At 45.7% G+C, this 72,089-nt stretch overlaps 1 protein-coding gene and 2 long non-coding RNA genes across 3 annotated transcripts; 2 read left to right on the top strand and 1 right to left on the bottom strand.

Annotated features, from left to right (window-relative positions):
* Positions 1–16,921: 16,921 nt before the first annotated feature.
* Positions 16,922–18,858, top strand: Sox14 (SRY-box transcription factor 14). Its single transcript, NM_001106850.1, is given in 1 exon segment — positions 16,922–18,858. A coding segment is annotated over 1 exon segment (723 nt). The 5' UTR covers positions 16,922–17,298; the 3' UTR covers positions 18,022–18,858.
* A 14,802-nt stretch (positions 18,859–33,660) lies between these two features.
* Positions 33,661–54,908, bottom strand: LOC134480091 (uncharacterized). Its single transcript, XR_015628232.1, has 2 exons — positions 54,784–54,908; positions 33,661–34,304 (listed from the first exon to the last, which is right to left on the bottom strand). It is a non-coding gene; the product is annotated as an uncharacterized LOC134480091 (long non-coding RNA).
* Positions 41,132–45,989, top strand: LOC148004313 (uncharacterized). The gene is made up of 3 exons (XR_015628231.1): positions 41,132–41,246; positions 41,831–41,990; positions 45,765–45,989. It is a non-coding gene; the product is annotated as an uncharacterized LOC148004313 (long non-coding RNA).
* Positions 54,909–72,089: the final 17,181 nt, after the last annotated feature.

Raw genomic sequence — 72,089 nt, 5'->3', positions numbered from 1 at the left:
GGCAGACTCCAGCATCCACAGCCTTCATGAACGAATGAACCCATGCATTCAAATGAGTCTGCATTTGCCACTTAGAGCTAATGGAGTAAAAGGTTGGTAACATGAATGAGGTCATATACAAGAATCAGGTCATATACAAGAATCAGGTCATATACAAAAATGAAGTCAATACAAAAATGCAGTCACATACAAGGATGAGGTCATATACAAGGATGAGGTCATACATAAGAATGAGGTCACATACAAGGTGAGATCATATCCAAGAATGAGGTCATATACAACCAGTGTAAGGGGTGTGTTAGTTACTTTTCCATCACTTTGAAAAACCTATCTGATAGCACATATTAAATACAGGATGTATTGTCTTGGCAATAGCCTTGGCATTTTGGGCATTCCCATGGGACCTCTTTGGCCAACACTTCAATTAGATATAACCTATTTCAGGAACTGGTTTAAAAAAACAAGTGACCAGTTGGAACTCTGTCTCTCACATTCTTTGACTATTTCATTTAGATTGCCTTTACATATGTATATATGTGTGTGTGTGTGTGTGTATATATATATATATATATATATATATATATATATATATATATATATGGAAGCTTCTACTGAACCCTTAAATGACCTTTAATATTAGCTTTCTCTCCCCATATCCTCCCTTTATCTTCTTCTCCCCTCTCCCTTACCTACTTGATCTTCCCATTCCAGCTTCCCCTCCAGAACCACCCATAACTATCCATTTTATTTCCCTTTCCTACAGAGACCTATCTGTTCCCTGTAGCTCCTTACTCTATACCTACAGTCTCTGGTTCTGTAGATGGTGGCTTGTGTATCCTTGATGGTATCCACATATAACCATATTTGTTTGTCTGGATCTGGCTTACCTCACTCAGGATGATTTTTTTTCTACTTCCATCCATTTACTGCCAAATTTCACATCATTTTTTAGCAGCTGGGCGATAATATGTTGTGTAAATGTAGCATGTTTTTTAATCTATTCTGTTGGGGGACAACCTAGGTTAGGTTGCTCTCCATCATCTGACAGCAAGTTTCCATTGCTAAGGGCAACGCCTACATTGCTCACTAAACGTGGGAAGTCAAGCTGGTGCCTACATGGAGCTTTCGCCTCTACATTCTAGTTTCTTTAGTACAGGAAGGTACTCTGTACATTCCCAAAGGAGAAACACGACACCAATGCAGCCACAAACCCTTTTATTTAATGGTATCCAGCCTGCAAGATACACTAGGCACAAAGCTTGGAAGAGTAAGCAACTAATAATATCTGATTTGACCAAAGACCCACTCCACGAAATGCAACCAGATTAAATACTGCTTGGGTGACCAAGACTCACAGACTGGATAGCACAGGGACCTAGGGTAAAGCCAAATATTACTGTTCTAAAAGAAACGTAGTGATGAAATGACTCCTCATGACATTGGACCACATTAGTAGATCAGTCCCTTGCTCAGTTATAATCACGGAAGCTTCCTCCTGCAGAAGATGGGAACAAATAGAGACCCACAGTCAGACATTATTCATAGAGCGAGAGACCTTGAAACACTCAGCCCTAAATGGACATCTCCACCTCAAATCCCTTGGAACTCAGAATCCGTTGGAAGAGGAGGAGATGAGAATAGTGTAAAAGCCAGAAGGGATAGAGGACACCATAAGGCCCTCTAAATCACCATGAGCAAAGCACATTTGAACTCACAGAAACCGAGGCACGGGGCCTGCACAGGTCTATACCAGTCACTTCGTATATATTATAGCTTCTAGGTTATTGTTTTTAGAGGATTCCTGAGTGTGAGAACATGTGGGTCTCTAATTTGTGTGCCTTCCCTTGGGTTCTTTTCCTCCTGTTTGTTTGTCTTGTCCAACTCCAATGTAATAGTTTTTGTTTTATCTCATTATATTTTATTATTATCCCTGAGAAGCCTGTATTTTTCTAATGATAAACAGAAAAGGAGTGGATCTAGATGGGGGCAGGAGGAGGTGGGACAAACTAAGAGGAATACCAGAAGGGGAAACCATAACCACATATCGTGTGAAAAAATCTGTTTTAATTAATAAAGATACAGAGATACAGATATCTTTAAATAGATAATAGATTTGTTTTGGCTTACTGTTTCAGAAGTTCCTTCAGTCCATCATGGCTGTGGGCGGGGTTATGACAGAGCTGAGTGGTTCACCTTGTGGCAGGCAGGGAACAAAGAGCACAAGGACACTGGCACCCAGCTGGCTTTCATCCTGCTCCCCTTTAGCCTGATGCCCCAGGCCCATGGAATGATACTACACACACCAATATCGAGTCTTTCCTCCTCCTTATGAGTCTTTCCTCCTCCTTAATTCTCTCCCAAAACACAGGAACACCCAGAATTGTACCCCAGGCTCTTGGGTGTTCTTATAAACACGTTGAAATTCTGATCTCCAGGACAAAAGTCTCCATGGTGACTTAGCAGAGATGTCCCTTTGGCGTCCTACCTTCACCCAGAGCTACAAAATATTCAGAACACCACCTATCCTCTTAAACAAAGGCTGAACTCTGCAACCTCCTTTACAGTTTGAGCGGAATATGACTCAGGGCTGGACAGTGGAATGCCCAGATGAAGTAGGGATAGGGCAGGCGCTAGAACTCTCTTGGAAGAAAGAGAGACAGGAAGGAAAGAGCAATAATTTATCTTGCATTTTTTTTGTTCCAAGCCCAGTCTGTTGCTTGAATGATGTTTACGTATTATTATCATACCAACCTCTGTGTTATAACCTAGGAAACTAATATTAACTCTTCATACCAAGTCTATTCCTCTGAGTGACTGTCCCTGCATTTCAGGATGTTGTCCCCTCCCTTCGCTCTCACAGGTATCCCAAAGTCCTGTTCTTATTTTCTAGGCACTTGGTTCTAACAGTTGTTCCTTTTGGCAAACAACAATAACCAGGGGCCTAAAAGCAAAAGATCCATGATTGGAGGATGTTTTTGTCCAGAGAGACTGTTCTGTCAATTGAGTCAAGGTTAGATCTGGAGAAGAGAAGGGGGAAGGAACGATGAGACTCTTGGGTAGGTGGCAAAATTCGGTTATATTGTGGGAAATTGTTGGGTAACCAGTCCCCACCTCCAGGTACTAGGAGCAAATTAAACTGTGCCAGGTCCATGTCTGTCTCACCATCTACCCAATTACCCTACCATCTACAGAAACAAAACACAAGCTACCAAAAACAAAACAAACAAACAAACACAAAACACCACACCGTCCGCAGGCTACTAGGGAAGAGCATCCCCATGTGGGACATGGTCTGCTTAAGTTGAGTGAGTTGGTTAAGCACACACCAAGCAAAAGCAAGATGATGACAAGCAAGTAGCAGGGAGACAGAAGCAATGAATGGACAGCGAAACAGTCAGACCAGCCACTCACAGAATCCAACAGGACTGCTGGGGAAGCCCTGCTGAGAGCTGCACATTGGCTTTCGTGACTGAGAGATTCCCAGGCAACGTGCCTTCTCCACAGATGAGCTTCCAGCTTTCCCTTATGACTGCAGGTATTTTAGACCACGTGAAACCATTGATGGCTTATCTTTTATCTGTTCCCATATATATCTGGAGCATATGTGTTTTCTAATACCTTTACCTGTGTGTGTACTTTGTTTCTCACTAATGAAGTGAGTTAAGGGGTTCAGGCTTGACCCTAGACAGGGACTTTTGGAAGACACTTTAAATAAGCATGGACTCTGGAACAAAAGTCACTGAGTCCACTTTCAACAAGCTTAAAGAGCATGTCACATTATTGTCATAATGCGGGGGGTGGGGTGGGGGCGTAGATTGGGTTCATCAAAGTAAGTCCCTCCTCCAGCCAAAGTGTCACTAGCAAAACCCAGCTGGGCATTGCCCTGTCAGTCAGGCAAGCAATGGACACCTTGTCTACATTAGCACACTGAACAAGGTGAAGAGTAGAGTGTTGAATCTGGCTTTTAAATAGACACCTGGCCATTGTGCAGAAACAAAACATAGGTACCACGTGATGGGAGCCTTAGATATAAAAGCAGCAAGGAGGATAAGTAAGTGATAGTTAAAAATGATTAAGTTGGTGTTGCGTTGGTGGTATAGTGGTGAGCATAGCTGCCTTACAAAAATGATTAAGTTTGGGCTGGTGAGATGGGTTGGGAGCACTGGCTGCTCTTCCAGAGGTCCTGGGTTCGGTTCCCAGCAGTCACATGTGGCTCACAACTGTCTTTGGGGAGATCTGATGCCCTCTTCAGGCAGGCATATGTATATGCAGCACAGCACTAATACATGAAATAAATTTTTAAAAAAATTATTAAGTTTGGCTTATGGTTGGCAACCTTTGGCCATGTAAAGGAAGACATGGGAGGAGGAGGATGTCATTACAAGCTGCTGTAGAGCCAGAGAAAGCATGGAGATGCAGTGTAGACACAACACAATTTGTGCTTCTGATAGAGTGAATTAAAAGGCCATGCCCAGTCACCCATACAGAAACACCCACTATGCACAGAAACAATGCTGAAGTCTTAGAAAGGCTTCAGAGCAAAAGACAAACTCCAGCAATCCAGAAGACATCCATAGGGCTATAAGTCTCAAGCCCTTGAGGAGTATTTCCATGCCATGTGCTACAACGTGAGGGAAAGTAGAAGATTTGCCATTAGGAAGGTCCAACTGCCTTCGTCAGTTCACAAGGGAGAAGAGAATGGATGCAGGACACTGGGGCTGGAGGCGCAGGGACAACGCCAGAGGCAAAGAATTTCCACTTGAGATGCCTGGAGCTGTACCACAGGGATCATCTCCACAAATCCCAATCCAGGGGGACCACAAGATGATGGCTTGTGAGCTAGCTCAGTCACCTTCTACCCCCAAACAGGAGAAACCAGTATCCATCTGTAGGATAAAATCCCTAAGGAAGATGTGTTTACATCTAAGGAACCCGTGACCTAGAACAAGATAAAGAAAGGATTCAGTGGTGGAAAATACTTTGGGGAGGGGCATCTCTTTCACTTTGACTAAGAGGGAAAGAAAAGATGAGGTGGAGGGAATTGAGCAAGTTGGGTGTGAAAAGGTTAAGAGAGATCGGCCAGTAGGCTGGCTGGATCCTAGGGGACGCTTCTTATAATCACACTGAAGACTGCAGCCCGAGCAACTGAGGAAGGGAAAGACGCTAAACAGCCTTAGGGAGCCCGCAGGGCTGCCAGCATGGGCAGGAATGTCTCAGCCCTGAAACCCCAGGAGAGGAGCAGGGGTACACCCCCCAGCCCCATCGGAAGTCACGTGTTTCCCTAGAAGCTGTCAAGGCAGAGCGGTATCTGCTGCCCCAGCGTCATTATGGGAAGGAACCAAACGCGGCCACGTCTACTCTTTCTGGTTTGCTATTTAAACAGCAAGCAGATGCCAGCCCAAATAAACTGCTCGGTAAAAATAATCACAGTTTTACTATGTTCAAGTATGTGAAGATTCAGTGTGGCCGAGCAGAAAATCCATAAAGAGAAGATTCAGATGTGCATACCAAAGGGCTTCCCCTCTGACATGTGCAAGCGAAGCCGCGGTTGTATTATCTCAGCTAAGTCCGATGCCAGGCAAAAACCTTGGGCAGTAAAGATGAAAGGTTTGCCTCGTTATCACAGGATTTGGGGTTACGCCCACATAAAACCATCCAGAAAGTTCTTAAGTGATGTTGGAAAATGTGTTCTCTCACACAAAAGAAAATTTCAAAATTTACTTCCATAACTGGTTAATACGGCGACTCTATGAGGATGTCAAGAAACTAGGTTCTCCCTCTTGACCATTCACCATCCTCATTTACTTGACGTGATCTCTCTCCTCACAGGATCACCTCACTGCAGTGCTGGAGTGATAGTAACGAGCTGACAAGTACAACCCCAAAGGGGACAACTTAATATGATCCCCTTATGCACCTCTGCTCCATAGAGAAAACCGTTCACTCAGAGCCCCAGCCCTGAGCGTTCAATGGCCAGATCGGATCACCTGCCTGCTTTTCTAGGAAGTGGGAAAAATAAAACAAAACAAAACATCATTACCAAATAATAAGAAAGGATGGGGAAAACGATTTGAGCAGCCAGCACTGTGAGGCTTGGGCTTTGTGTTAGTAACTGTCCCGGCCGATTTTGTGTCAACCTGGCACAAGCTGGAATCATCAGAGAGGAAGGAGCCTCAGTTGAGGAGACGCCTCCATGAGATCCAGCTGTAAGGTGCTCTCAATTAGTGACTGATGGGGGGGGGGGGCAGCTCTTTGTGGGTGGTTCCACTCCTGGGCTAGTGGTCCCGGATTCTATAAGAAAGCAGGCTAAGCAAGCCAGGGGAAGCGAGCCAGTAAGCAGCACCCGTCCACAGCCTCTGCATCAGCTCCTGCCTCCAGGTTTCTGGCCTGTTTTAGTTCCTGTCTTGACTTCCTTCGGTGATAAGCTGCAATATAGAAGTATAAGCCAAACAAACGCTTTCGTCCCCAACTTACCTTCGTGTCCTGGTATTTCGTGGCAGCAATAGAAACCCTAAGACGGCGAGTTAGTAACTTAGAGAATCGGAAATGAGAAGGGAGTTCTAGGCCATCCACTGGAACCACAAAGGAACTGCCAGGGATTTGACGTGCTTACTCAACCCGAAACCATCTTTCCATGTAGAGTAGGTCTGACCTCCTTTTAGACGTCTTTAGATGAGTATTTCAGTCTTACAGTGTGGTGGAACAGGCTTAAGTACACAGGCTTAAATTGCAATCCTGTCCCAGAGGCAGGCACGTGCGTAAGAGACTGAGCCATTCCAAGGCGACTTCTTTCTAACAGTATCTTGTGTCTCCTGTGAAAATTCACTTAAAAAAGAAAAAAAGGAAAAAACTTCCCAGTGTAAGTATGATGCAGTCCAAGTAGTGAGATTATGTCCTACATTATAATCCACGAACTATGAATGGACTGCCCTGATTTGTAGTCCGGGCTAATCACTACTAAATTTATCCTACAGATTTCATTTTTGAACACAGACAAATGTGAACATCAATCCACTCTAGTGTCCTAAGCGCAAACCTAAAAGTAGCTGTGGCCAAAAAGGGCAAAGATGTATCTGGTTAAAACTATACAGCTCCCAAAATAAGTCCTTACCCGCGGACCAGACTCCTCTCTCTGGGGGAAAACAGCTAAGATTTTGGGAGGATTAGTTAAAATAAATATTGCACCAACAGTAATTCTTACTCAGATTAAGTAAGGACAGTTAAAGCACTGAGCCATTCCATCTCCAGCTAGCTGTCTAAGACTCTCTGGATGGCATACGTCTCATTTGCAGTTTGACTCCTCATATCCAAATACACTGCTTTGGTTGCCTCTCTGGCTCGATGTCCTTCACTCCGGCCTCCAGAGTCACTGGGGTCTGGTTGATTCGCCATTTGCCTTTCCCCAACGTCTGTGTCCTTTTTCCGTCTTTACGGTTCCCAACCATCCACATTCCCACCTGACATGAACCCCCTCTTCCTCCAGCCTAAAAATAATCTTGCCCTGTTTTCATGAGGAAAGAGGGTCTGGGCCCCTGCTCTGGGCAGCCTTCTGCGAGGCTCTCTCCCCTGCTTCCTGTCCAGCGTAGGTGCCACCTACCACACACAGAGTTATACACACAGGACAGCCAGAGGTGAGCAGCACCGGAATGCAGTCCTGACCCACTGCTCTCCTGATCTGTGGCTTTTAGAAATGTCCTTTCTACCCATTTTCATTATCATCACACAGGGAGGGGGGGGGGGAAATGGCAGCTCTTTCTTCCCAGGCTTGGTGCAAATTAAGTAGAGTCATGTATGCACCTATCAGTGGAGCAGAGAGGGGTCAGAACTGTAGCCGGTACTACTGCGATGTCTCGAAAATTGTTCTCAAATTTCAGTCTTGCCTCATTAATCCAATGTAAATCCCTGTGGACAAGACCAGTAGAGTCAGAACCCTCCCTTTCTATTCCAGCTCTTCCATCAACTTCACCACATAGACAGACAAGCTTGCCTGGTTTGGATAATTAAACTGCAGTGCCCAAGTACAAGCTCATGTTCTCTCTGATAAACTGTAGGAGACACCAGGCCTTCAAGACTCATAGGCAGGGCTACTTGAGACACATCTGTTCCTTCCTAACTTTAGGGAAAATGAGAATAAGGAAGCATGTACTGGGCTGGGGAGAGGGGACAGTGGTGACAATGCTTGCCGCAAAAGCGGATGACTTGAATTCAGATCACCAGAATCCATGTAAAAGCCAGACACCTCCATAACCCCTCTCTTGTTCCCCCTACTTCCTCACGTTAGAGCTCTGAGAGGCAGGGTCATTAGAGAGCGATGGGAGAACAAAGCCCTCCTGGGTTAATGTTGTTACTGAGAGTGGATTCATTGTACACCAGTATCCCTTTATCATAGTTCCACTTTGCATGGTTTCAGTCACCTATAGACGGTTACTCGTGCTCCAAAGATATTGAATGGAAACCTCTAGGACTATGAATTCTTCAATTTTGAGTTGCAACTCATTATTAACATTATGATAAAATCTCAATCCATCCAGCTACATGAATAATTCCTTTGTCCAGAGTCTCCCCACTGTATGGACTACTCATCCCTTAGCCACTTAAGAATCTCCCCTGCCTCCTTCTAACTTCTTTTCCTCTCTCCTCCTCTTCCTCCTCCTCTCCTCCTCCTCATTGTCCTCCTCCTCTCCTTCTTCTTCTTCTTCCTCTTCCTCTTTTTCTCCTCCTTCTCCTTCTCCTCCTCCTCCTTCTCCTCCTCCTCCTTCTACTCCTTCTCCTCCTCCTCCTCCTCACCCCCCCCCTCCTCCTCCCAAGTTTTCTCTGCCTGTCCTGGAACTCAGATCCCCCTGCCTCTGCCCCCACCCTGTGCTCATGATTAAAGGTCTGCTTCACCAGGCCTGGCAGGAATAGTCTTAGTTAATAGGTTTACTTAACAAATGACTGTCTTACTGTACTACTAATGGATTTTCTATTTCAGTATTTGTATCATTGTTATCTCACTGTGCCTGGTTTCCAAGTTAAGCTCTACTATAGGTATGTGTAGGAAGGCAACATATGCAGGACTTAGTACAATCCTCAGTTTCCAGTATCCATGGAGGGATCTTGAACATATTCCCTCTCAAGAATAAGGAAAGACTACTAAAAGCCCAAGTCTGACCATCTTTCTGTCTGTCATCTCTCTATCTCTGTCTCTTTTCCTCTCCCCACCTCTCGTCCTGTTGTGATTTCACAAGAAGACCCTCTACAGGTCTCAGCATCTTGATATTAGGCTTCCCAGCCTGCAGAAAAGTGAGAAATCAATTTTGGTTAACTATAACTTTCCTAGAGTCACTAGCACTTTGTTATAACAATGCCCTGACAGGCTAAGACACTGACCTTGTAGAAAACTGTTCTCACACTGTGTGAGAATCAGCGGCAGCAAACCAAGTGGAAAAGCAGCCAGTGGGTTGAAAGTAGCAAAGGAGAAATAGTCAGAAAAACACAGTGCATGGCTGCGAATGTGTCCGAGGGTGTAATCACAAGCATTTGCTAATTCAATAACAAATGCTACACTAGGACTACATAAAGAGAGTGGGTGGGAGCAAGAAGGTGAGGTGGAGGGAGTCAGGGCTCCAAGTGATGTTCTCTGCACAATTTTTCTAAGAGCTTCTTCTGACACGTCAGGAAGGAGCAAAATCAGGGATCGTGAGGGTTGTGAAGCTTCTGTCTGCAAAGCTCCTCCCAGGTTCTTCTCCATTAAGGTCTGTGGTGGGCAGCACCCAGAAGGCCCACAGTAGCCCCTCCTCGTGACATTAACACCCTTGGGTTGTCCTTTTCCACAGTGTTCCAGAATCTTGTGATGTGAACACCCTTGTCCTCTCCCATGATGTACAAGGCTTGGTTACTGAGTGGCCATATAATGAACCACATTTAAGAACAGGCGCACATAGAAGGGGAAGCCTCCTGCCAATAGCCGACCACATAAATCAGCTTAGCTACACATGCCAGCTCACTCACATCCACGGACGACCATACCTGGGCAACACTGGCCTTTCCCTCAAAAGAAACCCCAAGTCACAATTTCCTGGTAGTTCCTGAATTCCTCGCCCTCATACACCATACAGGGTAACAGATTTCTGTTGCTTCGAAATCACACACAAAAAAAAAATTGGGGTGATGGCCACATAACAACACATAATGAATTCAAGGACTGGAAGGCAACCATTGTGGTATCTTCCTTTGTCCCCATTTTGTAGATTTGAAATGTGAAGTCAAAAGAGGTAAGTGATTTGCCCAGAGTCTCACCATGATGTTGGCAACCTCAGGACTTGGACTGCAATTCTTTACAGTCTTTCGGTTTATCCATCAACTCTCTCAGCAAATACTTTAATGACTGCTTTTATTAAACAAATTATTGAGTATTGTCCTTCAAAACAATAAAAAGTAAAATTAATATAATAATAATAATAATAATAATAATAATAATAATAATGATAATAGAGCAGGATCATGAAATAAATGTGTTGTACATAGTGCCTCTTAGAACGCTAACTGCTCTGTTCAGGCAGGAGGAGAGGCAGGTACCGCATTGGGGAGAGCTGGAGTTCTGATGCTTGACTGGGGCTTCTTGCCAGAGTTTGTGTTTATCCTCTGCAGTGAGTAATTTGTGATAAAACTGGCAGGAGAATGTATGTATGCTCCAATGACTTGGACGATTGCGTTAGACAAACGGAGCCTTGAGGAGTATTGTCTATGATAAAGGCTGGCCAAGGGCTCCATCATGAGATGGGGATGGGGAGCTAAGCCCAAGAGACACCGGAGTACAATAACAGGGCAAGCACAGGCACCCTCTGTAGATGCTCTTTGCCTTTAGTTCTTAGAAACAAGAAGTATGATCTAGGGGATACACAGTGGGCAGAGCGCTTGTGGCATGTCCACACATTCCTGAAGTTGTGTTTGGGCAACTCTAACTGTATGTCCCCAGAAAGGATCAACTTCAAAGCCCCTCGCTCTCCTCAGGGGAAGTAGAACTCTACTCACTGGGAAGTTGGGAAAGTCTGTGGATACACACTGGCCACAGATGCGTGTGGTTTTGTCATTGTGAACAGCCACGAGAATACCTTACAGTAATCCTGGGTTTCAGGAGGCAAAGGAACTTAAGACAGAGAATTGGGCCAGGTGTCCTTCCCTTTGGGGGATGACTTAGCAGCTGACCCCAAGGCTAAAATGGTGACCTACAGATAAAGCTTCTGACCCATGTTGGAAGAGAGTTTGTTTCAGGGTACAATTGCCTCTGCTTCTGTGGGTGACCGTTGAGAGCTATCGTTAAATAACCATGGTGTGTTACTCCCATGAAGCCCAGGTACAATCACAGTAAAACCCAAACTTTATAGGAACTACCAGTCCCAGAAAATGGGTACTGCCAACTTTACCTAGACTCCTTATGCTTCTCCCAAGGTCATTGCCACAGTTCAATCTCCCTAGTTCCTTAAAACCCCTAGGTGCCCTCAGCTGATATTCTCCAAGCAATGCCGTTTCTACCTCCTCTTGTCTGGTGTGATCCCTAGCCTGTGCCTTCTTTCTTCACAAGTCAGCTTCTTCCTTTTTTTTCAGGACCCTAACTACTCAGTGTGAGGCTCCCCATCCCTCTCCACTCCTTCTCAGTGCCTGTTAACTTCTTAGCACTCCCAGACATTAAGTCCAAGGGCAGAATGTGGCTTATTCTGATGACAGAGAGTCTGCCTGGTAGCAAAGGACCTGGGTTCCACCCTCTGGAAAAGTCAAAAAACAAACAAACAAACAAAAAAAAACAAGAAAATGAACCCCTCCTGTGAATGACATTTTTATCGAGCAGCTTTTACAAGCCCAGCACTGTTCTAAGGCCGTTGTTCTCAACTGTGGGTCCCAACCCTTTTAGATGTTGCACACATATACCCTGAAAAAATATTAGAGATTTTAAAAATATTAGATATTTACCTTATGCTTCATACCAGTAGCAAAACTGCAGTTACAAAGTAGCAACAGAATAATTTTATGGCCATGGGTCACCACAAGATGAGGCACTGTATTTAAAGGTCACAGCATTAGGGAGGCTGAGATTCACTGAAGGGCTAGCTTTTCCCATAGGCAGACATTTAGCTCTGATCATAACTCAGCATTCTGCATTAAAAAGCTAGGAAGCCACATGGACGTGGCACAGGTGAAATTATGCACTAGGCTGTAGAGCCAAGAAACACACACACACACACACACACACACACACACACACACACACACACACCAGGAACCAGCTTCTTGTTTGATGACTGTTCTCTGTCAGGCAGCAATGATCTCCACAGGACAAGGACCTTTGTAGATCGTGTTCACTGCTGAAACCCAGAATAATGCCTGCCATAGAATGGAGCTCAAATAAATGCTCCTTGGATGAAAAATGAATGCAAGCTAAAAGCCCCTCTCCTGCTCTTGCCCTGCCATTTTCTGAGAGACGCGTGGAGATAGATGCTATGCAAACCGTACGAAAGTTGCACCCAGTCAGTGAGTTACATAATCTCTGCTTATAAATGGACTCAGGTTGAACTACTCAGACACTGTGAAGCATCAAAAAAAATCACCTTACGGGGTGTGATGGTTTGAATAAGAAATGTACTTGTGTCCCCATAAGCTCTGGTATTTGAACATGCGGTCCCCAGTGGTGGAACTGTTGAAGAGAGATTGTGGAACCTTTAGAAGCTGCAGACTTGCCTGGAGGAAGTACTTCCCTGGGGAGGGGCTTTGCCAGCACATACTCCACCCTTCCCACTCCCCCCCCAAGTCCTTCCATCCTACCCCCCCCCAATCTCCCCACCCATCCCACCCCTGCCTCCCTCCATCCTCTGCTTCTTGTCAATTGTAGAAGATTCCTCTTAGCTTTGGGCATCTTACACAGCAACAGATACCATACAGGGACTCAGGGCAGGCTCTGGTGTTGGGACGAGCCTTTCAGCTCAGCCCATCTTCCTCCATCAAATAGGACAGCAAATAGTTCCTGTCACAGGCACCCCAAGTGACTGACCTGGAACAAGCTTGTGCTCCCATTCTCTTTGTTCTCTACAGAAACTGTGTTCCCAGTGTCGTCTTGGAGCTGAGAACATGGGGAATCGTTTACAACTTCAAGATATTTGAGTGAGCTGGAATGAGTTCAAAAGAGAAGAGCCCAATTATGGGAAAATGCCTTAGTTAGTAAAACTAGAACCCTGGGCCCTTCTGAGGACTCTGGATTTTAAAATAAAGGGGGGGGGGCATGGAAGGAAAAGCGCCAATTATTTTGTTTTGATAAGACAAATCGAAACTTAGGATTTCGCCAAAGTTCATTTTCAGAGATCAATTTATCATTCCCGATGGATTTTGTCGCTCAACACCTACTTGCCTCTTCATTTATAAAAAGCCCCCACGTTATGGGCTGTGAGCTTAAAGGCAGAGACCCAGCAGAGATTGCACCTCTCCAGTGCACGCGGACAGATGGCCTCTTCTAAAACCTTCTAAATCCTGCTTGGCTTGCAAACCTAGCTCCTCTCCTCTCCAGCACCGCGTTTTGGACACTTCCTCATTTCGCTTCCTCATTTTTCCCAGCCATTCTCAGTCTATAAACCTCTGAGCAGTTTAACTTCAGCCCTCCGGAGGAGCCAGCAGAGGCAGGAGAGCAACGCAAAGCGGAGCACTAAGGACAGGCAGGTAGATACAGGCCCTGCCAGGCTGCCTTTGAAGTTTTGTGTCCACACGGAAAAATGACCCATCGGAAAAGTTTCCCCCAACCCTGGGCAGAAGGAAACTTCCTCAAATTTCTCTGAACTCTGAGATCCTGGCTCATTGAGTTCCGGAAGATAAGTATACAGTCACCGCCCTACAAAGCCCCTGGCACCACAGCAATTCACAGGAGCCTAGGGGAAGGGTGTTTGACATTCTCCATGTGTGATGGCACAAAGTCAGTGTGATGGAGCACAGTCTGAGTTTGATGGAGCACTGGAGCTCAAGGGGGGTAGGGGGGGAAGCCCCTCCACAGCTTAGAGACCAGATTCCTGGGGTATGCCAAGGTTCCAAAGTGCTTCTTTAGGGCAACAGAGGCCTAAGTGAGTGCTGGAGTCTGCACATGGTAGGGACATGACTAAAGAGAAGAGATTGGTTCCATTGACTTCAAAGCCCTCTTGGTTAACTTTGACATTAACTAAGACCCTGAATATCAAACTCAGGGTCTCCCAGCAAGGCTAAGGTTGGTGTGCCAAGCCCTTGAGCAACCCAATGGAATAAAGAGACCCAGACTGATAGTGTGTGGGTTTTCTAGGCAACATGTAAGGCCACAGAGAGCAGAGAGTGCACACAGAGGACTGAGAGGGACACCTCTAGCCATGGAGTGCAGAGTGACAGCTTACCTGTGTCCTAGTACCTGTCTAGGCTGTGACCCAAACTGCTGGATCCACACTCTGGGGACTGGGGAGCAGAACTCTGAAATGAACCCTGGGAAGGAGGTCTGGGCTTTCTGGGGAGGCACACTTTGGAGAGACACACAGTGCAGTCAGTAGTCATAGGGAGTGAAGAGGACCAGAACCCCTGCCCTTGCAGCTAAGGGGTCTTGAGTAAACTTGACCCCATCCCACCTTAACCACCCAGCCGGCATGCTAACCCCTCAGCCTGCGTTACATCCTCTTCTGGTGGTGGATAACTCTTGAATTGTGAATAGCTCTTGGATTCCAACTTAGGGCTCCCTTTGAGAGGATTGGAGAAGCAGAACTATCTAGAGGAGGAGGAAACAACAACTAAGAACTGCCTCTTCAGGCCACTCTCCAGTCCCACACTGCTCCTGAGCAACTAGATAGACTGGCATAGAAGCCAGCTGAGAATAGAAGGGCCCGGTACCCTGTGTCAGACCCCTCATGAAGCAATGCCCAAGACTTTGTATTGCATTAACCTAAGCTTCTAAATGTGGCTGGTGAGTTCTCACTCTGCGAACAGGGAGATTTCTCTCATTTCTTTCCAAAGCAGCCACCATCCCCCAGGAGTATTAGAATCTCTGGCTCTCCCATCCCTGAGAGTAGCGGGTGAAAAGGAAACAGAGTTAGTTTCTAGACGTTGATGTTGACATTCTCGAAGTGGGCCGAAAGGTACTTCTGGGGAGGTTGGGGGCGGGGCAGGGGCGGAAAGAAGAGAAGGGGAGGGGAGAGGAAGGGCAGATCCGAGAGAAGCTGACAGTGAAGGACCACCCTTGAAGGAATGCCCACGTTGTGAATCTGCTTTAAAACAGGGGAGGGGCGTGGCCTCCCCAGATGGAGGTGAGAGTTTTCTCAGAAAGCAGGGGCTCTAGTTGCCTCTAAAGAAATCAAAACGAAGATCAGTTCTCCCTTTATTCCTCATCTGTAAAATGGGAATAACACCCAGCGCTGTGAAGAACAGCCCTAAAGCTGACCAATCCTCCCACTTTTTTTTTTCAATCATAGAAAGCAGAAGTAAATTCTTTTCTTCAAACACAACATGCTACATTTAAAAAAAAATCCCTCCCTTCTTGCCCTCTCGCTTGCCTCCTACCTCCCCCCACTCGCAGCTTCTGGTAGTCGTCTGCGCCGTGCGCATTTCGGCCTGTCCTCCTCCCGGGAGAGGCTGGTGCAAAAGCCAATAAGCCTGAAACACACTCGGGTCCTTCAGGACCCGGGACAATGGTTTCCATTTAATAAATATTTCCCCCAAGGGCATTTCGCATCGGCCAGGCAATTATTCAAAAGAAACAGGCTCGCAGGTTGGCTCGGCGGGTTATTTCGTCCTCTTTACCCGAAGAATGCTCATCTGACTCAAGAAACGAGCCCCCATCCTCACTGGGTGGGAAAAGGCACCCTGAGAAAAATTGACCCTAGCTGAGAGGGTACAGCCTGAGGCTCTAGGCTGCAGGCGCAGAAGACCAGGAAGGTCCCGGTGCCCGCCTCCCTTCTGCCCTTGCAGTTTAGACACTAAGGAAAGCTGAGAGTTTTAAATTGCCTAACAATAATGACATTGAAGAACAAGAATCAGAATGGACCCCTGTCTACCACACTCAACCCCCAAAGTGAAGAATCCTCGTGGTAAGAGCCCCCAAAGTGAAGAGTCTTAGTGTTAAGGGCTTGCCAATCCGGACTCTAAATCTCTGCGACGCCCGCACGAAGCATCCTGGCCTCGGCTTTAAGCGTTTGGCTCCGACCCCCGGGGACCCAGAAGTGCTCCATAGAGCATCCTGGAGCACAGATGGAGGTGCCGCCTAAAGCCGGCCCGGGAGAAAGATACCAAAGCACCTTAGAGGTTCTGGCGCGAAAAGTTTATTTTGGGTTTGGCCTGAGTTTGATATATTCTTTTCCTCTCCCAAGGATCTTTGACAAGTGTGTGTTGTTGGGGTAAGGGGTTAGAGGGTGCTGCCTTCGCGTTTGGGGACGAGGCTGTCCTATTTATCTACGTGAGCTCTGGGCTTGCTGGCTTTGCGGACAGTTCCCTGCATCTTCACATTATTAGAAGCACCCGTTCTCTTTTGAACAACTGGGGACGAAAAACGGGGGTCACGAAGAGTTTTAATTTTTGACAGTGCCAGAGACAATGTGAGCCCCCGAGTCCTGAGTTAGCTAGCCCCTCTGTTCGCGGTGGCAGTCTCTCTGTCCCTCATACCTCTCCCCGCCCCCATCAGGGACGCTCCTGGTTTCCACTACTCGGGAGTTGGCAGGTGCGCCCCCTCGCCTTCCCTGCTGCTGATTGGAGCCCAGGTTGGGGAGTCGCCGCCCCGCGCTTATGTCAGAGTGCGTGCGGTCCCGGCCCACCTCGCCTTTGAACTTCGCCGCTTTTGGCTGCAGTTCACCAGCCTCCCCGCATTCTCGGCCAGGTGCAGTGCCAGGCAAAGCAGCGCCCGGAAAGCCACGGGAGGGGGGAGCCACGGCCAGAGAAGCCAAGGGAAAGACTGGAAGGAGAGAAGGCGAAGGTGAAGAGGGAGCGAAGGAGGAGCCTCCTGCCCTCGCCAGAAAATTACCTAGCCACTTAATCCCAAGACTCTGGTACTTGGGCCCCAATCTCTGGTGCCCACAGACTCCAGGCCGAGAGTCCTCTCCTCCCCGCTGCCCTTCCTACTCTTCGGCCCCCTGGGGGCTGCCTGGGGGCTGGGACTGGCATGATCAGTTGAAAACTTTGCAGGGTCAGCTCTTCTCTCTGATTTTTCCTCTGCGGCTCCGAGACGAGGGGACTTCAGAGTCCCGGGCTCAGGACGGACAGAAAGACAGACGGCCAACCGCGCCCAGGCACGCCCGCAGAGCCCCTGCATTCCCCGCCCCCGCCCGCCTCGCCGGGACCATGTCCAAACCTTCAGACCACATCAAGAGGCCCATGAATGCCTTCATGGTATGGTCCCGGGGCCAGCGGCGCAAGATGGCCCAGGAAAATCCCAAGATGCACAACTCGGAGATCAGCAAACGCCTAGGCGCCGAATGGAAGCTCCTGTCCGAGGCAGAGAAGCGGCCTTACATCGACGAAGCCAAAAGGCTGCGCGCCCAGCACATGAAGGAGCACCCCGACTACAAGTACCGGCCTCGGCGCAAGCCGAAGAACCTGCTCAAGAAAGACAGGTATGTCTTCCCCCTGCCCTACCTGGGCGACACGGACCCGCTCAAGGCGGCCGGCCTGCCCGTGGGGGCTTCCGACGGCCTCCTGAGCGCGCCCGAGAAAGCCCGGGCCTTCTTGCCGCCGGCCTCGGCGCCTTACTCCCTGCTGGACCCTGCGCAATTTAGTTCCAGTGCCATCCAGAAGATGGGTGAAGTGCCCCACACGTTGGCCACCAGCGCGCTGCCCTACGCGTCCACCCTGGGCTATCAGAACGGCGCCTTCGGCAGTCTCAGCTGCCCCAGCCAGCATACGCACACGCACCCGTCCCCCACCAACCCGGGCTACGTGGTGCCCTGTAACTGTACCGCCTGGTCTGCCTCCACCCTGCAGCCCCCTGTCGCCTACATCCTCTTCCCAGGCATGACCAAGACTGGCATAGACCCTTATTCGTCAGCCCACGCTACGGCCATGTAACCCCCAGCTTGGCCGGGACCTGAAGGGTGGTGTGGAAGCAGAGATCTGATTCCTTTCCTTTGCACCTAGTCTGGCCCACAGATGCCTCTGGGTCAGGCCTACTGCTGCCCCCTGCCCACCCCAGACTCTGCCTCTCTCTTCCAGGGGAAAAGGGAGGGGCCGCCATCCTGGACCCAAGGCACAGACTCGTGCTGGAAATTTCCAAACGTTTAGAAAGCTACACATGTTCCCCTCTCCCGACTCTCCCAAAGCAAACCTCCGACTGTACCCCCTTTGGACAAAAAAAAAAGTAGGCAATTTGCTTTATTTACGTCCCCCTCACTGTCCGCGGATAGGCTTTGGACTCGGAACTCCCAGATCCTGGTATTATATCTAGAACATGCGTATATATATTTTTCCTTTCCCACTGAAGAAAAGAGCTGAGTCTTGCTGCTGTGCCATCAGACCCAGCTAGGCACCATTTGCTCTTCCCGTGTGGGGGTGAGAGGCTTAAAAGTTTAAAACTTCAGGAAGGGAAACCTTTCTGTTTCAAACCATACTGTGGTCGTGTTTGCTTCGATAAAGAGAAAAAAAAAAAAGGAACCATGTGGCTTTTCACTTTGTGTACCGCAGTACTCCTAGACACCTAAGTTTACTTTTAGACAGAATGTCAGGTAATGAAATCAGGAAGTAGAAAGTGGACAAAAACCTTAAAATAATAATAAAAAAAAACATCCTACATGGTCATAAATGTTTTGACAATGTCTTGGAAATGTACCTAGAAGGATTTTTTTTTTCTCATTCCTCTGTTCATTTTGTTGAACAAAGACGTTTTAAATAAAGACAATCTGTCACTGCGAAAAGTAACCTTTGGTGTGCATAAAATCAAGTAAGGAGTCCTAGGGCCAAGGAGACTAACTGTTCTTCCAACCTGAGGACCTAGACCGGGTGAGGCAGGCTAGGCTGCAGGAGGTCCTGCCCTGGCAGAACCTGGTGGCCTACGGCCTATAGAGGGGCCCTGAGTCTGGGGTCTGACTGGACTGCGCCCCACGACCCCTGTTTTGCCTTTAGAGGCTTAGCAAAGGTACCAATATCAGGGTACCATGCCTTTCCCCACAATCTTCCTAAAGCTGGTCAAACTGCTTCCAGCAGTGAATGAACTAAGACCGAGATGGAACCCCTTGAGTTCCGGGCGGGTTTGCTTTTTAAAAACAAACACTCCAAAGACTGCGAGTCCCAGTGTTGGGGGGGGGGGGACAAGTTACATCACAGGAGCACTGCCGTGGGTGCTTAAGTTCAGAGCCTGGGAAGAAAGTGGTAGAGCTGATTTCTTTTTTTATTTTATGTTTGCTATCACCACCACCCCCTCACAGGAATCTGGGACCCCAGACTAAGTTCCGAAGTTTAAAAAATATTAATTGCTAGATAATGACTTTGTCGTTCTGTTGGGGGAGAGGAGAGATAGGCGACAAAAGAAAGAAGGCAATATTGTCACGTGTCATGTGTTTTAAGAGTTCTTAAAACAGATTTTAAGACGAAAAACCCCCTGCTCTTTTCCCCTTCCGTGTGTTTGCTTGAGGGTGCCGAGGCTTTGCTGAGCGCAACAGCTCCTCAGAGTTTGTTGTCTTATTTGAAACGTTCTTCTCACCTCCCTCCGGTGTCCCGCGAGTTTCACTCCCTAAATCCATCCGCCCTTGTTTTTTGTTTTTTTTGTTTTTTTTGTTTTTTCTGTTGGCAATGTGTTTTCCCTCACCCTTGGCTTTGCTATGGCGCCTGGAAGGAATGGGGCAGCCTTGGGCTCAAGGCCTTTCTGCTGCTGTTGAGAGATTTGTGGGCGCCTGCCTCCCCCCTTCTCTCTAAAGGACTCGGTAGCCGGAGGTGGGAGAGAAACGTTGTCGACAATCACCAAAGCCAAAACCCTCGGATTAGCATATTGTCCGCAAAACAATTAGAAGTGTTTGAGGTGCTATTTGGAGCCTATTCATCCGAGCCCCTTTGTCAAGGGGGGATTTTCATTATTAAAAAAAAATAAGTTAGCAGTTGTCCATCTGGCTGAGCTGAATAGCAAAGTGATTCGTGTTGTATATGCTTTTCTCATTAAGAGCTCTTTTGAGACCAATGTTAGAATTAAATGGTATTACACAATTAACATACAAGGCCGCTGAATAGGACGGGACGCCTATAAATAATAGATAGATAAATAAATGAACGTTCGGGCTAAGGTAAACAAAGGCGGGCTGGGGGAGGTGTGGAAGTGGCCAGGCCTGCTGAGCCACGCTTACTTAGCATCACAAAACCCTCTTACAAATCGAGACAATTAGGAAGTGACGAGCCTCTGGTGGCCGTCGGGTCCAGGGACTCAGGGTGCGAAGGGAAGGCCCCTCCTCCCGCCCCCTTGGAAGCCCAGGAGGCCGAGGACGCTGGCGTTGCTCCTGTTGTTTGATCTAACCCCAACTGACAGTCCTGTCAGCCTCTCTACTCTCCTTCATAGCTCAGTGTCCCTTAACATCTCCAAAGATGAAGCTTACAGGGGTCTGGAGTCTCCTCGCCCAGCCTTGGGAGGAACCCAGGCCCGTGGCCCCGTTAAGGTGCCTAGCTGATTGTGACATGAGGCTAGATTGCAAAGGGCCACCAGGCAGGTTTGAGAGATGGCCTCCACCCTCAGGAGAAGCTAAAACAAATAAACAGCCCCCCAAAAGATTAGAAAGCAAGGTTTCATCCAGACTGCGCCCCCGGCCTTGGGACTCTCCTGGAAACTGGAGTGCGCTGGCACTGAGGGGAGCCTGGGGCCCACTACAGGGCCACTGAAACCTCTTATTGCGCGCACAGGTGGAACAGTCTTGGGTCAAGCCTCAGACCAGACTCCTGACGTTCTTCTCTGGACATTTTGCCTTCTTCCTAGACTGCCTGCCCTCCTTCGACCTGGGCCCAGCCTGGCCTCCAGGGCCTGCGGCAGTTTCTTCGCCGGGGCTGAGGGCAGCCGAGCATCAGTTGCAGAGGTGCGCGGCCACAACTCGCCCCAACAGCCCAAATCCAGCTTGTCACGCGGCTGACAGGGGTCCGATTACAAACTTTAAAGTCTGCCGCAGACAAAAAGGAATCCCCTGGGGAGTTGTGTGTATGTAGGGGGCGGGTGGGGTGGAAGCAGTCTCTGTCAAACCTGTTTGCTCACAACTGTCTCTTTCTTTCAAGAAAAGCATTAAAGCAAAACCGTAGGGAGAGGAGCGCCCCGCCCGCCTAGAGCGCCGGTCAGCCGCTTCCCCCCGCGCCACGCGCAGTAACGGGCGGCCTGGAGTCCCCCGCCACCCAGTTTGCGGGTCCGTAGAGCCCGAATTCCCCGTGCGTGTGGCTGTCCCGCACTCTGCGGGAGATGTGTCTGCCACCCGCTCTGCGCTGGGGAGGAGTCCCACAACCCGGGAGCACTGCTCCTTCAGAACCTGTGCAGCCCGGGTGTCCCCTCAGCAGGTGCTATTGCTTCAGGGAACCTTTTCCCCAAACTGATCCTTTCTGCGTTGCGCGTCGCGAGGGCACCCGCCACCCCTCTGCCAACGTTTCCTAGGACCGGAGAGGGCTGGACCATGTGCGCTCGGGATGGCAGCGGGCGGCGCCCGCTTCTTCGGGTTTTAGCGAAGTTTTCATTCTTAAATTTTGGCGGCGGCAGTCTGTCTCAGCGGTTCACTGGTCCAGACTTTTGAGAGATTTGGCATGTTACCTCACTTCACCTTCTGGCCTCCACAAAACTTGTGTGTGTGTGTGTGTGTGTGTGTGTGTGTGTGTGTGTGTTCCTCTGTATTTGGGTCCTACTCCCCAAACTTTACTCCCTTGCAGTTTCCCGATCTTCCTGTTCAAGGGTCAGTTTTCTTACAGCGCCTAACTTTACAGATGAAGGCCAGCTATTGATCACACTGAGTGACTGACAGCTGAGATTCTGCGGTTTGCATTTTAAAGCCGAAGCCACCTAACCTCCAGGAACCTTCACCGATCCAAAGCAGGATGATAATTCGGTCCAGGTAGAGCCGAGGGACTTAACACTACATCGCGCCACCTGCACGAGCTCCTCTTGGCTCTGCTGGTTCTCTGGAGAGATAGCGAGCTGCCAGGACCCTGCAAACTTGGCAAGCGGTGGAGCCAGCTCTGCCTTGGCGGATTATCCTTCCCTTCTGCCCCTTCCCGGTTCAGGCCTCGTCACCATTGTCCAAGTGGACAATGAATTTCGAGTCATTTAAATTCGCATATCAAGTAATTCACAAGATTCGCGTTAAGAATTCTCAACTCTATTTGCCGGGTGGGTCGTGAGTAGAAGAAAGGGGGAGGCGGGAGGTCGCCTACATTTGGCTGGTTTAACTGCGCCGCGGAAGCTTTCGACCCCGCCGCGGGGCAAGCTCGCTTGACCTCACTCCCCCCACATCCCACACCAAGCCCACAGCCTAGTCTCCGGTGAGCAGTGGAAGTGTTGGTGCTTCTTGGATAGTACTTCTTGGCCCAGAACCAGACGCCTGGAGGTTGGGCAGTAGCCCAGAAATTAAGGAAATAAATGAAGTTGAGGCAGGCAAGGGGGCGCTAGAAATCCAGCGGAACGGACAAGGAACAGGTCGGTCGCCCCCAGGCGGACCCGGTTTGTGTGCCTGTGGGACTCGTAACCCTGCTGTGGACTTTTGGAGATTCCTGGAAGCTACACAGCCGGGGAATTAAAATTCAAAATGAGAGTGTAGTTGCGTTTGCCCTGGGAAGAAGCCTAAAGGCAAGCAAAAAGGGTTAGCTGGTGGGCTAGCCCAGCCCAAATCCCTCCGTGTAGAGAGAGGTTTTCCGTACCCAATCCAGCCAGGCTTCCGAAGTCCAGGGAGAGATTTGTGCTCCCTAGAGCGGAAAGGATGGCAAATTCAGGGCATCCCGTGGCCGCCTTCTTAGAATGTTCATCCCCCTTCTCTCCGGCCGTCCCTGAGGCCCCTACTCCCAAATCTCCAGTTTCGGTGCAGGACAGGAGAGGGACAAAAGCCAGGTGGCACAGGTCATAGGAATGCTCAACTTTTCTCCTTACTGCGAAGTGTCCTGCCCTTCCCCGGTGGCCAGCAGCGGTCTCCAAGTTTTTAAGACCCCATCTGAAAAAGAAGGGATTCCAGGTCCCCCAGTGCTCTCGTGGCAGGGACACGAGGGTAGGTCTGCAGAACTGTGCCAGGATGCAGGTGGATATAGAGAGGCCACACTCGACTTCAGCCCTAGGGTGACAAGAAATTCTCCGACTTCCCGGCCTGGGCTCCGCCTGCTGCTCCTAATGGAAAGAGCTCGTGCTTCGGAGGGCCCCCGCACCTTTGAACCCCGGAACCCTCAGCCCTAGCGCTACGGTGGTAGGAGCCAAGGAAAGTGAATGAGAGAGAATCTTGGGGGGCTGCGCCTCTACCTCGACAAGTTAGCACACTCAACCGAGTGCAGCTCCGGACTTTCCACAGCACAGCGGGGACAGGGACGTGAAGGAGGAGAGAAGGGAGGGAGCTGGCGGCCTGGGCTCTTGCGGCGGGTCCCCCTTCTCTGGCACCCCCCGTGGCGCGGCGAGTCAATGGGATTTGCACACTCGAGGTGTAACAGCATTACTGCGTTAATTAGCATTTCCATTTCACGTTCAGATTGTTTACTTATCTGCGGGAAACATATGTCGGGAGAAGTTCACATTCCGGATTCTGCTCCGCTGCCCAAGGTGCAATTCCGGGGAGGCGGCGAGGGGGAGGGGAGGGCTTCTGATTTTTTATTACACCCTCTAGCCTTATCTGCCGCTGTAAATTGAGGATCCTCCATTGAGCGGCATATGGAGATTATATACTTTTTTGAATATCGTTTCCCAAAGCCTGCAGATTTTCACTTTGAAATGAAACAATCCTCCACCGCTCCCCCAGGGGCCAGGCGCCTCCTGTGCTGTCCAGCCATGGGGGACCCTTCTGACAGATTCTCGAGCACCCGTCTGCCCAAGGCCACGGCCAACGCCCCGCAGAGCCCCCCGTTCTCCAGACCTAAAATAATCTCCGGGGAAATCCACCCACACACCGTTTGAACCCCAAGACAGAATCCCATCGCTGTTTTCCCGAGCCTGACCCAGGGACTTGTGCACACTTTGCAGCTTGTGTATTTCGGATACCCGCATAAACGCGAGCTCACTTCTGCCCTCTTCCTACGCTCTAAACCCGCGGCGGGGCGGGACGGAAATACCCACATCTGTGCATAGCAACTGCCCGCTGCATCTCCAACCTCTCAGGCGCCTGAATCTTGAGACAGACCAGTGACTTTGGTTTCTATGTTTAGAGGGCAGTAGACGTAGGGGGCCTGTGTCCCGCCCTGCACCGCTTACTGAGAACCTTGAAGGGAATTCTGCACTGTAGGCACCAGTGTCCCTGCTCCCCGGTAAGCCGGGCAGACCCAAGGAGCGAGGACCGAATCCCATCTCTTATCTCTCTCCAGATTCCTTTCAGCCTGAGATCAGAGACGGAGCAGAAAAAGAGAAAGAGAGATTCGTTGCTTTTTTTTTAATTTAATATACCAAGCCACCCGTTAAGATCATTTATATGCTTAATTTAGTGATAAAAGTCGGCGAGCAGCATCACAGCGATCACCCCTATGTCTTTTCAACACATTTCTCTACAGTAATTGGAAAATCAGTCAAATAGATGTTTGCTTTTTCCTCATTCGCAGCTTTTTCTGGAGCACCGACCTAATAGGCATACTTGTGTTATGTAATTTGTTTGCTCTTTAAGCGAGTATAAATGTGTGTCCTGTGTGGTTCCGTTCATCTTGTTTGGGCTCAGTTTACAGAATCGCACACACCGCACACCCTAGGTGCATAGCTACCTTCAAAAGCCCAAAGTCCCAAATTTCCTTCAAATGCCCGTTTATTTCAGCGCCCGAATATCCCGTGGGAAACAAACTGCAATGTTCCTTCAGAACAAAGAAACGGACCAGAGCAATACAATTAAGTCAGAGAAGTGGGAAAATGGGGACACAAACAGACTCTTTCCCATTAAGTATTGTTTTGGAATTTCTTTTTTTTTTTCCTCAAAACCTCTAAGAAAATTGTGAGGTGTCACCTCTATCTTCTGGGTCTATCTGTAATTGAATCTAGGTCACTATTCTAAGGCAAGGAAAGCCTGCTTCCCACGTTCCTACATCAGGCTGAAATTTGGGGGAGGGACAGGGTCTTGCAATTTCATTTAAAATGTAATGGTGGATGAGCTGATAAGCAAATGGGGGAAAGGAGTCTGCTAAAAGAAGAAAAAAAAAGGCATGGTTTTAATATGCTCCAGATGGGGGCAAAATGATTTACATGAGAGTTTATTTCCTCTTTGCTGATATGAAAGAATTACAGATACAAAACCCACTGATCTATAGAATAAAAAAAGAAAAGAAATGTTATTTTCCTGTAAAGGTGTCAGTTCATTTATATTCATTTAACCATCCATCCATCAATTCACTTTCCCAGTCCTTGCACACTCTCTGGGTCTGTTAAACCTTCCCCAACCAATACACTTTGCTGGAATATACAATGAAGTTTTCATTCTTTAAAATAATATTAGAATGCAGCCGAGTAGGGAAACATAGGAAAAGAGAGGAAGTGTGGCTGCTGTTGAATATTCCCGGTAATTTAACAATATGTTTCTATGACAAAAATGTTAACTGCGGTCACATGTCCTTGTTATTGCAGTCTGAGTACATGCAGCTTGCCTGTAGTTGAGGTCATGCGCAGAGCGTATGCGATTATTTCCCACAAAATGCACATGCAATAGAAATATATTTAGCATGTGAGAATCTTCCTGGGAAACAGAAAGTTCAGCAACAGCCAAGTCCTTCTGTACAGCCGGTAGATCAGTAACACGCTGCATGATTAAAATAGCTGTCTGCGTTAGTATGAACAAGTATGCAGTTCCTGGGGGGGGTGTTGTATGCATAAAAAGTATAAGCAGCACCAATTCATATGTGTGTTCAAGTCTGTGATCGCTAGAAAAGAAATTAGAGTTGTCATCTGGGGGTCTTCCAAGGGCTGGGGGTTAGATAAGGATAAGGGTTTCTTCTTTTGAAATAATAATTAAAAAAAATAAGTCACACCCAGCATGACTTTCTCTATGATCTCCTGAAACAATGGAGTCATGTATTGTTGTTCTCTGCCTTGGTGGAGTCCAAATAAAAGACTGGACATCTCCAGATCCTGGGAAAGGACAAGACAGGGCCAGCTCCTAGAGAGTTTTCAGCAGTAAATTGCTTGACCCTTGATTGCTTGGTAGTTCCCTCAGGTGAAGTCTAACCCTCTCTTTCCTCTCTCCTCTCCTGTTCCTTCCTTCCTCTGCCCTTGTTTGGTTTTCCTTCATAAACTGTGAACACTGCTAATCGATCAGGCCATCCCAGTATAAGTCTTCATAATTCCCAGCATCTCTCTTTGCTGTTTGCTTCTTCCTGGACCTGCCCTCTTGGGTTGTGGGGATGTGTTCTCTCGGCAACCTATATTTCCAATAAAATAAAAGGAATAACAGTTATGCCAAAGGTCAGGGTGCTGCCTGAGTTCAGTTGTTACCTCAAACCCCACAGTCTCATGGGGAATAACTGCTTTCAACCTCAATCAGCTAGATGAGAGTACACATTGAAAGCATTGAAGGATTGCTTCTTACTATGATTTTACCTCTTGGGATCTCAAATATTCGAGAAAACTGTGCCTAACAAAGAAGTACCCATTCGCCTTGAAATATCTTTGAGAACTAAATGACCAAGAAGTAAGCTGAAGACCCGAAGTTATGTCCTCTCCCGAAGGGGTGAGTTGAACTTCTTCTCTCTTTTAAAATATAGGTTTGGTTTATAGAAACTTACCTGTTTGTGTAAGTGGATAATGCTGGCAACTAATGTGACCAGAAACTTGCTGTAGCTCCAGATGGCATCTTCCCTCCTGCTGGGAAGATCCAGGAGACACCTAGGGGTTCAGGTCAACTTGTCACCACAGGCTTGGTGAGATGCAAAGTGGAGTAAATAGAGCAGTGTTCATGGCCAACCTGCTCATTCTGGAAGACTGAGCTTAGAAGGAGGTTAACCTGTGCCAAAATGAAATAAATGCCTTAGCTCCTTGCAGATGCTCAGAGAGGCTGCTTAGACATTCCTCGAAAGCTTGACCTACAGAAAACAGACGGAATGAATGATATGGAGCTGGGTTTGGATACTTTATTTTATGGAGAGAAATTTCAATGGCAAAACAGAACCCGAGCCTTGTGCCTAGATCTCTCTGCAGCGGCAGCTTCCTTTTACAGGTAGCCTCTTCTGGGGTTCCACATTACAGAGGACACTTCCATGTCAGCTTCTACAGGACGTTTTCTTCTCTCTCTCTCTCTCTCTCTCTCTCTCTCTCTCTCTCTCTCTCTCTCTCTGTGTGTGTGTGTGTGTGTGTGTGCGCGCGCGCGCGCGCGCGTGGACGTGTGTGTGCATACACGCATGTGCACTTGAGCTTCTGTGACCGGAAGTTAGATTATCTCCACTGTCCTCCGGTGTACAGTGTGATGGGTACCTGAAGTCGTCAAGCTTACTGAAAGAAGGCGTCCTCGTCTCACACTGAGACAACACTGACTGGAAACAGGTAAATCTCACTTGTAGTAAACTACTGTTGTAATGAAAATTCCCATTATGTTTCCGGCCCTTTGAGAATGCTCAAAGGTGAGATAAACTCAGAAAGAAAAAGAAGTCCTTAAAATTGAGAACACAAGAAATATATATATCGATTTCTGTTTTCTGGTCCCCCTTGAATATGTGTGTGTGGGGAGGAGCAATTGAAATGGCTTTCACTCATAAAAGCATTTGCACATGCCTGTTAGTCTGAATTCCTTACTCTCTTAAATGTCAGCTAATCACCTGTAGACAGATTTCAGTTGGCCTATTAACCCCTACTAACAGTCTATGTTACTGGTAATGGACTAAGATAGGACAGGAGGGATGATAGACATGGCATGTCACTGCCTATCAAATACACACACACACACACACACACACACACACACACACACACACACACACACACATAATCCTAATAATTAGTTGGGCCTCAGTTCCCTGCCCAAGGCACTCAGGGCACTTACTCTTCCCTTGATAAGCAAGAGCAATGGCAAGATCTCTGAGAGAAACCCATGAACCTTCAAAACAGGTGACCTGGAACATGTTTAGAATGTCCCAGAAAAGTCAAGAAGCCCAATGAAGGTGTCGCCTCACACAGAAGCTAAAGGCTACAAAGCAAACCTCAGACCATCTGTTTACTGGAATTCCTGGCTTAGATGGAGGAGGAAAGGCAAGGAAGTTCTGTTATTCCAGGAACATTGACTCTGTCTAGACAGGTATGCAAAATAGTCCAGTGGCTATGAAGGGGTAATATTTTGATTTTTCAAAAGACTTATTTTTTAATTATATATAAGCACACTGTAGCTGTGTTCAGACACACCAGAAGAGGGCATCAGATCCCATTACAGATGGTTGTGAGCCAACATGTCGTTGCTGGGAATTGAACTCAGGACCTCTGGAAGAGCAGTCAGTGCTCTTAACCGCTGAGCCATCTCTCCAGTCCCTAGTTTGATCTTTTTTAAATTCAGTGACCGAGAAAAAAGCTAACTAGCATCAGCGAGTGTTATCAGGTAATCAATTATTCGAGGTTCCTTTTTCTCTTATTAAAACGTGTTTTCAGAATCTGTTTTAACTGGTGTATTGCTTTCCAGGACGCAGAAGATTTGTCTCTTTCCCCGGGGAGATGTAATCTGCAATAAGGGAGAACCATGTGGTTGGTCAGAAGGATATTAATTAAGCATCCTGTGCAAAGCCCTTTGCAGAATGCTGTAAAGGCTCCATCTTGTTCAGTTCTTCCCAAAGCACCACGAGGTACGTACTGATGCTGTTTTTATTTTACGTGTTAGAAAACTGAAGTTGACAGGCACTGAAAGACCCACCTAAGAGCCCATGCTCCTCAAAGTGGAAGCTGTTTATCCCAAACCCATTGACTGTTCTCCACTCTCTGTCAACCTGAGACCTCCCCACTATCTGTCAACCTGAGACCTCGCTGGATATAGACAAAGGAGAACTCTGAGAGTGAATGGAATTGACAAGTGAGGGAGGATGAGGAAAGTAGAGAGAATGTAGATCCAGGGCCTCTATAGTAGAGGACCGGAAACCCCTTCCCTCTCTCAAGCCGCTGAGCGGAACATGTGAAATCTCAACCAATCAGCATCCCCCATCGCTGAGCCCTCCTATTGGTTGGGTCCAAGTTGCTGGTTCCGGGATGCTCACTTCAGAGAAGCTGCGTTTGTCAGGAAGGAAGCTCAGCAGGTAAAGGTATAATATGTTAGGAGGGAGAGAAGGAAGACTCCCAAGTGTCCTGTTTGTCATTCTCCTGCCTTTAATCAGATTTAATAAAGCTGTTAACCTAACTCAGGCAGACCCTTTAAATCTGCACAGCGGCCGCCTGTCCACCTTCAAATGAGAAGAGCTTCGTGCCTGATTTTTCTGCCCTGAGCTCTTCCTCATCAACCGTGGTGAGCCAATGGACTCCACGCTTCCTTGGCTATAACAATTTACAAGCGTTTCCCTCTTTCAGGAAGGATCAAAGCTCACTTTCAATAAAAGGAGGTAGTTGATCACACACAGTATTTCTGTCTAAGGTCAGAACATTCCAGAGCCTCTCGGTTGCTCTGGGCTCAACGTCCGCAGAGCTGGTTGGAAACATTCCGTCTGCTCCTCCTGGTTCAGACCCATACCCTTGGTTGGAATACAGATGAGTCCTAATGAGTCACGTGGCAACTGAATGTTCGAAGTCAGGGTGGGGGTGGAGTTCACCGGAGAACTGAGGATCAGAGACCTGGGAGGAAGATTGATAATTTTGTATTAATTTTGGAGGGGATTCAATGCACTCTTGGCTGCTCTATCATTTCTATTTGTGAACTGCAACTGATAACAGGATCTTTTGGGCCAACTAGCTGCTGGGTTCTGCCTAAGAACTGCAGAGAAGTAAACTACTGTGTTGGGCAGGTTTCCACCAGCATTGGCAGGAAGCCTTGGGGGGAATAATCAGGGATGCAGAAAAAGGGCACCCAGTGTAGATAGGGAAGAAATGTCTGAGTCATGGTTCTGACCATCAGGACTATCAAGTTTCCTCCTGTGATATTATTTACTTAATAATTTGCTTAAATTTCCTTTATGTTGACTACTTTTCTTTTCCTTTCTTTTCTTTTTTATTTTCATTTGGCCTCCTCCTAAGCTTTCTGTGGTGGGTTTTTAAAGATACTATTACTTAAGAATTTAAAATGTCTCTTTAAACAGCCGTGGTTATCAACTATCTCAAATAATATAGAAAAAAAACTAATCTAAGTCCTCATTTTATCACTGAGGTAAATGAGGGAGAATGAGAACAGCTAGTGACTTATGCAAGGTCACAACAGCGTGACAAGCAGAAATGGGCTGGAACCTGTGTCCCGAGTCCTAAGTGTTTGGGTAGCACTTTTTCTTTCTGTCCACTTACACTGTGTAAACTTTAACCGATTTCCTAAGGAACTGGGTGAGGGGAAGAGTAGGAGCTACAGAAAAATATGTCTGGAAGAAAGACCTGAGAGTCAGGAGCTGCCCATCACCGTAAGAGAAGCGAAGATGGGCATGTGCCAGCAGGAAGAAAAAGAAAGGCCAGTGTCCACAAGCAGTTCAGTTGTGGGCAAGTCTCGGATGCCCAGGAATGCCCTCTTTTCATTCAGAGGCATCCAAGCACCGCACAACAAGCATCGCGCATAGCCCCAAAAACCAGCTATCTGTGGGCACTTGCTTTGAGTTGAGAGATGCTGTGGCTTTTAAGAGCTGAGTTTGTTGTTGTTGTTGTTGTTGTTTTGTTTTGTTTTGTTTTTTGTTTTGTTTTCATTTTTGGTTTTGTTTTTTTTTTGGGGGGGGGTTGTCCACAGCCTTTTAAAGTCCTGCTTGTTTTCCAATCACATCATCTGGAGACTGTGTCTCTGAGTGCACACACAAACAGCCTCAGGTGGAAGAAGGAGCAAGAGTGTCTCGTAGATGAAAAAGACATTCTGCAAATCCAGTCCGTGGTTTTCATCCGGTGCCGGCTTGTCTTGTCTATAGAGACAGCTGATTCTCAAAACTCTCGCACTTCGTTTGTAACTTCAGCCAAATGTTTTATCCAATACTTTGTAGCTCTTCTAACCTTCCCAAGTTGCTCGGCAAAGGGCAGGAATGTGGTACCCTCAAGGTTAGCCTGGTCTCCTGTTAACTCTGCCTCCTCACAGCAAGTCTTCTCTGCAGATGTGATACTTAGTTTTATTCAAATGGTAACAAACTAAGATCCTCTGGGAAGAGGGAACCTCAACTGAGGAAAAAAAAATGTCTCCATCAGATTATCCCGTAGGCACATCTGTGGGGCCATTTTTCTGATTAGTGATGGATTTTGGAGAGCTCAGCCCTCTGTGGGTTTTGCTACCCCTGGACAGGTGAGCTTGAGTTGTATCTGAAAGTAGCCTTAGCAAGCCATGGGGGAACAAAGCAGGGGGCAACACTTCTCCGTGGCCTCTGCGTCACTTCCGGTCCTGCTCTGATTTCCCTTCCTGGTGGACTGTATGTAACCTGTAACGTGAACCGAGCCCTTTCCGCCCCAAGTTGCTTTTGGTCAAGATGTTTGCCATAGCAACAAAGAGCAAACAAGGACAGTAGACATTTGTTCTCCAAAAGAAGCTGGAACTCCGAGATGTGGGAATGGCTTGCCTGCAACCACAAAGCCGATGTGAAGACGGTGTGACACCTAAGTCTTCCCCATTTTAAGTTGTCGTTTTGCTACCACTTTACACCTATAAATCTGAATCTGTTGCCTTTCTTTATGTCACATACGATTTTTTTTTCAGTAATTCACAGGGACTCTGTTGCTTCCCTTCCACTTTATTTTTCTCAATCCTTAGAGCAGGTTCACGTTTCGGTTCTGTGACTGGATCCTAGAGCGGCTGCAGCTTTCGATGTCTCTTGCATTGCCTTCCCCATCACACAATGGGAATAGAAAAGACCCCTTGCCTCAGGGTGGTCCTGAGAACCACACAAGTGCATTTTAAGGCTTAAAAGGTGTAATGACTAAGAAATGCCCTGCCGCGCTAACATTAGCTATGGGTTTCAGTGTAATTTTCTATTTCCTATTGATTGGTTTGTTCTGTTTTGCTTGTAACGGCCCTGGCTGCTCTGGAACTCACTATGTAGGCTGGGTTTAACTTGAACTCACAGAGATAGGCCTGCCTCTGCCTCTGCCTCTTGAGTGCTGAGATTAAAGGTGTGTGGCGCCATACAGGGCTTTTCTTCTTTTTAAAAATACCTCTTTGAAATCATAACTGACCTTCTTCTATAGTATACTAAATGAGCTGATCACCTCAGAGCCTGTTCTAAGTGACGTCATGTTGTTTAAAGTGATGGAACACCAACAGCCTTTTCTCCCCTCTCTATGTGGCTTCAGTTTGCCCATCTTTTCTCAGGTTCTCCCCTCCCCTCCTCTCCTCTTCCCTCCACTCTCCTCCTTCCTCTCCCTCCCCTCCCCTGTCATCTCCTCCTATTCATTTCCTTTCTCATCTCTCTTCTCCTCTCATCTCAGCATAGTCTCTCTCTCTCTCTCTCTCTCTCTCTCTCTCTCTCTCATATTTTGATAGTTTGACAGATCTTGTTTCCTCCCATTATATGGAATAGAATCTTTCCAATTTCAGACCTTGGAGGTCAGAAGTGGGTTGTGGCAATGGGTTCCCTGAGTTTCTTCCTTCTAAGGCTAAAGAACGCGTCCTTCGTCTCCTCCTGTTCCCCAGTTAGGCATCTTGATCTGGTATTCAGCATCCTTCCTTCCCTGATGCTAAATCCTCTTTCCCAGAGACAGGAGCACCAGAAACCCCAGCCTCTGTTGTTGATTGTCCCACTGTTGTGTGGCCGCTCCGTCTTCCATTCACCCTTCCTTCTCTGTTGGATTCTACCTCCCTTCCCTAATTCCGAGATTCCTATGCCAGATTCCTCATTTCCTTCTGTCTGTATTGTTATTCATCCAACTCACAGGGAGTAAGGGTCACATCCAGGTACACCGAGGCACTGATGTCCACGAAGGATGAGGTCGGCCCTTAGAAACAATCATCGTCCCCCTAGCAATGGGAATGAGTGTAATTCCTACGATGAAATCGCCTGCGCTTAACTTCGCTATATCCAGATTCCTGCCACTCACTGCTGGTGTGACTGTGGGCTACTGACTTCAGTTCTCTCGGGGTCAGTTTACCAATCAGTTTGGAGGGGGATTAAAATGACAGTCCCGATGCTTAGCCACAGATGTATGCTGAGGACTAAGTGTGATAACCTGTAGGTGTCCATCCTGGGACCTGGCACACTTAAGACGCCTGTGAGGAAACAATCATCACACACCCTTGCAAACGTGTAATAGAGTGGACCGCTTTGTGCACTCCCTCCTTTTCACGTTCTCACGATATATACTCAGGAAGATTCGGTGTGTTTTTAAGTTTGGTTGTCTGCCCATTGTTTATACCATCTTGATTCGTTTTATAAGCCCTCGCTCTGCCTCTCTGTATAGCTCCACCAATCAGTCAGAATAATAAACAGGGTAAGAGGCTGGCCTCCACCATCAGGGTTGACGAGCCACGCTTTTGACCTAAGTAGACTAAGGAAGAGCTTACAAGCATTTACTGTGTTTTAAAGCTGCGGTCTGCCTAGTTGGAGTTTCAGACATTGAGAACAAAAAGAAATCACTGAGAGCTTTGAGGTCAGCTTCATGGTTTCAGGAAGGAAGTGAAGGACCGAGGAAGCACCAGGTCACTGGCAAGGTCGCACAGGGTCACTGTGATAGGACATGGTCTTGGTGCTTGTTCCCATGTGAGCCACTGCCACACCGCCAGAATGCTGGGTGAGAGCGCAGACGTGTTACCTTGTCACCTTGCATCTTTTCCTGATAGTGAATGCTTTGGGTTTTCCTGAACACGTCGCTTCTGTTTGGAATGGCCACGGGTTCTTTTGGAGGATGAGCAAATGTAAAAACTTAATAGTGAGAGCAAGGGTGACCCTCAGAATAACAAGTGCCCGTGTGCTGACTCCTCCTTCTGCTCTGGGGAGCTTCACAGCCATCGTCTTCCTGTACTCGCTGCAGCTCTTTTCGTTAGATGCTAATCCTCCCTAAGAAAATTGGGGACCATGGAAGCTGCCACCATCCCAATAGCCCTGGTTGATATGGAGATCTCTGCATCTTCAGATAGTTTTGCTTTGCCCTGGGTGAGACGCCTTAGTTCATGCGAAGACCTGGAGGCCTGAAAAAAAAAAAGGGAAGTTCTGAGCATGGGAACAAAAGGACCAGAGGAGGAGGATGTCGAAGTCTGGAAGCCCCACAAGAAGCCCCCTGAACAGGGTAAGTCTGTGAAGAGGGAGCACTGCAGTAGAAACAAAGATCAAGCTGACAAAGGAACCTTCATATAGTTCCACTTGGAGCTTTTGTGTTACTTTGAAGTTTTTGCTTTTTTTTTTAATTTTATCTGAATGTTTCATAAATATGGACGCCAAATGTATCTTACACAATGTCCATATCTTCCTCTCACCCCTCCAACTTCTCCAGTGTCCTTATCACCAGGCCCCCTTGTATTTATAGCCCCTTCTTATATAATTATCTTTGGTGTGTGTGCATGTGCACAAGTGTATGTGCATGTGCATGTGTGTATGTAGACATTTGGTGTGCATGCATGTTCATGAGTGTGTGTGTGTGTGCATGATGTGTGTATGTACACATTTGGTATGTATGCCTGTGTTCCAGTGTGTGTGTGTGTGTGTGTGTGTGTGTGTGTGTGTGTGTGTGTGTGTAGACACCTACTGGGTCCAATTACTGTTTCTTTATTTGCATGTGTTTAGGGCTTACCACCTAGCACCGAGCTCTCATCCCTGAAACAAACAAACAAGTTGGTTCTCCCTCTCTCAACAGCTGTTGACTGCCTGTAGCTCTTCCTCTGAGGTAAGTTCATGCAGCATGGATGTTGCATGTTGACTGTTGTGGTCACTGCAGCTTGTGTGCAGGCAACTGCATTGTTGAGACACTCCCCGCCCCCAATCCCTAGACAAGGCAAAGTCAGCTTTATCACTGCAGCTGACTTCTTTCATTACACAGCATTCTCAGGACGAAGGTACAGCTAGTAGAGGGCAGGCCATTTGTGCTGGAGGCTGAGGCTGCGGGAAGTGTGGTTGATTTTATTAAAAAGTATAGCATCGGGAAATTATTGATACAACAGAACTTTTCCACATCCTAGTTGGAAGAGTGGTGGCTAAAACTCATAGCACTGTACACCAAACAAACAAGGACAGCAACAACATAAAGCAAAAAACACCATTACCACCACCACCACCAAATACAGACAGCGATGCTGGCTCCTCATTTTAAAAAGAAGACAAATACGGCAAAGCACAGCACAGGGACTCATTTATGAAGACCTGGGTTATGATGTTAAACACCTTCCCTCTTCACTCGCCCTCTGATGTGCATCTGGTACAGACCTGATGCCTAACTAACACTTGCTCTCTTGGTAACACTGATGGAGCAGCAGGACCTCGTTCTGTGTTGGTCCAGACTCTTCCTTGGCCCCTCCATTCGCCTTGAGCGAGTTGTGACAGAGGGGAGAGTTGGCCAGAAGGGACTCAACTTTGGGGTGGAAATAGACTTCGTACTTATGATGATCTATATTTTATAAGAGAATTCTACCACCACCAAGTATGGATGATATTTCTTATGAGATAAGAAATGATGAATAAGAGAGGATATGGCTTATGAAATTAAACACAGGTTAAAAAAAAATACACTGAAACGGAAGTTAAACCTCTTGCACCTCCAATAGCAGCAGCTGCTCACTGACTGCCTCTGAAACCGCTCACAAAAGGGCTGTGCACATGCGTTGTCTCTCCTTCACATCTGTTACTGAGGAAGCTGCCCTTCCCTGTTGCTCATGTGAGGAAATAAGGCATGAGGCATGGATCACAGTCATGGAGCAGGATGAGTTTGGATCTAGGTATAGGATTCTGAGAGCTTATACCCTTCTCTCACCCTGATTATAGTAGCTGGGGCCACACAGCCGCTCATGATCAGAACTATCCCCACCACTTTCTCTGCCTACTTTGTCCCCATCCCAAATATGATCTTAAACCCTGGTCCTTTTCTCACTCAGCCCCATAAGAGGGTGACACCAGCTTTCAACGCCTCTATTTCCAGCCTCCCATGCAAATTCCATAGGTTTGGGGGGCTGTAACCCATAACCAGCAGAGAGAACAGGTGAACTCCGGGTGCTTTACCCAGCCAGCTACACTCGTCTGCCCAGACCCTGTCATAAATGACATCAGGATGCTGTGGCTTCAGCCAGAGGCTGTCCCTCCACTCACTTTTATTCATACACAGAAATATTGGAGGAAACTTAAAGCCCTTACCTTGTTCCAGATCCAGGGACAGAGGAAGAGTGTGGTGGATCTGGGAACCTAGTCATCGTGCTAGAGCCCTGGGCCTCAGACTGTGTGTCTATATGAGCAGCAACTGAGAACCCGTTAGGAAGATTAATATTATGCCCCCAGCCAGACAAAGTCAACCAGAAACCCTGAGGGCAGGGCCCAGCGATCTGGGTGTCAGTGAGCTTCCAGTTGATCCTGAGACAGCAATGCTTGAATCTAGCCCAGAGCTTCTCAACCTTCAGTGTGCACAAAGATCAGCAGAAGAAAGGAGTGTCAGATTTATCCAATAAAATACAGGTGTACTCCTGGGACTGCCCACACTCACAAATGCATCTTCTGGAATTTATATTTAACCGGCTATGTACTTCGTGCTTGAACTATGTGAAGTGCAGCTTTTGGGTCACTAGGTCTGAAGTAAGGTGAGGTTCTGAACTTTAAACACAACTCCCAGGCGATGGTGTAACAAAATTAAACCGAAAGTAAGAGACAAAACCAGAGCTGTATCTCCCTGCTTCCTCTTCCTCTCCCCCTCTTCCTCCTCTTCCTTCAACAGAGCTGCTCCTCCGCCTTCTCTTCCTCTTCCTCTTCTTCCTCTTTCTCCTCCAACAGAACCATTCCTCTACCTCCTCTTCCTCATCCTCTTCCTCTTTTTCTTACCTGATGGGACCTCATGCTTGCTAGGTAAGTTCCCTTCCACTGAGCTACATCTCGTCTCCAAAATTATTTCTTAAATACAGATCCCCAGCTCTCTCCTCAGCCTATGGACTTTCCAAAGGAGTCTCAAGTTTAGAATATGTGTGCCGAGTCAGGAACACTTTATTTCCCAGCTTTGAGGAGACACTCTGTCAGTCTGGGGCTTCCATGTCTGTGTGCACATACTGTGGTAGCAGAGAATTGGGAGAGTTTGCTGAGGGTGCAGGAGAAAAGGGACTCTGTGGGGTAAGTAGCTTCTCCACTGTAGGAATGAAGACCCAGAAAACAGAAAGCCTGGCGCATCTACGGGAAGGACCAAAACTCAGGCCTCCCCCCCCCCCCCCCTCTCAACAGCAGCTGAGGACAATCAGCATCTCCATGCGCTGAAAATCTTTACTGGGTCCCCTTTGTTACTCTAAAAAAAGAAATTAAAAATGTAAGATTGAAGTTATCGTTTCCCTGGAGAGACAGATTAAACAGGCAAACAAACAAATAAAAACCCAAAAGCCAAAGAACAAACCCAAAACTTGAATGCCGACTAGCTCGTATTATGCATGGCAATGTCAAGGCCAGCAGTCAGCATTTGAACACAGGTCTGCTCCCCAAACCTCTCTTATAGCTGTAGCACCATGTCTCTTTGTCAATGTTCATTCTTAGCAGAGATGCTAAGGCACAGCGGAGGCCTGAAGAAACATGGCCACTCCTCTGCCTTCTACAACAATAACAGCATATCCTTTCTTCCCTGCATCTACTTCACCACTTCCCCTCGTGGGCCTCTCCACTCCACCAGATGGGGCCCCAGAACACAACGGGCACTGGCAGCTGCCTCCACAATGTAGCCGTACATTACGTGCCCTCACCATTGGGCCCCTGATGGTGGACACTTCTCCCACCGCGTCATTAGATCCATTAGCTTCCTCTTTGTCTGCAGCCAGATTAGCCATGCACTTATTCTTGGTGCGAGTTTCCCCCTTTGATCTTCCAGACCAGCCACTTCAATTTAGGTTTCTACCTGGACGTGACGAAATTCCAAGCGTGTTCTCACCTCCGTCCCAGGTTTCAAGGTGCATTAGTTTAAAGAATTCTCACTGTCTGAGGAAAAGGCGTTGGGCTGAGTGGTGCCAGGGAGTTAGAGGCCCCAGCCTCACTGTAGGTAAGACGTTAGAATTTCAAACTCTTAATCCTATTGATTCTCGGCCCTTTTGATCCTTTTAGTGCATGTCAGGAGCCTTGAGTTTCTGTAATTTGCAGGTTGGGGAGAGCTGATTGGCTTGGGGGGTTATTACGACCTCTTTGTGTCGTTTAATTAATAAGAGAGCCGTGCTTGGCTGCTGTCCTCCCAGCATCCGCTTTCCCCAAAGCCTCAGAAATAATTCGGGTTTGGGAAAAAAAAATGAGTGAATTGGATGGTCATCTGGAGATCCATTTTGTTTTGACTTTAAGCAAGCTCCGGGTTGTCCTTTGTAGAGTCCCACAAGTGAACAGAAGAACTGAGAGCCACGGGGTTCCTTTCAAGGCCAAGGAGAGAAGAGGAAAGTAATATTTCCTGAGTGTTTAGGTAGTGCCAGGCATTTAACTCTCCTAATCCTCTCAATAGCTTTAGGTCATAGATCTGATTATCCCCATTTTACAGATTAGAGAATCTACCTCAGAGGTTAAGAAACCCAGCACAAGTTCAAACAGCCAGCAAATGTCGAACTTGGGATAAGAACTCAAGTCTGATTTCAAAGCCATTATGTCTTTGTGCGAGGTAGATTGACGAGTCCCCTAATGCATTCCCGAGAGTAAGAAACCTGTGTGTAAGAAACCATGTTTGTTTTCCGACTCTTGCTTCTGGAGTTCGCACAGAATAGGAAAGGTGAGTCTTTGGTGTGGCTAAAAGGGAGGACGTATTATTAGATGACTGAACTAGTCCCAGTATCTGAGAACATCAGCAGAATGGGGAGGGGCTGTTTAAGAAGTGATTTTCCCATAGCAAATTAATGAAAAGCTAAATTCCTACCTGACCCCAAACAGAGAAAGAAACGCCAGATGGCTTTAAAGGATTTAAAGCTCAAAAGAAAACAAGAGTGTATTTATTTAATAGACTTAGAACTCAATATGTGTGTGTATCTGTTATCTTAGGGCAGAGAAGACACAGACACAAGCATACTCAGGGAAAGATGAAGAAACTTGGCTGCCCTTAAACTTAACTTTTTTTTTCTTTTGGCAGAACAGAAACCTGACTTCCAAAGTTAAAAGCCAATAGTCAGAGAGAAGACATTAGCGAGATACACACGTGATTAGGATCGAAACTGTATCAAGAAACGAATCACTAAGCTCCTTACAAACCCATGCCCAAAGAGAGAAAGCCCACGAGATTAGTGGGCAAGGTTAGAGAACAGGAAAGAATCCCACTGTCCCAGAATAAACAACCGGAAAAGCCTTGTAGCCCCACAGAGCATTTGAGGGGCGACACCGCCAGCCGATTGCTGTCGTGGCCACAGTCTGCACTCAGAACAGCCTGTGAAATTTTCCATGGAAATACAAGCAAAGCGTGTCGAGTCTTCCGATGAGTGCTGGGGAGTCAGCCCCACTGAGAAGTCACAATTTCCATTTGAAATAGAACTTGTGTCCAGTACAGAGGAGAGACAGAGGCAGGCAAAAATCTTGAACAACCCACAGGTTTTCTGCTTAGGCTACAGGCCCTCATTAGTCAGTGTACTGGTGGCTGAAATGGTGCCTGAGAAGGAAAAGGAACCGCAGACAAGTCTAACTATCAGATCTATCAGGTCTCCTCGAGCTGAAGGTGGATGTAGGCTGGCCATGAATCAAGAGGTTCCAACATCCACCGAGTAACACCCTTTCACAAAAGCTATGAGGGGCAAGGCGGCTGGTCTCCGAGATTCTGCTTAGGAGTTTCAAAACACTTCCGTTTGTATTTCAAACAGACACTACACAGTGTCAACGGTGAACGGCGAAAATCCCAAAGAGTTTGTTGTTAGTTATTTCTTAAGATAATATTAGGAAAATTGAAACACTCTGGCAAGTCATGGAAGGAAGACCTTAAAGCCCTTGGACAGTGCCTTTCTTCAGTGTTTGCGTCAAGATGGTACCGACCCCCAACGATTCATTTTCTACCAGTCCTGCAAATCCTATCACTGGTCCTGTGCAGCCATGGAAACATGAACAAGAATGATTGTGTGAACGCAATTGTGAAAAAAATTAGATAGTATGATGTCCAGGGACGGAGTATGGAGAAACCGTGACACAAATACTGTTTGCACAGCAGTGTCAAACAAAAAAATTATTAACAGAGAACAGAGATCAAAAAGGACATGAGAAGCAATTCAGGCAAGAGAACTGCTATGACAGCCACCTAATTCCATAATAACTCTCCCAAATTATACACACACACACACACACACACACACACACACACACACACACACAAACATTAACCAGTACACATCAACCTCATGCCTTAATGAGCTTGGGAAGGAGAAAGAGAAAAGTTGTGGATTTTAAATTAATGTGAAACATTTTTATGCCTTAAAAATTTGACAATCTGGCCAACAAAAATGACTCAGTGGGAAAAAGCACTTGCCACCGGCCTGAGGACCTGAGTTCAATCCCTGGATTGTATCATGACACTTGAATCCTCATACGATGAACGAATGAATGAATGAATGAATGAATGAGTGAATGAATGAATGAATGGGTGGGTGAATGAGTGAATGAATGAATGAGTGAATGAATGAATGAGTGAATGGGTGAATGAATGAGTGAATGAATGAATGAATGAGTGAGTGAGTGAATGGGTGAATAAATGAATGAATGAATGAATGAATGAGTGAATGGGTGAATGTAATTTTAACTGACAAAAATATTAACTTAGATAAAATGTTTAGTGATAAATGCTTGGGTTTATCTGCCCTTTCAGAGTTCTCTGTAAGCTGTAATATTTTTTTAATCCTCTCTAATTTAGATGCTGTAGATCATCCATCCATCCATCCACTCAAGACATAATCTCTGAAACATAAAGAATTAATTGATGGTACTGTAACATGGATCCCGCTCTCCCATGTGCTTCTTCGAACTAGGTACTGACACCCGGTTCTTCTTCCTTGTCAATGGGAGTAGATGGAGGGGAGGGGAGCTGGAGTCTGTCTCTGCAGTGCTCATGAATGGAGGTCATGCGCAAACCATCTGCTAATTATGTGGTTGGCACAGAAAAACACATTCTGCATCTGATTTCTGAGTAATATTTTGTGGGGTTGTTTTTTTTTTTACTCTTTTGAGTTAACTTTCTTTTTATTTTATTTTCTTATGCTCATGATTTTGTGTCCCGAGTTTGCCAATAAGAAATCAGTCTTTTGTAATCTTCCCTTCCCTTCTAAAGGATGATTACATTCTTGGCTTTGGAATGCCAGAAACACAGTGGTGAATTACTGATCCACGCAGCCCCCTAGTCCTGGCTCTCCCACAGCTGTCTTAGCTCTTTAAACTCAGAAGGCTTGGGTTCCAATTCATTGACCCCGAGCACAATATAAGATGGAAATTATTTTGGCTGCCGAGGCAGGACGTAGCCCATTCATGTATTAAACCAATGCCAAGAAGGAAAGGAAGTTAATCCAGGGAAGCAAAGCCTGTGTTTGGTTTTGTTTTTAATTCTCTTCCTTCCTAGATGCTGGCTCCAACTCCCGGAGTTTGGCTGATATGTGACACCTGGCTCTCTGGAGGTGACATGGAAGGTGACCTTCTCAGGCTCCGCGTACTACCCACCTGTCTTCTGCCGTCATCTCTATCCTCCTTCCTGCCCTCTCCTGTGAGCAAAGCATGCACAGGTAAGTACCAGGGAACTTGATGGCTTTTAGTTGAAATGACTCTGCTTCTCTGTCACTTTTCTACCAACCTCAGAGCTTGCAAGTATCAAACATGATGAGCATCAAAAGCACAAATTCAGAATGTAAGTCCCCCCGACATTAGAAGGGGAAGGAGAAGGCTCTAAAGAGATGCTAGGTGGCATTTAGAATTATCCTAATGACTCGCCAGCAAGTCTCGTCTCATCCAAACTGGTTGCAAAGAGAGAACTAACCTCCTCCAGGTGACGTATGATATTTATTCTGACTTACAGAAGGAATAATTCACAAAGTCCTTCTTCCGACGGTGTTGGTCGGCAGCCACGCTGGCTAGAACCTTCCTTCACTCAGAAGAGATGGCCGTGGGGACGCCAGCTCTCCTAGAAAGTGAAGTTGTGTCTCAAGGAGAAAACTCAGACACAGCCGGAGCTTGCTGACTCAGGGCCACCTCTCCCACTTCCCTCACCTTCCCACACTCTCATTTGACTCTGGTGATGTGTGGTTAAGAATCCGGGACTTTATCGGCTTACATTAAACTGTATCTGCACCGAAATCAATATGCAATTAACTATCAGCGAGGTACGTGCCTGGAGAGAAGGCCTGACCTCTCCCTGCTACCCCCCATCCCAACTTATCCTCACCCGCAACCCCAAGACGAAAACTCAAAAGAAACTTGAGCTCCTCTTCATAAATCATTAATATTCATCACTGGAATGCACGGTGCAGTTTACATTTTAATCAAATTGCCTCACTAATTGTGCATGATTTGCACTGACGGAAAAACTCACAGCAGTCTACGGCGAAGGGAAGAGAGATAAGGAGATGGTTTGTGGCGGGGAGAAGAAGGACCAGTCATGAGGAAATCGAAGTTTATCCTATATAATCTGTGCTGTTGGATCTGGAAAGGGAGGACTTGGTATTCCTTTCAGCATGCACAGCATCATCTAGTCCACTAATTCAGATTAGTAGCAGGCAACAGGAGGAGGCCAGAAGGTGCAGCCCGGGCTTTTTGTTCCAATCTTTCAGATTGCAGTCAAGGACAAAGAGACGTGGCAGACCCAGTGGCCCAACACTCAGAAGTCATGTGCACAGTCATGGAGACCCAGTATGGAGAATCACTTCTATGGGATACAAAAGTGCACTGCCCAGGGCGGGACAGAGGCTGGACACGGGACTCGCCTCAGAGAGTCCGGCCCAGTGTGATAGAAGCCCTACTGCTCAAACTGGAGTAGCCCTGCCCAGCAGTACAGGGACTGGCTTTCCCCCGTGCAAACCCTGTTTTCATCCAGCCACATAGCGAGAAGCCTTCAGCGCCACTCCACACGGCTTGTCTTTGATGCCGTTTGATGTTTCCCTCAGCAGCTAGATAACACTTTTAATTAATAGTGGTTAAAACATTTGACTTCGTTTCTGTCTCTTCAGAATTATAGGTAGCACTGCAAAGGCTATTGTGCATGGCTCCTTTTTTGCTAGGGGTACCTGATAAATTACTCTATTTCGAAGGAATGGTCCAGGTGAGAAGGCTTTAGTGGATGCGTCCTGCGTGGCTTGTCCTTGTTCAACGGTTCTCCCCATCGGTCCTCATTGATATTCTCAGTAACTCAAAGCCTGGGTCTATATTAGAGTCCTTTAATTTTATTTTCTGTTTTTCTTTAAGGGGGTATTCTAATTGGTGATGTCAACAATAAATGCCGTTCTCTTTCGTTCGTTTAGTCTAGTTTACATATTTTTAAAAAGAACTTCTTTGGTGTTTCCTTTTGGCTTTCTGACTCCAGCCTGGACAGAAGGATGCATGCACTGTCACCTAGTTAAGCAGCCCTGTCAAAGCACGATAAGATGTGTCTGGCTTTCCCTGGTAACCCACCACTCTTAATCAGGCTCCTAAGAGAAAGTCGGGGCTCCTACTGTGGGAAGTACAACCAAGGTGGTCTGTTGTATTTGGAACTGCTGGAAACTAACTGAACGTACCAGGTGTAAGAACACTGGGGGACTAGGGAGACTCAATAGAACCAAGAACTATCAAGTTCTAAAACAAAGAACACACACACACACACACACACACACACACACACACACCACATGAACATGACACACTTCTCCCAAGTACTGAAAATACATAACATAGCAAAGAAGACATTAAAGATCTAGGGATGTAATTCAGTGGCTGAGTGCTTTTGCAAAACACAGAGGGGGGGGGGAAGGGATGGGGAGAAGAACATATCCAGTGGTACTATACCTGATACTAACACCTAACAGCACACAAAAGCTTGTTAAAACTTAAGGAAGGAAGAGAGATCTGTTCAGGTGTGGCTGTGGGTATGAATTTACTATATTATTATTATTATTATTATTATTATTATTATTATTATTATCTTCTAATCATTAAGTCTTTTAACTCAGACAGTATGCCCTGGATATACACGAGTTAGTTCTGAAACTTTCTTTTTATAAAAGAATTATTTTTGATCTCAGCTCTATTTCTTAGTAAATGATAAGAAGACAAGCCATAAAAAAACTTAATTAAAAATCAAAAGGGCTCAAAAAGTTCCCTTCTTTAGATGTGACCAGTCCCCTGAATGTATACAGTTTTAGTGTCTCTGCAAACCCAATTCCTAAAATCAGAACCAGATTTCTACTTCCCAGGGTTCAGAATTTCGTTCGCAGCCCTCCTCATTCTGGTACTTGCTGTCTTTGGGTTTTCTCAGATTTAAAATATTCCCCGGGCTCAGACTCTGCCCCAAGCTGAGGCAAGACACCATTAACATCCCGGGGAAGCACTGCCACCTAGCGGTCATATTGAATGATTTTGCTTCATCACCAAGTGGCGTTGCGTTTTTTTTTTCCCCAACTCCAGGCACAAGGAGATTTTGTCTCTTCTGCTTCTTGAAATCTCGGTGGATAGGTCCCCAAATATCTGAATGTGTCAAGAAGGCCTGAAGTAAACAATTTATAGTGCCCACTGATCATGTCTCTGAGCTCTTAAATAAAGCAAGACTTAACTGAGAGTTGGAAATTTGACTTAATAAGATTAATAATACAGTGGACTGAATAAGAAGGTTGCCGGTAGAACAGAAATGTTCCAATAAGGTATGATATGAGAAATGGTGCCTTCATGACTTAATATACCTTGGTAAAAATGGCTCACGAGAAAAGGTGAGCACCAGAAATAACATTATGGCTCTGTGGTCTGCCTTTTAAAATAATGTTATCAGTTTTTACTATGAAAACCAACATCCTTTTTTGCACATTGTGGAAATAGATGTCTCCCATTGAAAGCTGGATTTAGAGTTGGCGATAGAGGATGCAGGATTTAGCAACGTAAGAAAATCCAAATGCATTTGGGGTGAAATGTTTGAATTGACACACAGACTCTGGAGGTAGTAAATTGCTTTTCTTATGATAAAAATATCTTTTACAAACAGCTTGCAAACTTTCTCTTTGATGATGATCCTTATTGTGAGGACTGGAAGTCTGTCCCTGTCCCTTGAGAAAAGGAAGTATGCATGTCTGAAGGTTGTCCCTAAGAAAGCCATGTGGACAACTGAGACACAGTGCCTTGGGCAGGATGCCATTGTTAGAAAACAACCTCAGACTGTGTTCTGGGTATGAATCTCCAGGAGTAAAATTCTATTTTGAGATATAAACAAATTTTTAGTAAAAGCTTGGAAAAATATCCAGTCGACAAAAATGTATAATTTCTGTGTAGCTGAGTATCTGACATTTATCCTTTAATGGTGTTTTAATTCTCTTCCACTACAGAAATGCACATTCAACAACAGGACAAGTAAGAACGTGGCAGCGACTCAGGGAAGGAAGTAGCTACTGACTCCATGTGGAAGACGTAGACCACCAGAAAAACACATAAAAGAAATAAGGACTTCACAGGATCTTCCTCAATGTCCTCCTCCCCGCTAAATTGCATTTACCAGAAACAAACATTGCATTTGCAAGCCAGAATTGACCAAAAATATATGTAAAAATGAGTCGTCTTTTTATTGTTTTGTTTCGTTCTGTTTAAGACAGGGTTTCTCTGTGTAGCCCTGCCTGTCCTGGAACTCCCTGTCCAGGTCGTCCTTGAACTCACAAAGATCCTCCTGCCTCTGCCTCCTGAGTACTGAGATGAAAGGCAAATGCTGCCACCACCACCCAGCAAAGATGATATATTTATAAAATATATCCCTGGGAATATTAAGTATTTAACTTTCTCCAATAGAACTAAATTTCTAGTTAATGTGATTACCACCCTGTAGCACTGTTGAACACCTCCTTATCAAAATAAAAATCAAATTATGTTCCACTTGATGGCATTTTATGGATACTACAGTGTGTTTACATATCACAGAACAATACTTAACAAACATGGAAATGACCAGGACAACCTGATCCACTCAGAACCCTCAGCTGGGCACAGCTCTTTCTTTCTGATAATAACCCATTGTCATTATCAATACCAAGAACACTTGGCCCCTTCCCCCAACCCCAACCAGCCCCGTGTTTATGAGAAACCACCTAGATTTAAAGTTGTCCATACTTAGCAGGACAGCTAAGCCCTGGAGCTGCTCTTCAGCGCTGGTACTCTGGTTTTCACTACATTCTTCCATTTTCCCTTTGCGGAATATATTATATTCACACAGAAACGCCAACTTCAAACAAACACTCAGTGTTCTGTAAGATACATTCAGGTTCATTTGAAGAACAATGCTCATCGAATGGAGGTCTGACATGAATCTGATCTAATAGCACAGGAACCAGCCCTCCCTGTTCGCCAACGGACCTTTTTGAGTCTTCGTACACCTCTAGTTCTAAGGGACCCCCCCCCTCCCTGAAAGGCTATCAGTCTCTGCTGTCTGGGTCAGGTGGCCAGTTTACAGTGGCTAAGTGACCGAAATGAGGTTATGTGGCCAAGAAGTGCCTCTAGGCACTATGGGTAAAGAACCATGTTGGGGGCACCTAGGAGTCTTTTCTCACTCTCTGGAGCCGAGAGAGCAGAAGGGCAGATGAGATTGTTTCAGACACTAAGGGAACTGGTGATTACTACCTAGCGCTCTACGGATATCCACGAAGGTCAATCCTGCATTTAAAACAGTGGCACGGTACAGGTCCTATTTCTCCATTTCCTCACCTAAATTTGTCAAGTAAGCTTATTCCTTATTCTTCGTCCCCATGGCTTTTCTCCTCTCATCTTCTTCCTCTCTTCTTTCCCTCTCATTTCTCTTATCTTCCACCTGAATCAAGCTACAAAATTTAAACTCAGATTTAAGATGTTTCCCCTCACTTCAAATAAGAGTCAACGGGCATGGTGTGGTGGCAAACTGTGGACTGGAAGCTGAAGAAGGCAGCTGACAGACAGCAGGGGACAAGGGGGGGTCCAGCTAAGCGACCACGTGGTGTGGAGAGCAGTTAATGCCCCCTCTCAGGAGAAAAAGCAGCACTGGAGAATCAGTGGAATAAAATCTAGGCAAAGGGCTGTGACTGTGCCTAGCACATAGTAACTGCTCAATAAATGCTATCACTACATAGAATTCCCAGGAGGGAAAGTTTGATCTCTCCTGTTTCCATCACAAAGCAGTCAGCTGAAGAGGCGAGAGATCGCTAGGAGTTGACCTCCAAGGTCTCTGAGGCAGGGTTGGCCAGAGTCCTGTAATTTTCAAAGCACCATGGGCCAAAAACTGTATGAAATTAAACCATCCAGAAGATTTATTTTTAAAGTTCCCCCTTAAGGAATAGATTAGAACAAATTGTGGCTGATACTAAGCAGCCACAGATTAATAAAAATACTACCTGATACGATTAGCATGTGTGTTTCTTTGGATCATGTGTCTATTGAATTTTAAGTTAAATATTAGAGACAAAAAACCCCCCCAAAACCCCACATAAAATAAAATTAAGGGAGGTTTCGAAATTAATAAATAGTCTACACTTCTTGACAGTATAGATTATCTTGGGGAAGCTAAATGATGGTCCAGTCAGCAGACTTGCTCAAAAGCCTTGGAGAAACTGCAGAGGAGGAAGGAATGACATTGACGTAAGCCTGGATCTCCTTCCCCACTACTTTCTCATCCCAGTTGTTTACTGAGCACCTACTGCGTACCTGTCCATGGGGAGCAAGGGGGTGAGCCGGAGACCTGTTCCTGAACTCATGTTTGCTTATCGTTTATAATTGAGAATATCATGCAAATAAGTTTGAAATTAAACTCAGCAAAGAAGTGCCCAGAACTTTGCTGGTCAAGGAATGCAGGAAAAATAACCCTCAGAGGAAGGGACCCCACTCTGGAGCAAATGTGATAGCTTTTCTCAAACCATAGCAACCAATTCTCCAATGCTGGGAGGAAAATTGGTCAGTGCTAGGAGCTGGGGGGAAATAGGAGGGGCTGGAGAAGAGGGTTCTGGAAAGGATGAAGTTTGAAAAGAGGCTAGAGAGCTGAGGGATGTTTAGGAGATAAAGCAGTAGCTCTAGGTGATGCTAAGGACTGAGGAACCAGAGTCATCTCCTCCGTCCCGACTGTGTGACAGATGCATGATAACAGTACTTACTGAAGAGGAAGCAGTGATAAGGAAGTGACTGGGCTTAAAGAGGTAAAAGAAAAGAGAAATCCCAGGTTCCATTTCTACATGTGCTCATTAAAGCCCATTTAAACCCTACCAAATACATCCAATAAAAGAGACTGGAGCACAAGAGACTGTCAGAAGTATCTACTGATACAAGGAGTAAAGGTCAGACACACACGGCTGGAGCCACCAGACCGGAAGTCACTGGCCTTTAGGTAGTTAGAAAACGTAAATGCTAAGGAAACTATCTTGGAAGGACACACGAGGAAAAGATCTCAGCAGATTTCCTCTTGCTCTGAGAGGCTGTTGTTATCCCACACCCACCCCAGTCAACCTTGCAAGACTTGAGTCGGAAGTCGTTCTGGGACAAGTGTTCACTATGGAATAAGATAAATCGCAGCAGCAAATTATGGCTCTTAGATTAGAAATCTATTTGTCTGGGTGTAAAATAGATAGACATTTACTTGGGGAGCCAAGTCTCTCTGGGCAGAATTTCTCACACTCATGCCTCGAACCTTAGGTTGGTTTTGATAGACCCTCCCCTTTAGTTATGGGGCATGTGATTGACAGGACTCATGCTTTTGCGCTCTGGTGGGACCCGTGTCAGTGTAAACCTTAAAAGACACAGGCAGAGTTATAGTTAGACATCAGCTATAGACAGGTCAGGAAACATCACCCTGCCTTACTGTATCAATGACACCAAGTTATGTATTAGCCATGTGTGCCCCCAGAAGCAGCAAGAACACCGAGTCTTTTAGATCTATTGGCTTCAACATGGACCTCAGGATTAGCTGCAGACCTATCTAGGCTGTGTTCCACATCAGTTACCTCTGCATCCTCTCGTCCATCAACACTATCCAGTATAAGAGGCTTGATACAGAATAACCAAATTGTATCATCCCTGTAGGCAGTAGAGCCTTATGGAACTTTAAGTAGTTCCCCGCGTCTGTCAGAGATATGAACGTTTCAATCTGAAAGGAGGGTAAGAATGTGTGCTTTCAGATAGTGGGGAGCATTATACCCAATATGTTCCGTTGATCACCCAGATCCACTAACTTTCTTCATCCTAATGGGATCCTCTCTGTGATGCCCAGTTCATACTCTGGAACCTGTGGCAAAATGAACCTTGAAGATGTGGTTAAATTCAGGATTTCAGAGATGGGGGATTTATACCAGAAAGCTCTGTCACCATGGGACTTGATCAAGAAGAGTTGGTGGCATGTGGCCCATACATATACAGCCATCCAATTAGACAAGATGGATGAAGCAAAGAAGGGCAGGCTGACAGGAGCCCTGAGAGACACAGCCAGAATACAGCAAACACAGAGCCGAATGACAGCAGCAAACCACTGAACTGAGAATAGGACCCCCGTTGAAGGAATCAGAGAAAGAACTGGAAGAGCTTGAAGGGGCTTGAGACCCCTTATGAACAACAATGCCAAGCAACCAGAGCTTCCAGGGACTAAGCCACTACCTAAAGACTATACATGGACTGACCCTGGACTCTGACCTCATAGGTAGCAATGAATATCCTAGTAAGAGCACCAGTGGAAGGGGAAGCCCTGGGTCCTGCTAAGACTGAACCCCCAGTGAACGTGATTGTTGGGGGGAGGGCGGCAATGGGGGGAGGGTGGGGAGGGGAGCACCCATAACGAAGGGGAGGGGGAGGGATTAGGGGGATGTTTGCCCGGAAACCGGGAAAGGGAATAACACTCGAAATATAAATAAGAAATACTCAAGTTAAAAAAAAAAGAGTTGGTGGCAATGGGAAAGACGCTAAAAGCAACAGGGTGAGAGAGAGAAGATACACAGCCCTGGGTTTAAAGATTCAGGGAGGGGCTATAAGGCACAGTAAAGGCTAGCAAACTGCTCGTTTTTTAAAGTCTCTAAGGGAGCCTGGTTTTCCCGACTCCTTGATTTTAGTTATGTAAGACACATTTCAAATTTTTGGCCTCTGCAGCAGAAAGAGAATACATTTGTGTGGCTTAAGCCATTGCAGGAAGCTGTAACTGTTGCAATTTGAATAGGAAGTCAATCCAGGTGTATCCCTTTCATAGAGATGCTAACCTTAGTGGGTTCTTCTTGTAGACTTAGGTTTTTTTGAACACTGATTTTAATAAGGATTCTTAAACGTTTTAACCTCCCTTCTAGCCCATCACCCATCGGATGTAGTGGAAAGGAAAGGTTAACAGGGCAAAGGGGGATGTGGACCTGTTTAGAAGTAGTTCTTTGGAAGATTCCAGTCTTCCTTATCAGGACATCAGCAGTTCAGTTTACGTGAACCAGCAAGAGTAGCTCAATCCATTCACACAAACACTTAATGAATCAGCAATGGCAGTTTAATCCAGAAGAAACATCAAGGCTCTGCCAATTTGTCTGAATCAGCAGAAGTGGCTTCTAAAATATCATGAGAAGTTCTTTGGTGTGTTTCTCTTCATGAAGCCAAGACAAATGATAATCAGCAAAGAAGGCAAGGTGAACCAATGCCACACACTGTCGTCATCTACTGTCTGTGGGGTTGTACTTATATCCTTTCCAAATATCATATGTTCTGTCAAGCATCCACTCTAGCAAAACAGCACATGCCCTTTATCCAGGCAGTTTCCAGAAAAAAAAAACCACGTGTCTGTTCTCAGCAAAGCATCTTCCCACTCATAAGACAGTTTCTGGAAAAACATCACATGACACAACTGAGTCTCCAAAGAAACCAAAAATTTCTACTTCATTTTCCGTTCCTTGCTTTCTGCTTTCTGCTTTCTGCTCTGATACAGCATGCACAGGCCAGGGAGGAAAGGTTGAACGGAGCTTCTCCAGGACTGGACTTGGATACTTCTGCACTGGACTGGAACTAGTTTGCATCAGCTTGCACAAGCCAGTGATGTCCTTGGTAGTACCTTCAAAACACACGCAATAGGACATTTTACCAAGGAAATCATCAAGCATACAAACCACTCCTCCTCTGCCACCATACAGTGACTCCTTAAATATTTACAAACATCCCACTGGGTGAACCTAGTGGGTCCAGAAAGAGGTGATGACACTCTGAAGGGCAATTATTAAAAATTTCACATCATAACATTCAAGTGGGCCGATAAAGCCCAACAATGAGAATGGACTGGATGACGCAGTGAGGTTTAAACCAGAGTCATGAGAGTGGAGAAAAAGCCACCTGTCACATGCACTCAAAGATGATTTTAAAAACCAGATCTGTCTTAAAGCAATTCAGAAAGGCAAAAGACAAACAGAATTTAGGTATGGTTATATCTGTGGAGGGAGATACAGGGTTCCTAAGAAACTGATGGTGGTATTTCTTAGCTGTGGTTGGCTCATGGATATTTATTCTATTTCAATCCTTTAAGTAGCAGCTTGGCTTTAAAGTCTTGTGTGCTCCAGTTTGATGGTCCTGCAGTTGGCTTTCAAGGACTCCAAGCTGACATGCACAATTCAGTGTCTTTTGTGGATGAAGGGCATGAAATGGTTAAGTTTTGGCTTTAGAGTCAGAAGGAAGGCCACACCTGAGCATTGTGTGATGTTGGGTGAGAGCTGTGGCTTGGCTCATGTTTATCAAGTCCTTGTCATATTGCACACCCCGGCTCACACACTGGGAATGTGGGGCACAAGCAGGACACACTCACGGGTTTGCTTTGCCGTTGCTATGGAGCGCACGCTTGACTTCTGTGAACCCCAGTTTTACTAAGAACATGACATTTGTGAAGATTAAATGAGTTAATTATGTAGCAATTAGCACAGGGTATGGGGCTCGGTAAACGTTCTGTCAATGGCAGCTACTTTATAATTAACATGTGTGAGAAGCAAGATGATTCTTCCTTACGTGGCAACCTGGGAAATGAGATGTCCCAAGTAATTGAATTTTTCTAAAATCAAATTACTTATTGTCTAAGGTTTTTAGAAACTATGATTTAATGTAGAGATAGCTATTAAGTATGCAAATATTATATAAATAGGCTAATACTTATGTAAATATATTTATGTCACAAGCACCCAAATCGAGAAATAGACCATTTCAAGACCTCACAGAAACATCTAGAACATTCTGACTTTAGACATTCTTATTGCCAGACTTCTGGGAGGTTTGACATGCTGTTTTGTCTTGACGGATCCTGCCAACAGGTGGTATCACTTTCTATAACCTCCTTTCTGCTTTTTCCTCCTGTCTCTTTCTTAGAGACACAAATGGAACATGAGCTACTCTTAAACAACTATGCCTGTAATTATTGTGCATGCATGACACATGTGTGTGGAAGCATGTACCATGGTATGCATGCCGAGTGTACAGAAAAACTTTGTCAAGTCTGTTTTCTCCTACACCCATTCATGAGATCCAGAGATCAAACTCAGCTCGCCATGCCTGTGTGGCAAGCATCTTTACCCACTGAGCCATCCCACTATCTCATTTTTGGTTGAGATTACCATTATATTTCCAGTTTCCATCAGACTTTTTTCCTAAGGTCTATTTTTTTAATCCTTGTGTTTTAACTTGTTGTATAATCATTTCTAAGGTGTAGATAACCACCTGTTTGAAAACCGTGTAAATCAGTGGAATGAAATAGAGGCCCCAGAAACAGGCTCACACGGCTATAGCCTCTCCATTTTCAACCAAGTTGACAGAAGCACACACCAGGGAGAAAAGACAGTCCCTTCAACAAATGCTGCTGGAGAAACTGGATAGCTGCCTGTAGAAGAGTAAAATCCAATCCCTGCCCTTCTCTCGCCGCAAAAAACAATTCGCAATGGATCAAAGACCTCAAAGTAAGGCCTGAAACTTTGAAACTCACGTAGGAAACCAGATAAAACACTTTAAGATATAAAAATAGGCAAAGACTTTCTATCGGGAAAACCCAAGGTAGGGAACAATCTTAGGAGCTGACAGGGAGAGTTACAGGGAATCGAAGCTTCTGCAAGAAAAGGCAGCCGCTAGAAGAAAGAGCAAGAGGATGACAGAGTGGGAAAAAACTGCCAAGCACGCATTAGATACGGAATTAATAACGAGAATACATAACGAGCTCCAAAACATAAACACCCCAAACTAATTATACAACCAAGAAATAGGCCAATTTCTGCCAATGTAGCAATATATAAACGGCCAATAAATATTTGGGGGGAAAAAAATCCAACATTCTTAGCTATCATGGAATGAAAAGCCAAACTGGTTTCAGATCCCATCTTATCATGGTCAGAATACCTATCCTCAAGAAATCAGATGATAGACCCAGTGGTTAAGCACTGGACATTCTTCCAGAGGGACCCAGTTTCGACTCCCAGCACCAACATGGTGGTCCACAACCATCTGTCATTCTAGTTCCAGAGGATCCAACGTCCTCTTCTGGCCTCTGCAAGGCACAAGGTACATACATGGTTCACAGAGATACATGCAGGCAAACAACCATGCATATACAATTTTAAAAGTGAATTAGATGACAATGAGTGTTGGTGAGAATGTGAGGAAACAGGAAGCCTTATGCATGGCTGGTGGGAAGGGAAGTTGATTCACTCTCTTTGAAAGTCAGTATGGAGGTTTTCCCAAAGCCTAAAGGTAGAAATACCTGAGACTCAGCTATGTTATGTCCAGCCCTCCTTAACTAAGAAACAGAACCAGTCTAGGTGACCATCGGCAGAGGAACAGATACAGAACATGTGGCACATACCCACGATGGCGTTTACTCAGTCATGAAGAAAAACGAAATTCTAACATTTGCAGGGGTGACGGCGGAACTGAAGCTCGTTACGTTAAATGAAGTCACAGGTAGACTCTAGACGTAGAGGAGTGTGTTTGTGGGTGAGAGGTGGGGTGGGGGAGTAACATTAAGGGAGGAGGCGGGGAGAAGAAAGTAACGGGACACACGCGAAATGAAAGCACAGCAGGGACTGTGTGGGAGGAAGCAGGCAGTAGCAAGACAGGGTGGGAAGGGTCAGAGGAGGCAGTGGGGGAGGGGATGGATATGGGCAAAATGAAAGGGACAACATAAAATGTAAATAACACGATGAAGCCATTCCTTTGTACGCCAACTTAAAGAAAATAAATTAAACTGCTTGCTAAAGAACAACCATGTTGTTAAACGCCATAAAGGCCAGTGACACGCCTTTGAGTGGAAGAGCCTAGGACAACTGCGGGAGAAAGTGAGGTGGATGTTTTCATTTCTTGTTTGGTCTCTCCCAGGAGAAGGTCTGCCTACTTTGAACCTGAAGCACCACGTCCTCGAGTACTAACCTGTTCATCCTCGGGAAGCTGGCAGTAATTAGATTTCTTCTTATGCATGAGAGCTGCAGGGCAGTGCAGAAGAGCCAGCCTCACACGAAGGAAGGCAGGGTTCCTACCATGACCCTCAGCCGGATGCAATCACTTCCGGGCTACAGACCGGAGCCCGGTGGAGCTGCTCGAGACAGGTTCTCAGTCCTGACTCCGTTCCTTTTGCTGGCACTTGGATCTTTATCCTTCCGGACTTGGGGTCCCACCAGGAACTGAGTTACTAAGAAGGAATGGATGACCTGTGTGCTGCCCAAATCATGAGTGAGGGCCGGCCGCTCCTTTGTAATCCCTAAGGTACTTTGCGGAAACTTAGCCCAGCAATGCATTTGATTTCTAAACAGAAATGAAAGAACAAAGAATGGTTGGGAATGGGCCTGGATGGAACTGTATTACTCAGTCACTCACTCATTCATTAATTCACTCAATTACTTAAAGCTTGCATTGTAGGGAACACTATGCCTGGGGCTCCTCTTTCCTCCAACAGCACCTGGACCACCCCTTCCTGCTACCTTTGGACGGATGTGCTGTCATGACATACATTCATTTCTCTTCCTGTGAAGGCCTATCATCCTCGCATACTGTGGACCCAGTTTAATCTTGGCTTAAAAATAAAGTCATTTTTCTCCCCATTTATGGAGGGGATTCTCCACTGGGGAGAGGTGATGTTGCCGGGTGGGCTGAGGAAGAGAGACTGCCTGAGATGGCTTTTCTCCCCTCTGCAAACTCTGAGAGCCCCACTTGGACTCCAGAGTCCCATTGAGAGCACGACAGCAATGTTGATGTGCAATTCTAATGCCGGGTTTAGCGGGCTAAGTGCTGTTTAATGCATAGCATTACAGCAAGTGGGTCCTATTCTCTCAGCCTCTGAATAGCTGTCTGGAGGGGCGTAATTCCCAGCTCGGCCTCTGAGCACAGTTATTTACAAGCCCGGTTGCACGTTCATGTCAAGTGTGGTGAAAGCCAGGATGGGGATGGGCTGAGTTTAAAGCAATTTGGCAAGTCTTTATTCCCTGCATAATCATGGTGGTGCTTCAGCCACCCCCACCTGAGTGTATGTCCATATATGTTACAGCAAGTCTGAAAATTTGGGGAGACTAGCTACAGGGAGTATTTCTGCACCCTCCCCATCTCGCTCTGAAATTACCCCACTAGCCTCCTAGTGCCTTGCTACTCTACCCAAATTAAGATTCTTAGCCCAATCTACGCCCTGGGGGCTATCTATCAGTCAGTCAGTCAGTCAGTCCATCCCTTCATCCATCCATCCGTCCACCTGTCTATCCATCCATCCATCCATCCATCCATCCATCCATCCATCCAAACATCTCATCTTCTCTAAAATTGGGTAAGTCTTTAAAAGTTTACGTTCTGTTCTATTCCTGCCCAGGTCTTCCCAGTATAACATTGGTTTGACAACTTAACTCCTTTTTTAAAATCAGATCTCAAAACTGCTATGCTGAACTGGGCATGGAGGCTCACACCTGTAATCCCAACTGTTGAGAGGCAGAGACAAGGGACACACGTTCAACGTCAACGTGGGCTGCTCAGGTTGACCCTATCCTAAAAATATATACACAACAAACCAACCAACTTCTCTGTCAATGGCTTCTTCTCAAATTTAAATTAAAATCTAATTCCTTAGAGGTTTCAGCCTCCAAGTTTCCCTCCCTGTATTTATTATAATGTAGGCACACTGGTCTCCTCCTGGCTGGTATTCAAATAACCAGGAGCCTTTACCTAACATGGGACATTTGACGGTTCCCTGAACTCTTCCCCTCCCACAACTTTACTTGAATCTAAACTCTAGCTTTATTTCTTTCAAGATGCCATCGCTGTACGACTCTCTCCTTCCTCTTATCTACTCTCAAAGTCATTATCTTTTATTGTGGCCAAAGGGGGAAATCTCACAGTGCTCCTTGGGCGAACTTTTCTAAATGTTAGTAGTCGTGCAAGCTTCTCTCTCTAGTGTTCCCTAGTGTAACGGCCGTGTCCAAGGCTGCTCTCTCAGTCGTCTTGTGATCCATGAAGTTGGAACGTCATGATTTTATTTCCTTTTCATTTCTTTCCTTACCTATTTTGTTTATTTTCAATCCAAGGTATGCAGTATCCCAAACAGAGAGTGGCATTATCTGTTAAGGCAGGGGTTCTCAACCTGTGGGTCAGGACCCCTTTCAGGGTGAATTATATATCAGATATCCTGTGTACCAGGTATTTACATTATGATTCGTAACACTAGCAAGTTACAGTTACAAAGTGACAGCAAAGTAATTTTATGGGGGGGGTCCCCACTATGTGAGGAACTGCATTAAAGGTCGCAGCAGCGTTAGGAAGGTCGAGAGCCACTGCTCTGAGGTGTGTGGTTGAAAACCTAAAGTAAATCAGTAACCTTTCCCCAGCTCTACCTCCCACATCTACTCCTCTGTTAGCCGATTGGCTTGGGACTCGCCCCCAAATGCTTCTAAATAACATCTGTATTGCTCATTTGTACGATTTTCAGTTCGGAAGATTATTCATTGGCTTTCCTTTCCCCCATACCCCCCAAAAAGATGTAAAAATTTGTTGGACTTTGTCTATGAGAGATGGGGTTGGGGGGTCTCTTTTCTACTTCCCAGCCAACCATACGAATGCTACCTTCCCACCCTGAGATTTCCATTCAAGCGAGTCTTCATTTTGGCTCAACTAATACTCCATTTTCAAATTATTATAACTACTTAAATACGATTATAGCTCAACCACGTGTCAGAAATAACTGCCAGCCAATCTAGGGCCCAGGTATTCTATTCCATCTCCATCTGTCAGAAAACTGGGGATCCCTCCCACAATCCTGGAGTCACGATGCAGCGTGGGGAGTCCTTCTGTGGAAAACTCTCCTCAGGTCTCCCTGTTTCTCAGGGCTGTCTCAGTCCTCTCCTGAAGATCTGGAAAACCAGGCCTCCCAGGGACACCATCTGTTTGTCTGTCTCTCGTATCTGAACTACAGAAGCATCCTGCAGCTTGCCTCTCTAGTGTCTCTGTCCTCTTTGGCAGCCTGAGATGGCAGATGACATTGACATCCTGGTTTCCAAGAGGTACAGCTCTCAGGACATAGTTTTACAGAAGGTTCCAGATTTGAGAATGCATTGTTCTAAGGCAGTGGTTCTCAACCTTCCTAATGCTATGACCCTTTAATACAGTTCCTCGTGTTGAGGTGACCCCCAACCGTAAATTATTTGGTTGCTACTTTTTAACTGCAATTCTCTTACTGTTAAGAATCATAATGTAAATATTTCAGAATATCTGATATGTGGCCCCAAAGAGGTTGCAACCTTTAGGTTGGGAACCACCGTTCTAAGGTATCTGAGGAAGGATCTCAGTCATTTGGTCCCTACCAGAGTTAATCATAATTTATTGTAGGAAAGCTCTTTGCCCATACGTTGCATCAAGTATTAAATTGTGTTCTCTTTCCCCTAGATTATTGTAGATATACATACATACATACATACACACACACACACACACACACACACACACACACACACACACACACTTGCATTGGAGACAAGACTCTTTTGAAGAAATAATTAGACCGGCCTCTTTAAGAACATTCCCTGGGGGTCCACTCTACAGAAAAAATGGAGATGTTGGAATAAACATGTGTAACACAAGCAGAAAAGCTTCAGGGGTTGGGGAGGTCTCACCTGCCCTGATTTGAAAGTCCACCATCTAGAAATGAAGACAGGGCATTTCCACTGTCTGAGTCGCACTGGCTGTGGGAATTTGGCACGGCAGCCCTGCTTGTCCCCCACACCTCGTGATATCTGCCACATTTTGGAAATGAGAATGGCTCACTCTGGCAGACCAGGACAAGTATTCTGTCTTACTTGGCCCCAAATTTCTTGGACAAGATAGCCCTTTGGGGGACATACCTGGGTATATTCGTGCGCACGCTGAATGAAATTTAGATTCCCTTTCTCACTGGCCGGTGCATGCTCAGCGACTTCCACGGGAAAGTATTTCACTTTTAAAACTCATCTTGATTCCTCAGGATTTACACACTGGGTTACTTGGAGTTGAAGGGAAGCAGAATTTGTATGGACTCCATGCCTCCACCCAGGTTGGAAATTTATAGCGTTATAAAAGCCTTTCATGGTCTTTGTAAAGTTTTAAAACTGTTAAATTTTAAGTTTAACAACTCGGGTTGTGGGTTGATAGAGACACCCCGGAGGAACTCTCATAATGAGCAATGAATTTTCTTCTGCAAATGGAAAGAAGTTCTTTCTGCTGGCTACCGATTCGTCTTTTTCTAAGGAAGCCATTTTTCATTTGTCAGAGGATTTGAATTTTTTTTAAAAAAAAGTTGTCTGCAGTTATATAGCATAGGTGTCTTAATCATAAATAAATTGGCTCCCGAATGTCATTTACATATTGTTTCTTTCATGCCTCAGCCCGAGTTGGTTTTTGTTATTGGCTTTATTCTTTTTATCAGCGCAATACATGCACATGTTTTCTAAAATTACATTTTATCAGAAAAGAAACAATGGCCCTCTATCCCGCCCTTCCCACCCCCATGCTCATTCCCCTGATGCCAGCACTTTTAACATCTTTCAGGTTTTTCTTCTGGTTGCTTCTACATGGCCAGATAATTCACTTCTACTATTATTTCCTGATTTATCCACTGTCGACATTATCTATCGATTACAGTGTTAAGATGAATGAATACTTAACTCTCTCAGCCTGTCCCCTCCTCACCTGTCCACATCCCCCTAATATAGTTATTTCGCCATCTTTGTTAAATCAATAATCAGTAGTTTACATCATTGTGACACTGTAAATGAGGCCTCTGCAAGCTGAAGGGATGAATTCACATGGCTGCTTGGATAGTGTTTTGTTTGATATGGTGTCTGGCTGCCCCCTCAGCTCCTCCTGTCCTACCAGCATACCTAGGCCATGTCTTTAATGACTGTTATGGAGTCAAGAATGGTACTACATGCCTTTTATGCCAACACTCAGGAGCAGAGGCGGGTGGATCTCTGTGACTTCAAGCCCAACCAGGTCTACAAAGTGAGTTCCAGAACAGTCAAGGCTACACAGAGTAACCATGTCTTGAAAAACCAGGGGAAATAAAAGCACTGTTATGGGAGTGATCTGAAACCTTCCTTCTGGGTCTGAGACCTACCCCACAGGAGAGAATTCACATCTGGCACACAAACCAGGTCAAATACTCACAGCTGGGGAGTTCAAAGGTCCTAAGAGAGACCTACTCTTGTTCTGTTAAATGCACATGGTCTCAAGATGCCTTCTAAATATTTTCACTTCTATGCATAGGTTGGTGCTGCTGTCAGATTTGACCAGAGAAGCTTACTTTTGCAGTGGGTGGCAATTACTGCAGAGACTCAGCACTGGTTAAAGTCCTAAGAGTAAGGGACCAGCCATCTAAATCACTCATTCCAAGGCCGAGGGAGCACCACAAAAGGAGGGGCAGAAAGAATATGAGCTGTGGGAAGATGGCTCAGTAGTTAAAGGGCTTGTGGTGCAAGTAGGAGAAGCTGAGTTGAGATCTCTCTCTAAACCCACCTGAACCCAGGCACAGTGACAAGTGTCTGTAACCCCAGCACCCCTGTGGGGAGACAGGAGAATACCCAGAAGCTCAGAGTCCAGCTAACCTGGTATATGCAGCAGTGAACAACAAGAGAACCTGTCTCAAACAGGTGGAAGGCAGGGGCTAACACCTGAGGTTGTCCTCTGAACTCCACACATACAATGGGGCCCATACGCGTGCACATGGGCGTGTGCACGCCTGCACACACACACACACACACACACACACGTTCACATATTTGCACACACATGGACATGTGCACATGCACACACTCACACGCATATGCACACAAGTATACACACGTATATATACACATGCATGTACACATGAAGACACACACACACATGCACAGTGGGGATATCACAGAGACAAAAGCAGGAGCTTGAGGAACAGGATCCCTGTGGTGGAATACTGTCATCCAGGATCAGAGCTTTGCCATTCTCCCAACGAATTCATCACAGCTATTATTTCCTATACAAGATCTGCACAAGACTGGGTCTATCAACAACCTGTCATGCGGTCGAAAGGAGCTCATAAGGGCCCATCTCTCCCTAAGCATTTATAGACAGTTAATGGTTGCTGGAGGAGGGGAAGACATTTCTTCAGTGATGTAGCCACTGTTAAGTTGACCTCACCTCTACAACTAATTCATCATGCAGGCTCATATAAGCACTCCTAATTAAACTCAGTGGGTCGACCTCTCAAGGAGTCATGAGAGTAGAAGGGTAGAAGGGGGATTAGTTGGGAAGAGGAAGGGGGTCAGCAGAAGTGGGAGGAGAACAAGAGAGTGTAAAGGTCATGGATATGATCAAAACACACCATACACATGAATTGAAATGTCACAGACCCATTATTACATATAGTCAAGATATACTGATGAAAAATTAAAGGTTACAAAGAAATCACACATATTTTTAGTGCACTATTGTCTAAATGTTTCTAGGAGAGCAATAAGCACATAGCAGAACTTTCTTCTCACATTTCAACCATGAGCTGAAGGGTTAACGACCCTGTCTTCCTCAGCCATTAAGACCTTTCATGCCTCCCAGAGTACAGGGCTACTGTGACGTGTGAGCCAGTGTGGACTCTCCCTCTGTGGGAGGATGCCCTTCTCCTTCTCTGGACACTTGGAAGATCTTTCATCCCCGAGCTTCTGAATTTTGATGATAACAGGTCCTGGGTCCCCTTGGGACCTACTATTTGATATTCTTCAGTTAACTTTCAGCAGAAGTCTCTGCACCTGTCCTTCCACTCTTAAACATTTTCTTGAATTTATGAAATGATTTTATCTCTTTTTTTCTCTCTGGATCCCTTTCCAGAACCAGGAGCCAGATGTTGGCTGCTCGGTTAGACCCTCTGTTTCCTCTGTTCAATCTCATCATCCTTCCTCCCGGGAACCTGGCCTATCTGATCATTTAACATTTGTTGATTTTTTAATTTTGATAATAATATCTTTAAAAATCACTCAGAGTTCACCCTTGGTGTCTTAGAGTCCCTTCTATTCATGATTATCTTCCCCTAATATTTTGAGCATGGCAATTTAAAAAAAAAAAAAAAAACGACAACTAGGATTTTCATTTGCTTTAAGCTGTGGCTTCATTTTCCCATTCCCGGAGTAACTTCTCTTTTTTAGAGTTGCCAGTCTTTTCTCTGTGTGCATTGGTTCATCACCCTCCTGGAACCCTTGTCACACCCTGGGTGAGGCTCAGTCCACACTTACTCGGCTACAGAGGGTTAGAAGTGGAGGGTCGTAGGGAAGGGCTTATTAGCTGACAGATTCTGTTTGGATGACCAGGCAGAGTTTTGGGGACCTCCCTCACTATCAATTCACAGATCCTCTAGAAAAAGCCCTTTGGTGTATACATTGTGGTAGATGCATGGTCTCTGATAGTCTTCAAATAAGGTATAGGTCATGAATGGCTGGGTTTGGCTAGTCTGAGCTCATATCTTAGTGAATTTCCCTGCCTTCTTCCCCATGCCTCACCTTTAAATAGCTCCTCAGGCCCTTCCCCAGAAGGGACTTTATCTAAAAACTGTTTCTCTGTTCAATGCAAACCTCAGACTGCCACTTCCTTTATCCCTTTTTTATTATTATTTCCAACATCTAATAATGCGTCCAAGCTTCTTGTCGCTGATAGCTTCCCCATTCATCTCTCTGTCTTTATGGGTTCAGATAGCGGATTTATTTAGTGAAATCTTAGTAGGGAGAGCATGTGATTCTCACCTTTAATCAAAGTTGTTGAATTGTTCATGCTTTCAAAACTACACTGCAGGAGCTGGTGAGAGGTCTCAATCAGTAAAGTGCTTGCCTTGTGAGCATGAGGCACTGAATTAGATACCTCAGGGAGGCGGGAAACCAGAAACAATGGCATTCATTTGTACCACTAGTGCTGGGGACATGAAGACAGACAGGTCCCTAAGCTCTCTAGACAGCCTGTCTAGCCTACACAGCAAGCTCCAGACTTGAGAGACTGTGCCCCAAAACACAAGGTGGATGACTCCTGGGGAATGACACCTAAGGTTTACCTCTGGCCTCTACAAACATATGCATGTGCATCCGTGTGAATTAACACACAAATACACAAGAAAACATCATAAGCATGTTTTGTCATCTGTGTGAAATGCTGTGGAGAAATTCACAGAGGCAGAGAGCAGATCGTTGGGTGGCAGGGATGGGCAGAGTGCTCGGTCAGCTCAGGACTTCCTTTTAGGGTGGTGGAAACGTTCTAGAACTGGAGAGTCGAGCTTGCCCAGCATTGCTGCACACATACCATGTTCTCACTGAACTAGACACTTTAAAAATGTGGAAATGGAAGGTTTTAATCATGCACTCTTTATCACATCGAAAACATGCATAGCCAATGTAAATCACCGCTACGAAGAACTTATAAGATCTTTGCGATGTATGTTTGTTCCAAACTATTGCGTTTGTAGGATCCTTGTGTCCAGACTCGGGTGAAAAATATGCTCTGTGTGGGAATTAAAGATGGTAGCATCCCCATTAATATTTAAAAGACTCATCTCAGGAGTAGGATGCTCTTGACTCTGAGTGTTCTTCCCACACATCCCCTCAATGCTTGACATCTGACTCCACTCATTTATTCTGAAGCTCCCCAGTAGGGGTACTCTTGTTCCCTGCAAAACAGAGTTAGTTCAAGCAAAAATAGCAGAATCTCTTGTGGCTCTGCAAAGAGTCCGAGTCATCTCTGAATTTCTTCTGTGCCCCGTGTTCGGAAAGTGTGGTACTTGACTGTCAACAAATAACTAAATAAAAAAAAATGGCAGCTGTGTGAAAGTTATTACAAAACTGAGGGGAAGAAATGATTCACTGGACAAAGGATGCCAGATTTCCTGACCCTGCCACCCCAAGCACCAGGGATGAGAACTCTCTGGTCCTGACCAGAGGCTGACCACATGGTTTTCTGGACAACACTGTCCTTGGATCACCCAAACACTGCCTTGAAACCAGTGAATATAGACTAACAATGCTTAAACTAAGGGCTTTGCATGGATGGTTTACCGAAAGCTAACAACAACAGTGTTTTCATCTTATAGATGAGAAAAATAAGGATTGGAGAGGCCAAATAACCTGCCCAAAACTTCACAGTACCAGATCCTGCAGTCAAGTGCAGGCCAACTAGTTCCAAAGTCCAGCCTGATGACCAGCAGGTAATACTCTGTGGTGCTTTGAGTAAGAAAAGCCCCCATAGGGTCATATATTTGAATGTTTAGTAACCAGGGAGTGGAACGGTTTGGAAGGATTAGAAGGATTAGAAGGTGTAGCTTTGAGATTTTGAAAGCCAGGCCAGCCAACAGTCTGTCTCCGTCCTGTCTTCCTCCCCCTCCCGCTCCTCTCTTCCCTCCCCCTCTCTCTGCCTGTGGATCAGGATATAAAAATCTCAGCTACCACTCTGGATCCATGCCTGCCTCCATGCTGCTAAACTCCCCATTATGACAATAATGGAACTGAAACAGTAAATAAGCCCCGAGTTAGATGCTTTCCTTTATCAGAGTTGCTGTTGACATGGTGTCTCTTCCCAGCAATAGAACAGAGACTAGGACATATCTCTCTTCTCAAGTTATCTTTACCTTTTTGGATCCTCTGATTATTGCCCTGTTGATAACCATTTTAAAAGAAAAGGATCTGCCAAACATCTGGGTAGCAACTATCACGGGACCCTAGTTTTTCTTACAATATCATATTTATACATGATGCTGACAAAATAGGGTTGTCAAGAGGAGGAGGGGACCAGGTGTGGCTATGGTTTTGACAGACATGAGGCAACAGTTTGGTGAACTTCACTACAACCAAGGCCCTAGGAGGATGCAGTTTCTGCATGCCATGGCCATCCACAGGGAGCTTCTCCAACAGTTGGCCCTTCAGTCCTGTGGTGGACCCCTGGCCCAGCTTCCCTCAAGCCCCATCTCCAGGCTGCTTTGTCTTAGACATCTCCTGCATGGCTTACTAGGTCTCCTGAGTGTCTCTAAATGAGGAAGTCAGGATAGTGTAATACTAATAATGGAAGTAACTCCTAGAGGCATTTTGTGAATTATCTTATTTGATAGATCCAATATAAATTGTTTATCATCTATATTTAACTTGAGTCTGAAAAGAAATGAACCTTTTATCAGTCTAGGGAGATAGTATTAAAGTATTAAAGGGATATTTAGTAATAGCAGGCACGAGAATCTGAGTTTTAATCCCTAGAGCCCACACAAACATGTCTTATGAAATGTGAATTTAGTCCTAGCACTGAGGAGGTAGAAAGAGAGGGGTTCCTGAGACTCACTAGCGAAGCAACCTAGTCTAGCTGGTCAGCGCCAGGCTCGGGAGACAGTTCCTGAAGAACACCCAAAGTTAGCCTTTGGCCTCCACGCACATCTGCAAACATGTGCCCATGTGCACACACATACTCAGGCAAACACGCACTTATAAGTATGTACACCCAGAAAGAAAGAAAGAAAGAAAGGAAGGAAGGAAGGAAGGAAGGAAGGAAGGAAGGAAGGAAGGAAGGAAGAAAAAAAGAAAGAAAGAAAGAAAGAAAGAAAGAAAGAAAGAAAGAGAGAAAGAGAGAAAGAAAGGAAGAAAGAAATGCTGTCCCTTTTATTTCATGAGTTGACACTGGAACCTTCTTTGTGTACATTTATCACAGGGTCACTTTTTGACAGACATGGGGCTGCCATGCAGATCTTCACAGGTGAGTGAGGGGCCTACAATGCAGGCAACATTGAGCATGTACTAGAGACTTCCTCCAGGTGTGGTCTATGTTCATACGTGCCCATAAAAACGGAAACACAGATTAGATCTAGTCCCTTTGGGGGAAAACACCCACCAACAGTGAGAATGCAGGTCCACAACAAACTCAGCAGCGGCTGTAGCCCAGGTCGAAAGACTGCAAAGTGTGCAGATCTGACCCACGCTGGGGTTACAGTGAAAAGGTGGGGAAGGGATGCTGCTAATACTAATGTCACACTTGCTGGCCTTGAAATCAGACCTCACAGCAGGCAGGTATGACAACTCCAGCCAAATGGTAAACTATCACATTAGAAAGAAACTTTACAATTCCTTGAAAATTATCTAAGTCACAAGAGACATTACAAGATACTTCTTAATAACACTTTACAGGAATTAATGACAACTCGTTAAGGATTTTCTTGAGATTCGTTAATACTGACTACAGGTGAGCTTATTACCATTCACATGTATCTGAGCAGATTCAGGCTGGATTTGTTTTATTGATAGGAAGATAGAAATGAATGAGTGTTCTCCACTTCAAGGGAAGTGGAGGCTTCACCTCATCTGATTCAACACTCAGCTCCTTAGTGAGAAATGCAAATCCCCTCTCTGTGTCTGTGTCTGTGTCTGTCTGTGTCTGTGTCTGTGTCTGTGTCTGTGTCTGTGTCTGTGTCTGTGTCTGTCTGTGTCTGTGTCTGTGTCTGTGTCTGTGTCTGTGTCTGTGTCTGTCTCTCTCTCTCTGTCTCTCTCTGTCTCTCTCTGTCTCTCTCTGTCTCTCTCTGTCTCTCTATGTCTCTCTCTCTCTCTCTCTCTCTCTCTCTCTCTCTCTCTCTCTCTCTCTCTCTCTCTCTCTCACACACACACGCGCACACACCAAATCCTGTTTTCTAAACATGTTGCATTTAACCCAAACATCCACCTTTTTTTTCACCCCAGTGTGTGCTTTTATTTCCTGATAAGCTATGCTTCCAAAACCATTCTCATAAATGCAACAAAAATATCTATTGAAATCTACTAAATACAGCCCCAAACATTCAAATGAATCATTCCATGGATGGCTGCTAAATTCCAAATAAAACATGAGGCAATCGAATATAATAACTCTTTTAATGGGCAAGCCATGAAAAAGTGTGGCAATACTTCAGAAGTGATAGGATTAGGGAACAAAAACATCTTCTCATATAATTCGCTGTAATTAATAAGATAAATGACAAAAGGTGATGTGATCACCTTGATGGATGTAAAGAAAGCACCGGGTAAAATGCAGTAAGAATCACAATAGCGGTTCTTCCTAAGCTACAAATGGATGGAAATGTCCTTAACTTGATTAATGTGCAAACATGTTAGCATGTGTGTATGCAAATGTGTGTATATATGTGAGGGCTGAGATACAGGTGCATGCATAAACACACACTTCAAAGTCCAGCGTGCCGCACGCTTAATGTCGAAATACTAGAAGGCTTTTCATTGTAATAAATGGGAAAGCATTGTTTTTTGGTTCCATGAACGAATATGTGAAAGGCCCAAATTAATCAACTGTAAGGTGGCAGCAATAACAGGAGGCATTGATAAGATACAAAGTTGCAATGATAATATTAAAAGCAATTCGCTTGCACTCAAATTATAACCGGCTAGAAAACCTAACAAAATAAAAACAGTCCATTAGGCATCAGAGTCCAAATTATCTTTTTGTTTCGTTCCTTCAAAAACTTTGAAATTAATGTGAAAGACGAAGATGAGGAAAACTCATTGTGAGTTTCTAAAAAAAAACAAAATAAACAAAAACGCTTACTAGAAAGGAACATCTCACTTAGTCGAAAAATTAACGAGTAAAGTTAACCCTTCCCGAACAGATGTCTATGTTTAATGCTATTCATACCGAAATGGTTGTGAAATTATTGTTTGACAAAATTACACTTGTTTACTTACAAAAGTATTAAGTACAAAACCTTGTGGAAAACCGGGAGGTATTCCCACTATCATGCATCTAAAAACATAATTAAATCATAGTCATTAAAACTTGCAACAGATCAGTGCAGAACACACACACACACACACACACACACACACATACACACACACACACACACACACGACCCAATACATGTTTATGAGTTTATATGTATCAAATAAGCAAGATAAAAATTGGAGTGTTCAATAAGCTGACAAATAGGAAGTCATCTAGGAAAAAAAATAAACTTGATCCCTTTCCTCCTTAATTAACATGGACTCCAGATGGAGTGAAGATTTAAACGTAAAGCCATAGAAGCACCAGAAGGGAGAGAGTTTTTTGTGCTCTTTGTTGTATTTGTTTGTTTGTTTGTTTGGTTGGTTGGTTGGTTGGTTGGTTGGTTGGTAGGAGGGAGGTGTTTTGTTTTGTTTTGTTTTGGCATGACACCGCCACAAACCATAAAAGGAAAAGATTAGTAAAGTTGACTACATATATTTTAAGGCTCTAAATTTAGCAAATTAGTGAAATTTTAAAATAAAATGCACCCTGACCTAGCAACTACATGTCTAGGAATTGATCCTCCAGCCATAGTCAGAAATGTGCTCAAGACGAAAAGAAAGGGTACCAGGAGAGGACGCTTGCTGAAAAAATTATTTACCACAGCAAAAGGTCCCAGTTATGTCAAACACAGCACACACAGGAGGTGACCCAGACACGGCCATTAAAACAGAACATCAGAGGTCCGTGAGTACAGGGATGGAAGCAACCTGAGGCACTATAAACTTAATAGAAGCTGTGTGCAAATTGCAAATGGGGTCCCTTCATTCACTCATAGAATACAAGCATCTGACATTTGTACTATAATTTACAAAAACTTTATCTCCGTTGTATAACAATTCTCTCTCCTTCTCCTCAGATCACAGCCTCGTTTTCTACCAGCTGTCATCTCAGCAGGTGTAGCATTTGAAGGCAGGAGTCCCCAGTCGTCTCCATCGCATGACACATGTATAAGACAGTAGTGTTTGAAGGGGATACCAAGGAAACGAGAGAAGGGTGCTGCTAGGGTAAAGGAGCCCCCCAGGGTGGACAGGACACCAGTCAAGTGGCTAACGTCACCCTGTGCTTCTGGCTATTCCAGTGTACTGGCACAGGTGTCTCCCTCCTGGCATGCTGGCAGTCAGGGCAGTTTGCAGGAAGAAGTTCTTCTCCTTGTAGATTCAGGTTAGGGATGAAGATGGTCTGAGGATCAAGGAGCGTTGAAGAGTGGCTTCTGAGATTTTACACTTTTATCAGCGGCTCCAGTCGTCAGCTAGAGACACCAGCTGTGTCATTTCCAGCAGCCTTAGAAATGCTGGCACATGCTGGACTATTGGGTCCCTTCTGAGGATGAGTGGGGTCTGCCAGCACAGGATACTAGAGTGTAACATACATGGCGACAGACAGGGAGGATCCTGGATTTGTCCCTTGCTACTTTTATGACCTTAATGCATCACTTTATCTATCTTGGCAACCTATGGGAGACGTCAGCAGTGATACCTGCTCTCCAGCCAGCTTAGAAGACTGGGGCAGGGAGGAAAGAAAACTGTGCTGATTTTTATGTCTTGCCAAGGAGAGAAGTTTGGCTTGGAAGCAAACCTTCATTTGGTTACATCAGGAGCAGGCAACTGAGTTGCTTAACGCTTTGCTTGAATGTGCAAGTCCCCCGACTTAGTTCCCGCACAAACAACAAAATATGTGCAAACCCTCCATCAGAGTCCAGTGGTGCCATGTTGCATCCTACTGCACAAAACACCTAAACATCTGATACTAACGATCACTGATGCCTTAATTCCTTTCATCCACAGATGATGTCTCTACCCACCACCCCCTTCTTCCTATGCCTTCTTTCTCTCACACATCTACTCCCCTCCACCCCTAATTACAGGGATACAATGTACAATGCAAATTCCCAGGGTCAGAAAGAACACAAAGGGCTCCATTCACCTTCTAATGTAGCCATCGTCATACATGACACATGCTGACTTTACCCATCTTTCTCCTTTTCATAGCCCAGGCAAAGTGTCCTTGGTTGGGCCTCAGTTTGTAACTAAAATCTAGGACTGAACACTTCAATCCTATACTGAATCTGTTAGGATCAAGAGCACAGCAGACTCTTACTCATGGAGTCCAGGCAACTCTCCAGGGCAGCTGTCCTATACGGATAATTCCCAAACCGGTTCTGTAGCCACCCTGAAACGCAGTCCCCTCATCTCTAATATGCAAGGGCCCATCCCTACTCATCACGGTAGCAAGAACAGTGTGTAATAACAGCCAGAGCTCTCCGGGGTTTGTACTAACTCAGTCTGGAAACTATGTCGCATCTCTATCAGACGTCTGTCATTGGACTGAACGCAACCCATGGTGTGTGTTACAGCTATTGTAGGGTGAGAGAGGTAGAAGTCTTGGGATTTCTGAATGGCATGGATAACCAGACATCAACAGCATTGATGAAAGATGTATGGGCTATAGATACCGACCAAGATCCTCTGCCTAGGTCTCAGCAGATCTAGTAGTGCGGACACAGGTAGACTTTTGTCAAGGGTACGGGCAGGAGCAGCGTGTTCTTGAGTGCCCACTCCCGCCCAGGCTATCTGCTAGAGATGAGAAGGAACCAACCCTTCCTCTGGCAGTTTGCATTCTGGTGCAGCATCATACAAGATCTTGGTTTATTTGGGAAGCAAATCATGTTTATAATTGATTGGTTTTGCAGACTCCTGCGACTTTCCACTTTCTCTTGTGTAAAACAAAGTGCACTCAGGGCTACCATGGAAACACTGACCTCTAGGCATGGTGGTAGCAGGAACTGCGCCTCTGAATTCAGCAGCTCAGTGAGACAACTAGGAAAGGCAGGCGAGCCAGTCAGCACCAGACGGGGTTCCTCTCACTGGACTGTGTTTGACTTTGGCACATTTCCTGGACTGGCAGCATTAGAGATTCTGGGAAACTGGGTACCAATACAGATACCCAGACCCACTGCAAACCCTTCACAGTCAGAAACTATGGGTGGGGCTCAGCCATCTCTGTTCCTACCAGCCTCTGGGGAGGCCCCAACAGGCCTTGAAGTGAGAGAATTAGTAGTATGTGGAGTAGACAACACTTCTGACTCCTGTGTTTCATGCCTGCTCAGAAGAGCCCCTTGCTGTGGCTTTAAGAAAGGGGTGAGAGATGCCGGGAATGCTACTCAGGTTTGAGTCTCCATCCGTGTGCTTTAATTCCAAGAGATGTCAAAGTCAGACTATCCTGGTTGTTTGAAATCCTGAAGTTTGAAAATATCATGCATTCACACAATATAGTTTGAGCACATCCATGTACCACCACCTCCCTCCAGCCCCCCCAGTATACCTTCATCTCCCTCCCAACCTCATGTACTCTTTTGTTGTATTGTCACTAATAACCCCTGAGTCCAACTCATGCCCCCCACCTCACACGGGTGTGAGGCCACCCACCGCATGGGCAAACCATCAGTGGCCAAAAGAGGGTAACTCTGCGTGGGAAGTTTTTGAGCTTTCCTGAACTCAAGCCCAACCTCAGAAACCGACTCCATAAATTCAGGCCAAGTCCCAGAACCTCACGGCATTCCAGTGTTCTCCTGGAGCTTTAATGAGCATCCAGGTTGAGGAATATTGTCCTGAAGATTAAACAGTAGAAGCAGTAACTTTCTCCTCCAAAGGATTACTTCTGTCAAGGTAAATGTGTTTGGGTAGGAAATGTGGGGCTTATTTTGCTCCCATTGATATATATATATATATATATATATATATATATATATATATATATTTATATTTATATATATACACACACATATATATGTGTGTGTATGTATATGTATATACACATATATATGTATGTATATATATATATTTATATATATATGCCTTCTAAAGTGGGAGAGCACTAAAGACTATGGAAAGTCCTGTGTTCCCCTCCCCTTACCACCAACTCCTCCAGTCCACCATCAAATCCTACATATATTCCTGCTGTGCCTGGGGCTATCACTCAGGCTTTTCCCTATCTAGGTAGGACAAACTTCTTGAAGAAGGAGCATCAAATTAATATTAATATCAAATCAAGCCCCCTCAGTAAGAGTCACTCTGGTGTGACCAGATCCATCTCCAGCCCACGCCATCTCCCAATTCAGCATATTAATGCTGCGCTGACCTTCCTAACCCTATCTGTGCAATCGGCCAGGTACCATGAATAATAAAACAGACTTAGGAGCGGAAGTGAACGGCAGCCCAGCACCTGGGATGAGGGTGTGGGACAACCTCTGCTCTGGCCTGGCCAGCACCTTCCCAGCAAGTTTGGCAGATTTAGATTATCCCCCACCCTAGAGTGGACCCAGAGGTCACCAAAGTCTCCAATAAGTTAGGTCATTATAATAATCTGATATTTTCTTCGAATGAGCACATACGTACACACAGACAGACAGACACACACACACACACACACACACACACACACACACA

This window comes from Rattus norvegicus, chromosome 8, assembly GCF_021556685.1.
Source record: "Rattus norvegicus strain SHRSP/BbbUtx chromosome 8, alternate assembly SHRSP_T2T, whole genome shotgun sequence".
NCBI classification, from domain to species: Eukaryota; Metazoa; Chordata; class Mammalia; order Rodentia; family Muridae; genus Rattus; species Rattus norvegicus.
This window is presented reverse-complemented; position numbering and strand designations above follow the sequence as displayed.